Genomic DNA, 61767 nt, shown 5'->3' with positions numbered 1-61767 from the left:
AATGGACAAGACACTTCAGCTCACATCAAAGCCCTTCACCTGACGGCTCAGTGTAACAGCTCACTAGGAGATAATCCTGTTTTGGCAGGGCAGAGGACAAAACCTGAGCCAGTCTTTCCTCGGAGGGTATGAATGGAGGGCCAACTTTGCTGGCCCATTGGGCCAAATATTACACTTGAACAATGTGACAGTTACAACAGCGGCCAAAGTTTAAAAACTTGTCCTTTCAGAAACGTAAACAATATATATAAAAAGTTTAGATAACAGGCCACAACCTTAAAGGTTTTTGAGCTTAAATACCTGGGAAACACATACTTTGCCAACAGATGAAACAGTAAGATACATACAAAATCAAGAGATACAAGTTTAACAAATGGTTAAAGTAACTGGGTTTCACCACAGAATCTTCATTTGAAGGTTACTTTCATGAGAAAAATATATTCCCTGCAACATATAGACTCCTTCACAGAGAGAGAGAAATCTGGTCATGTCAGTTACCCACTTACTGAGGAAACACCGCAGGGTTACAGAGAGCATAATGAACTCGCAAGTGCCAAAGCATCGTCACAGAAAACATAGCAAACAAGTTGTAGGGAAAAAAAAAAAAACACCAACAAACACTTGAACATGTTTACCTACACATGCTATTGGAGTATACAAGACAAAAAAGATGGAGAGCTTCATATAGGGAATTTCCAGTCATTCTGAAAATCAAAGATTTTTTCTTTGAAGGAAAAAAAAAAAATCAAAGTTCCCAGAAGCTGTTTCTCACAGCACGCTACCGCTATAGTAGCCGATGGCTCAGATTCACATCCACGGAAACTGGTATTTTACCTAAAATGGCTTTCCTGTCTCTCTCCAGTTTGTCATCTCTCAAATTCTCCTGAGCAGCTTTTGAATAGACATATCCTCCTTGCGTTCATCTACTAAGACTCCCTTGTTAATCCCAGAATCTCCTGTGCATGAAACTCAACAAGCAGAACAGCCCTTAACTGTAGCTAGAAGATGGTTTCAGCTTCTGGATCCCTCTCTAAAGAACAAAAGCGTATGACAGTGACACATAAATAAGCATCTACAAATACACTTACATTGCACGCGGAAAATGTAGTGAACATGAACAGATTTCAAAGGCTGACTTGACTCTACCGTAAGGCTCCATCATCAGCCCACCTTTAAAACTTGCTCCAGGCAGTGTGTCATCGTGCTAGCATGGCAAACAACTGGGATAACCAAAAGTAGTGCTAATTAGCAATAAACCCATACCTGGGCATTACCTCCTCGAAATACGCCCCAGATTCACATACATGTAACAGCTCTTCAGATTTCAGATCTACCTCCGAGGTTCAACTGAAGGCAGCAGCACTTTCAAAGAACAGGACAAAGCTTGGCTTGTAAACCCTGGTTTTTTTAAAGCATAATGAGAATTCAAGTCCTATTCCCCTTCACCTTTATAAGCATAAGAATAATGCTACTTGGTATGCCCTACGTATAGAAAAGTGTATGTTTATATAGCATTATATATATATATATATATATATATATATAAATAGGAACTATCGACCGAAGTTTGATTTCAAACCAGAATTGCAACGACCCCTACAATTTGGAAACATGAAGTAGCTCTTCTGATCTCTCTTTTGTAAGCAAAGAGTAGAAAGGATCATATCTTAATACAATCTAATATCCTCCACCAGGAAAATGAAAAATCTGTCATTAACTTTGCGGGATATGCCTGAACCACCAGGTTTGACAATACTACCCCATGTTGGCTGCCAAAGAAGAGGCAGGCAGCAGGAATGATCAGAGAGTCATCAGCCAGGAGTAAGTGCCATTTGTTTTTTTTTTTCCTAGATGCTTAAGTGTGAAAGTTCAAGAATTCTGTGTTTGTCATTGGTGCTGTGCTTGGAAACAGTACCAAATGACATTGTTTATCTAACAGGACATGCCAGCTACAGTATGTTTCTGCCCAACTCTATTGCTACTTACAAAAAATAATAATTGACATGCTCTAAGACTCAGAAAATTATAAACTAATTTAGCCATTTCTTCCTGGTCCTCTGTGGAAATCTGGAAACATCTTACAAAGTATTTCAGTTAGCTTGAGCAATCCTGGAGTCAGACCCAAGGAAGCTAAACATTGTAGTCACCAGCTCAGGGAGATCATAATCATGTTTCCAACCCCAATCCCTCCGGGCATTCCTGTCGTCGAAGTTCATTGGCCAGCTGTCAGCTGCAGTGAAAAGAAAGAAGAAACACAGAGCATGAGGTTTAAGAAAAATTTCTTTAAAGTTTAAGATGTATCATCACTGGCCATTTGAACTACTAAAGCTGAATTTCAAACCATAAGACTTGAACTGTACAGGAGCAATTTGCAAGTGCCTAAAAAGGAAAGAAACTGTTTTGCCCTTAACGTATAGCAATCTAATGTTGTTTCTTACCCACTGCCAAAGAAGCTGATACTAACCTATGGCCTGCCTGACTTCATCCACGTTGTAGGTCACCTGGAGTTCAGGAACATGCTTCTGCACCTCTTGTGCCAGCTCTTCAGGAGTGAAGCTCATGGCACTGATGTTGTACGTCCTCATGCTCAGTGCCTCCGCAGGGGCCTCCATGACCTCTAGAGTCGCTTTCAGACAGTCATCAATATACATCATAGGGAGACGAGTGTCTGGCTTTAGGTTGCATTGAAATTTGCCGGTCTTTATGGCATCGTGGAAAATCTGGACAGCATAATCTGTAGAAAAGAACAATGGATGCGTGTACTCATCTGCCTCAATCTGTTGTTCACTTCATGACAGTCAACAAGCCTCAGGCCACCCCCAAAATCTCCTGTCTAAAGTCTAGCAGCAGAACTGTGTATGATTTACGTTGTAAAAGTCATCCTGAACTATGCCAATGCTGTTCTAGCATTTGCACATTGCAGCAAGACAGCAGTTTAAAATATTTTTAAAGGAAATGGTCTCAATGAGTGTAATTAATCCAAAATCTCTCAGATACTGTTTAAATGTAAAGGCTACGAAATTATGCCCTAGGCTGGAGTGGACAAAGATATTGTTGTAACACTGTTGAAATAGCATCTCTACACTGATGCTCTGTACTGTCACAGATTAAATTTCTACAAACACATTAAAAATGACTGCATTGGCTTGTGTTTTTGCTGTTCTTGCCTGCAATACTGAGAAATATGCACAAGTCACTTACCAGTTGTTCCCCCACCAGGCTGAGAGTCAGCGGATATAATTCCAGGATACCTCAGGCAGCGGAAGTCTAGGCCATACCGGTAATGGTAGTACTATGGAGGGAGGAGAGAAACGTAGCTTAACACATCAAGACTAGGCCATACAAAGAAAAATCTGCCACGGGATGCACATTCATTCTGTAACTGTCCCATGACAGGGATGAAAGAAAAGGAACTACTGAACAGTCTCCGTTCCCTGCCAGGTAGCTGAGCTCTCTGCTTGCCCTTTTCTAGCTTTCATCCACATGAGTCAATATCGATTCTTGATATGGATTGGCTTCTAATGTAGGGTCTAGATCTACTGTTCAGAAACTGAAAATTCCTAAGTTTGTGAGACGTTTCAGGTTAATACAGTCTTCAGATCTGCCACTGTCCTTCATAAATTTGAAGTGTGAGGAAACTGTATGTAAAAATATCAGCTTTAACAATGTTATGTTTCTAAAAAACTACAAAGCCAGAAGAGAAGTTGTGCATGTACAGACTCCCACGGCTTTGACTTTTGAGTCTTTTTTTTTTTTTTTTTGGCAAAAGTCATCATTGTCTAGCATGCTTTCGCAAGGTTTTGTACACTGTCATTTATGCAATGCCATTCATACTGGCAGATGAGGCAGAGAGGTCAAAGTCAAAAGAACCAGGGGAAGAAGTGATATCGAAAGTCAGATGTTTGCCAGCTTCCAATTTTTGTACTTTTTCCAACAAAACTCAAAAGATATTTGTCCTTAAGAGCTGCCTTATACTACTATTGAGTACTAAAGCCTGAAGGAAGGAAAGAATGGGGAAAAAAAAACCCACTGCAGTGAGGAACCTTCCAAAAGCAATGAAGACCTCCCAGAACTTTCATGAAATAAATAAAATAAAAAATTCTCACTTCTCCCATGAGCTCAGCGTGAACCTTGGAGACTCCATAGATTGTCCTTGGTCTCTGAATGCAGAGATCAGGAGTTGGATCTCGAGGAGAGGTGGGTCCAAAGGCTCCAATAGTGCTCGGAACAAAGAGTCTCAAATTATGCTCAGCTGCAATATCCAGAACATTGTGTAAACCTGGAACAAACAACGGGATTTATCAGAACATACGCTGCACTTTCTCAAGCCTCTGGAGGAGTCATGAACTTGAGACCCTTGTCACATACCGGTAATATTTACAGCTCTGGCCAAAGGGACGTTTGCTTCCCCAACAGCACTGAGCAAAGCGCTATAATGGAAGAGCCAAGTTATCCGATTATTCACCACTATCTCACGTAAATTCTTGTAGTCCAAGATATCCGCATAGATAAAAGGACCTAGAAGAAATGGAACCAGTAGGAAATTGAATGCCAAGAAGAATGGAGGTCAAGGAAAGTTCTAGATGAAACTTAAATTGCTGCGTCTTGACCATACCTCTATTCAGGATTTGACTGCACAGCAGAATGCACACCTTCTAACAGCAGTGGCCAATAAATTAGTAAATAAGCATGAAGGGAAACCGCTACCTTTACCTCAACAAAAGACTGATGTGAGAACTCCTGTTTTATCCAGTCAATGGCATGAAAACATCTAGGGAACATCTAGTGTACGCTATTCAAATATCTAAATACATCATTAAATAGTCATGATGAAGAAAAACTTATGCACGTTTCTAATGAAAATAAAAGAATCCAAAAAACCTACTCTACATCCATCTTATCGTAAAACTTGTCTGAGCATGGAAATACAAAGCACAAATTTGATTTCCAACTTGTTCCCTCCAAAAGAATAAATGCACCTCTTTCTACAGCAGGAGCACAACAGTCTCAACTTGACTCAAGTAGCCATTCTGGCCAACAAAGTAGCAAAGAAACAGTGAAAAAATGGAAAGAAAACTATTTAGAAAAAGGGAATAATAGACCAAAGAAATCAATGTCCTGGCAAGATTTCAAAGCAGGAAGGCATTATCCAGAAGTTTCGAACAGCAACTTGTTCAGTTTAATCCACATATCATTTAGACTTTGGTAATTAGTCTAGCAACATCAGAGGTAAAGTCAAGATTTTTTTCCCTATGCTCCCCCAGTCACTTACCACTATAAAAAACATTATCCGCAGGCTTTCTAATGTCAGACAAGATCACATTGTTCTTTCCAAAGCGTTTCCTGTATAAAAATACCCACACAGTACAGTGAGTCCACAGTCTTCAAGATAATTTATATCTCCTGACAAACAAAATAGCAGCACAGCAATTTATATCAGAAGAACAATAATTTCCACAATGAAATCAGCTACTGCACTTAAAAAAACCACAGGTCCCTTAAGTGTCAATACAGCATCTTAGAAAATTAGTAAACTACTTCTAGTAGCAGTGAAAGACTACATAAGGATAGAGAAATCTTTTAGAAAATGAAAATACATTGAGAAGAAAGACCTTCCTACCCTCTTTCTTTCTGAAAATTTTACCCAGAGATAATCTGCTCCCTGTGGACAACAAAAAGCCACTGGGCTTGCTGTAACTGCAGCTACTTTTATATAACAAAGTAAATACAACTGAGTAATCTCTGCCTCGTGCTTTTCCAATCAGCACAAGGCTGTCATAGAGAGCAAGTCTGATGGCATTGGAGTACATTCCAGCCTCCCATTATTTGGAAGATTTTAAAATATATCATAGAAATGATAGAAAACATTCAAACTCCAAGACAGTGTTGAATGCAGTGATTTTGCTCACTTTTGGTCATAGTCCAAATCCTCTGCAACAAGCACTGTCAAAATAATGTGCAAATGATACTCTGGAGCTTGAGTAGGCGTGGATATGGACAACCATATGGACCAGGGAGAGCTCTCAGAGCATTTTACATTTCTTGAAAAGATGCCATGGAAAAAAATAAGGTAACTGTGTATGTGAGGCAGGGGGAACAAAAAGAGCCAGAAAAAAAAAAATTTTGATTTACTCCTTTTGCTGCATCAGTTCATCTTTCACCAAATCATAAAAACTTCAAGATCTTGTATCCTAATTTTATCCTATCTTTATTTTTGTTTGTACTTTACTAAATAGGGCACCTTATTCCTGAAGTTACTTAACTGAAATTCTCAGAAATATAAAAGTCAGCAGTTGCAAAGCCCAACAGCGGGGTAATTAGCAAAGGACTACTTGCTAGTATTTTTTCAAGTGGATGTTTGTACTTTTTTCTCTCCTGTAGTACCTGCATAAAATCACAGCTCTTGTCTCTCTATTGAGCACTCAAATCCAGCCTTATTCGGCTAGACCAAAAAAGAGAAAAGGAAAACTGGCCACCCTCTGAGGATTCAGACTGTGAATACTTCCATTTAGCTGGAAGCAAACTGAACTCAGCAGCTAGTCTCTTAGACAAAATTATGTTATTTTGGGAATCGTGACCAATGTACACACAGGAAGTACGTCAGTGAACCTAAACCGAGCACAAGAGTAAAAATTAAAAAGACGGTGAAAATTTAAAGTTCTTTACAAAATGAAGAGGCAAAAACTAATCTGCAATCGTCACTAGGATTCTTTTAAAAAACACTTTCCAGAAAATTATTGCTTCCAGAAGCGATGGCTAAAGCTTGAATTCCTCACTATTAGCAAGTTGGAGAATCATGACATACCTCAGAAGCTTAGCAAGTCCCACTCCAAGCTGGCCAAGACCACCTAAAAAGCAACACACAAGAGAGAAAAGTCAGAGAAAAAGTGATATCAAAATACCAAGTTCCATTATTGTATCAGAAATGAGTACTATTTTTCTCAGCGAGTCAGAAAGCTTTTATACTTTTTCTCAAGGAAAAGCCAATTAATTGGTTTTAGTAGATTTCTGGAATAAAAATAGTAGGAATTTCACATGGGTCTCTGATCCTATCACCATAAGGGAGAGACCATAACAATTCCAGTATATTTGAGTATTTTTGCTTCCAGTGTTTTCTGCTCACCAAGGAGGGAGGAGGGGAGTGGGGATTTGACTGAGAAGCTGGAGCAGGAATACAGTTGTGACAGGAATGCTGACCTGTAATTAGCACTCGAGGATGATCGGACTCAGAAAAAGAAACCGAGTGAAAGCTAGCATCGGAGGCCACCTGGCGGGGTGAGACTCCAATGCATCGAACAGGCACGATGGAAATCCCACATCCACAACCAGAGCTCTGTAGCAGCTGGCTGACAGCTCTGCTCAGGTTTTTGACAATTGGCATCTTCCTCCTTCAAATATGCTGTGAGGGCAAGAGAAAAGATTAGTCACAAATGACTCCTCAAGCATATTAAACATTTAAACACTTCCTTAGAAAACCCTGAAGGGCTTCAGAGAAGTTTGACACGCTCCAAGTCCTAGCTGACATGCCAGCTGAGAGCCACATCTACTAGAAGCAGCCTGTGAAGTAACATGAATAATGCATTCACCAGAGCGAGCTCAAGAAAATATCCACAGCCCCAGCACAGAGCCCAGTATAACGAACAGTGAAAATAGAGTTCAAGTTCAAACCTTTTTAAAACAGTCACTAGAAACCATGATTTCAAGCACAAAAGACAGAATTCAACAAGTTCAGCTGCTATGATTACACAGCTTCACTGTAGGTACTTTTGAGTGAAAGTTTTGTAGACTGCAATGAATAAGCAAACCTTCTTAGTATTGCATCAGCAAGATTCAGCTAAGCCAACAGAGGCAGCAGTAAATCTCGCTTTAAAGAGCACTGCTTTGCTCAGACTTAACACGCATGATGGACAGTACCCAGGAAGCGAACAAAGGAGAAGCAGTATTTACCGAGGGCTCATGAAAACGTCCCAATTACTTCACACACACAAAAAAAGGCGTGATTCACTCATAGTAACACTCTGCAAAAATATCCCTAAATTACCCTGAGCTTCATGCAAGTTTGGTTTTCTTTCTCTCCAAATCTTTCATACTGGGGAAGGAAACGGAGAAGAATGTACTCCAAATAAATCGCACGTGCATCTACAAACAGCCTTTTCTGAGGTTCCAGTTTACTTCTTTCAAATACAATTCTTAAGATGCAGTCATTTAAATTCTTCCCTATCCCCCTTCAAACAACTTTTAACTCTCTTTCCCAAACTGACAAAATGAGTAAATTCCCAGATGAAAACATCTTTAGAAGTAGCTTGCTTGAGATTACCCTGCCAATTCCTCTCTCGTACGTGTCCTTGTTGCATATATTATAAAAAAGACAGTCAGGGAGAAGGAAGACCACAACAAGAAATTACGGCAGCTAATCGCTGCAGACGAATTCCAGCACTACCAATTCTAGTATGCATAGAAAAGCAAACAAGTAATTAATGTGGGTGTTCCTTTTACTTACGGCAACACGCAAGGCTGAGAATTTTCTGATACTTTAGGGAGTCCTGCTATTTAAATAAAGACTTGCTAAACTACCTATCACATGCTTAATAAGATACCCCCCCCAAAAGTGCATTATTAAAAATCACATTTGCATATTAAAACCAATTAAAGAGACTTATTCTGAGATGCATTTTCCCCCTCCCCCCCGAACTTGTTTGCTCACTTGTTTATTGCCTTGAGAAGCACGGTCAATTAGTATCCTGATGAATTAGCCTAGCCTCTGCAGCACCTCACGGCCACAAACCCATTAGAGGGATCAGACTCCATGATTATAGGCTTGATCTATTAAAGCTGTCTCTCTCCTCTCACGGTGCTACAGAAGCAATCGCTCTATCTTCTCTAGGCTTTGCACAAGTCTCTTGCAATTCCCTGTTATGCACCAATCCTATATACCTACATCTAACTCCATCTAAACTAGAGCAAACAAGCTACTCCTTGTGCACTGAAAGTGAAGAAGCCCCATTTCCTGAGTACTCAATCTCAGAGGTGACTAATTGCTATCTAAGAGGTTATGACATCTTTCTCCTATCTTGATTCTCTAGCGTCAATTAGTACAATTCAGCTTATATTGCTGATGGGCCACAGAGATGTTGAAGGGACTAGAGCATCTCTCCTCAAGGAGGATGAGGAAAGGCTGAGAGAGCTGGGACAGTTCAGCCTGGAGAATATGAAGGGGGAAAAAAAACAGTGTAACTAGCTATTAAATTCTGAAAGTTGCCAGCAAGCACACAGATATATAAAGACATTAATAGCACCCGTTAAAAACACTTCCCCAAACCAACCATGAGATAAAGGTAGCCCCAACACAAAGCGATTACCTTGCAAGAGCAACTTGGACAGAATAGTCCATTCTGCTAGATCAGTTTCCCTTTTTAAATAACTTCAAGAAGTTATTAACAGCTCTGAAGATAAAAGTTTTAATTTAACTGATGTAAAAAACTTAATTTTTTGATAGGTTTCTCTTTCTTACTATCCCAAAGAGGAATACTTCTGTACTGTTAGGAACTGGAGAAAAAAATATACACAACTATATATTCCAACTCCATCTACCCTATATTACCTTCTGACTAGTTTTTTCAGTCATGGGTTTTACTAATTGACCCAAACTGATACTGGAAACTAACACTTTCTTTTCTAGATTAAGAAAAATGAGGAAGCTTTATGCTGAAACATGGAATTTATTTCCCCCACCCCACTAATTTAAATTAACCAAGACTAATTTCAAGGATTAAGCAATACACACTGGAATTTTCCCTCTTCTGTACTCACCTGTCCCTCAGCTGGTGATAGAGCAGAAGCAGAGTGGAGATGGCAATTTATAGGACACTGCCTCTTTTGAAAGCCAATCAAAACCTGACAGAAAGTAGGAGTTGTCCCACACCTTAAAAAAAAAAAACAACCACACAAAAAAACCCCCATGCATGTGAGAGCAGCAGCAGCCAGGGAAATGAAGTCTGTAACATTGAGATAGGCAGAGGACTCTGAGGCTATGCAACCAGCTCTTTAACTAACAGAACCATACAACCTAGGGTCATCTCTGAAGGACAGGTTTTAAAACTAATTGGTTGCAGTGCAAAGGATTAGTATAAAGCAAACACATGTTCAAATGTAAAGCAGTAATCTCCCTTGGATAGCAAGAAATTTCAGAGTTTTGTAAGAAGATTAAAGCACGGGGAGAGGGAAAAAGGGGGGGAAAGAAACAGGTTCATAAAATGACATTTAGCAAGCTAACTGCCAGCTGCTGTTCCTTTGCAAGATTTCCAGAGTGTTATATAAGCAGCAAGCACCTGTTGCTCATATAAAAGACACGTTTATAGAAGCTAGTAGTTTCTTATGTATTAGTTATTAATAGAACATTACAGAGATAAGAAAGATAAGAAACTCATGGGTTTGCTCTGGAAAATCCCACAACAGCAAGCGTCAAAGAAAATGGAAAAGAGGGAGGAGAGAGAGGTCAGAACCAAACCCCAAATCTCCCACAGCATTTCTGGGGGCTGCACAGCTGCTGAGATGCCACGGCATGCTCCTCCACGGGGCTAACCAAAGCAGACCAAAACTTGTTTCTTTCTAAGAAAGTTAAGATACTCGCTAGGGCCCAGGATCTTGCAGATTCCCAACCACTAGTACTTTCAAAACAGCCAACATCCTCGGGTATATGGTCCACACCAACGCACTAAACTCCAAGTTATTGTCCTCAACTCACGCTTGTCTCCAAAACACCCGGTTTCTGCTTCAGACCTGAGGAAGGGCTTGTGCACTGGAAAGCTCCTCTACTTTTTCCAACTGTATCAAGAAGAGCTCAAGTGGAAAGATACTGCCCGCCTTGGGCATCCAGAAGACGAAGCACACACCACCTTGCCTGTCCCACAGGAAAGCCTTACTCCCTGGTGCCCAAGTGCTGCCAACCGGGAAGTCCATCGGATCACCGCATTTGGGAGCACTCAATCTGCAACAACTAGGGGATACTCTCAGCTCAACCAACACTTAACGCAACCTGGATAGACGGAAAGACCAAAGCTATCACACGTCCCCTGCTGGCATTTCCTCTGGTTCAGAGAGCCCCGAACTGGGGTAAGGGGACCCTGCGTCCTTCCCTGCGTCCCCTGGCACAGTGGATATGCCAGGGCAGGGCAGAGGGGTGGCCGGGCTTGTGCTGTTCTCTCTGGCAGGCAGCTGTTGGCTAACCTCAGTAAAAATAACCTTGACACACACACACAACCTCCACGTCTCATTTTTCAGAGGTGACGCACGAGCGTGGGACGAGGCCGTACCCCTCGCAAAGCTCGCCAAGAAACAACGTCAACCTGAAGCACCAAGGAACCGACTAGAAAACTGACCTCAGCAACCAATTTAAAAAAAAAAAAAAAAAGGTCAGATCATACCGGCTACTGAACAGCGTGACGCTCTTGGAGCGGATAAGGAAATACCTACTTTACACCCGGCCTCCACGGATGAAGCAAAGAGGCTGGTGCGAGTTACGCGCATGAAGAAAACCTGTCAGCCCGTGCCAGGTCTCTGGCGAGAAGCAAAAGGGCCAAGAAAGGGCCTGAAGACCCAGCGCCGCTCCCGCTCCCACCCCCGGCCCCAAACGGGCGGCGGCACCTCAGGCCGCTGCCCCCGAGGAGACGGAGGGGTGGCGCGGGGGAAGCCGGCTCCCGCCCCGGGCAGCGCCGGCCGCGGGGCGAGGCAGGGCCCGGTCCCCGTCCGTCCCTCCCTCCCCGACATGAGGCGATGCAGGGCGGGAAGCTGCGCCCGCCGCCCCTCAGGCGAGCGGCCGTTACGGCCGTTGAGGAGCAGCGCCAGCCGCCCTCCCCCACCTCATTCATTCGGTCCCGGGCCCCCACAGCCCCGGTCCCTGGCCCCGGCCCCGCGCTCACCCGCGGACCCCGCCGAGCTCCCGCCGCCGCCTCTCCCCGCCGCCGGCTCCGGGTGCCGCTCGCCCGGCGCCGCACCCCCAGAGACCCAGGGGCGGTGGGGGAGGCGGGGCTGAGGCCAGACGTCACCGCCTGCCGGGGAGGAGATTGGGGAGTGGAGGGAAGTGATGTGACGTCAGAGCGACGCCACGCAGGCGTGATGTCATGCCCTGTGAGGCGCGTCGCTGCCAGTGTGGAGGGCGGCCATCCCGCAGGCCTGGCCCCAGTGAGGCGCTGCGGGCGGGGGCTTCCCGGCCTCGGCAGCACCGAGGGGACGGCAGGGAAGCACAAACACGCGAGGTCCCCCAAGACATGAGGTCAGCGGTCACCAGCTACGGTATGACACCATGGCGCTGGTCGACGTCAGGTTTACAAAGAGAAATTCAGGACGTGCACCAGCCTGGAAGGTCTGAGGTGAGGGGAGCTGTGGGGGGAGGCTTCCACCCTGCCCCGGGGTCGCCCCTTCGCCAAAAATAATGTTTCTAACTGCAAAGCATCCTCCGTATTGGGCTGCAAGGTAAGAATGTCGCAAAGCCTGTCTGGCTGTGAAAAGTCAAGATATGGTTAAGGAACTAATTCAAGATACGGTGAAGAAACTTCTCTTGGGGATTGGGTGGCCTGTTGCTCAACTCCTTGAGCAGGATGAATGCTGCTGTTGATGATCCCTCTGGGTGAGAAGAAGGACCAGCAACCGGCGTATTTTGCCAAAGAAAACCTTTTGATTACACAACTGTTGAAGAGGGCATGGCAAAAGGGTGAGTTCTGCAGGATTTGTATACTTGAGAATAAGACTGTTCGATGACCAGCATACAGATGGAAAATTCTTCCACCTCCAAGAAGGAATTCACGAGGTTCAAGAACAGGTTCACTTATCAGAGTTACAGTGCAAGAAAGGCTTTTGACTATTCCAAAAAAAAAAAAAAATCAGAGGCTCCATCTTGAAGAAGATAGAAGGGGAAGGTCCTCCAAGACCATGGTAACTATCTTCTATGGTAATTAATGGCAGAACACTCATGGCAAGACTTCAGGAATAAATAAAGTATTAGACATTTGCCTTTCTACATGGAGGAAGATTAAAAGCAAAAGCTGGAAGGTGTTTTAGCTCCCCTCTTCCCCACTGTGAACACTTTAAGACCTGTTTATGGGCAGAAATTAGGCAAGATGGAAAGACTATAATCTGCAAAACACTGTGAAATTGTGCTGGTTTTGGCTGGGATAGAGTTGATTTTCTTTATAGTAGCTAATATGGGGCTATGTTTTGGATTTGTGCTGAAAACAGTGTTGTTGCAACAATGTCTTAGTTGTTGCTGCACTGGTCAAGGACTTTTCAGCTTCCCATGCTCTGCCAGGTGCACAAGAAGCTGGGAGGGGGAACGACTGGGACAGCTGACCCCAACTGACCAAAGGGCTATTCCATACCATACGACATCATGTTCAGCACATAAAGCTCGGGGAAGAAGAAGGAAGGGGGGACGTTCGGAGTGATGGCGTTTGTCTTCCCAAGTCACCGTTACGCGTGCTGGAGCCCTGCTTTCCTGGAGATGGCTGAACACCTGCCTGCCCATGGGAAGGAGCGAATGAATTTCTTGTTCTGCTTTGCTTGCATGCACGGCTTTTGCTTTACCTGTTAAACTGTCTATCTCAACCCACGAGTGTTCTCACTTTTACTCTTCCGATTCTCTCCCCCATCCCACCAGAGGCTTAGTTGCCGGCTGGAGTTAAACCACGGCTGGAGTTAAACCAGTCCTTTTTGGCGCCCAGTGTGGAGCTCGAAGGGTTCGAGATTAACGACAAGTTTGATTGGAATGTGCTAGATCGAATTTATAGCTGTTATTGCTGTTTAGCTGGTAATTGGCAGGCTCCTGTGCTTGCCATGGGGCTTGCTTGCCTTACTGTATCTTAGAGTCCAGTGCTCGTTAGTGGCTGCTTTTTGCCTTCGCTGCTTGCTGTGCTGCTGTACTGCTGATCACCTTGCTCTGCTGTGCCTGGGAACATTTTGATAACAGCAACGGCGATGCGCCTGGGCTGGCAGATGGCCAGGGCATCGCTGCTGGTTCTGTGCTGCTGGACTGGACAGGCTGGAACTCCGGTGTGAACTCGAGCTGAAGGGACTGTGACCTGGGGATGAGTCCACGTGGGAGCGAGGATACCTCGAAGTGTCTGTGGCTGTGAATAAGTCCACGCCAAAGTAGGTACATCTCGAAGCGTCTGTGGCCGTGGTTATGTCTGTGCTGCAGCAGGTATACCTCTGAAGGGATTGTGGCCCAAGGATAAGTCCATGCTGGAGAAGGTACACCTCGAAGCATCTGTGGCTGTGGATAAGTCCATGCTGCAGCAGGTACACCCTGAAGCATCTGTGTGTGTGCATGAGGTCATGTTGGGGCTCCTCAAAGCGTGTGGCCATGGGTAGGCCCATGACAGAGCAGGTTTACTCCTGAAGGGACTGTCGCTATGGGTAAGGCCACACTGGAGCAGGTATATCTCTGAAGGCATTGTGGCCCATGGGGAAGGCCATGCTTGAACAGGTGCACCTCAAAGTGACTGTGGCTGTGGATGAGTCTATGCCGCAGCAGGTATACCCCTGGAGAGACTGTGGCTCATAGATAAGGCTCCGCTTGGAGCAGGTATGCCCCTAAGGGACTGCAGTCTGGATAAGTCCAAGCTGGAGCAGGGGCAAGGGGAGGAGTTCATTGCAATATTAAACCCTATAACCTGGCCCAAAGGGAGCAGGAGATTGTAATGGAAATACCTTTAAATTGTTGTAACCCTGGTTTGAGTTGCATGCTATAGGAATTACTACAGCTGGAACCACCTGAACCAATGGAGGATAAGCCTTACAAGAAGCAGCGCAAGTGCAGCAGTGACCCAGCCTGAGCTGGCTTTGGTGCCCAGTAACTCCACACAACACACCACCTCTCCTGTCCTGAGTGACCACCATAAGAGATGCAGCCCAAAGTCACAGACTAAATGAACTCCGTGGACATTTTGTGGACATTTATGGACATTTTATGGACATTTTACAGGGGTGGTCCATAGACTAAGGGAATGATATCTCCATATTATATCAAAGGATGGGAAGGGTCATGGTGGGTAAGGAGAACGTATGGGATAGTGTGAGACCTGAGCATGATGTAAATGGTATGGAATAAGGGGTGGAGAATGTGCTGGTTTTGGCTGGGATAGAGTTAATTTTCTTCATAGTAGCTAGGATGGGGCTGTCTTTTGGATTTGTGCTGAAAACATTGTTGGTAATACAGAGATGTTTTAGTTGTTGCTAAGTAGTGCTTATACTAAATCAAGGACTTTTCAGCTTCCCATGCTCTGCCAGGTGCACAAGGAGTTGGGAGGGGACACAGCTGGGACAGCTGACCCCAACTGACCAAAGGGATATTCCATACCGTATGACGTCATGCTCAGCATATAAAGCTGGGGGAAGAAGGAAGCGGGGACATTCAGAGTGATGGCGTTTGTCTTCCCAAGTCACCGTTACACATGATGGAGCCCTGCTTTCCTGGAGATGGCTGAACACCTGCCTGCCCATGGGAAGGAGCGAATGAATTCGTTGCTTTGCTTTGCTTGTGTGCGCGGCTTTTGCTTTACCTGTTAAACTGTCTTTATCTCAACCCATGAGTGTTCTCACTTTTACTCTTCTGACTTCTCTCCCCCATCTCACCGGGGGGGAGTGAGTGAGTTGCCGGCTGGAGTTAAACCACGACAGAAATACAACAGACTTCAGAAAAGATAGGTAACGTTTCAAAAAGATATGTTTAAATGTGAAATCCAGGTCAAAGGAGGAGGTTGGTTTGCCTTCAGGAGCACCTTCAAACACAGAAAGTAAGTACTGCTGAGAGCAAGGGTAAACATGACTCCAGCACTAATCTTTTTTAAAACAGAAACTGATAAGCTGAATGCCACACAAAAATGACTCCATTGTATGAATAACAATATCAGGTGGGTCCAGCTAACAGAAAGGACCCATACTTAAGAAATATAATTACTGCACTTAGCTTCCTTAGGCCTTAATGTTCTGCTTATAATAAATGGCCTTGAAAAACAGCATTTTTATAGAGGGTGGTTAGTTTGCAAAGCTCTGTGAGGTCCTCATCTGCTCCTTGCTGTGGTTAGGCCGGTATTGCTCATCACTCAGTGAACTGAACTAAGAACATAAAAGCAACCACAGCAAATCAAGCAAAGATCATCCTAGTCCAGTTTTTTTGTCTCTAACAGCAGCTCTTTCCCCACAATACTCTCACAGACCTCTGTGATCTACAGCTGAAGGGCTTGCTGAACCAGACGTGGTATCTTTGCATTCAGTATATTTACAGTCACTCGTCATTAATGTTTTTCTCCTCCACAAACTCACCCATGTGCTTTTCAAACTCGGGTAAGCTTGTAGTATCCGCACTGGATAATATGTCTGCTTCACATATAATTTTATGCCCTCTAATTATATGTAGCTAAGCTGTTACATAACAATCCCCAACCTGCCTGCCAAGAAGTGAAATTCATAAGCAGGAGCAGAGAGAAAAAAAAGTCATATAAACATCTCTGTGGCAAGCTAATCTTATCTCAAAGCCTTTGTTCTTCAAGATTGCTTGGGGACTTAATGTTTATGGTTGTGAAAGATAGAAGTGTTTGGAATAAGGGAAAAAAAAGAAGTAGTAACGTTGTTTGCTAGAAGCATAGCTCAGCAGAAGAAAGGAGGAAGCTCTTTGTACAGCTTCTGCTGGAAATGAGAAGACTTGTGAGGATCGGCTCAGGGAAAGGAGGATTCAGTCAGCTTCTGTCTGAAAGCAGGCATTGCTGACTGCATCCCCTGTTTAGGACTTGCCGTGGTCCATCAAATCAATGATCCATCAAACACAGTGTCCTGTTTGCCAGCAGCTTGTCCTCTTTGTCCTTCAGAGGACATCCTACTGATCCACATAGACACAATATTCCCCTGAGAAGGGGAACAACACACAAGCTTCCCTGCTGGCACCACCTTATGCTGTCAGAAGTCACCTACTCCCTCCGCCAGAAAAAGCAGGAGAACCTTGGTTTAGAAGTGGGATTCCCATATCAAGCCCTGCTTCCTAGGCTGCAAAAACCTAGCGCACCAGAATGCTGCTAAGAGTTTTAGAAAATATGACACGGGATCAGATTTTTCCAAATACTTTGCACAAACTGCTCCAGGCTCTCTAATACCTCCTGGTTGCTCATTAAAAACTTCCTGCTACATACAGCTTTACCAGTTGTCTAGGAAGCCCGGAGTGCCTGGACTGCATCGAACCATGTCATGTTACTGGGCTTCTGCAGTTTTGGCCAAGTAAGGCCCCTCTCTAGAAGGATGTTCTGCCGGTACCCCCCAAGAAACGTGGAATGTTGTCCTCGCTGCTTCCATATGGTGTTACGATATTATCACATCGATTTGGGGAGTGCCTGCTTATCAGCCCTAACAGATGGGATTGCCCTTCAGTGGGCTGTCTGCAAACAAGTACAGACAGTTCAGGACATTTGCTCTAAGTAAACCAGGCAGAGGCGGGCTGGGGAGGAGAAGCACAACAGATGGGGGCAACAAATAGCACGTGATGGGCTGAGAAACAGAAGAGAAGGAGACTCAGCACTGAGGCGGGCAAAATGCGCAGAGAAGCTATGGAGAGAATGAGTGAAGGAGAGTGTTGGATAAAACAGGCAGAACCAGCGTACAGAGGTCCCAGATGACTGTATAAGCTGGCTGCTGCGTGCAGTCACTTCTCACTGGAGACTTAGCAGCCTCTCCAAGGAGAGTTCTCCGAAGGCTTCACTCCACGGCTTTCCTGTTAGGCTACCAGTCAGAGAGGCACCAGCAGGGATCCTGGTGTCTTGGGTAACACACCTCCTTTGTGCAATCCCAGGCCAGCGGGCAATCACAGGGGGGCCTTCTGCGCCCCCATTTTGCCCCCAGGCGAGCCTTTTATTCCAGCTACCTGTGGACCTCCCAGTCATGTGGAAAGAAGAAACACCTGTGCAAAAGTGCAAAGGAGATCAGCATTGCATGATGCAAACCGTAACCTGAGACAAGGGAGACAGTCCAGAGACCTTGCACACAGATGGCTATCAATGTGGGACCGACTTGGAAGGCATCTGACACCCCAGAGCCCACTTTACAGTGATGCATTTCCGGGTAAGAAAAGGATTTGTAGAAGTTGCTTTTTCTGTTGTTGATGTGAAATACCTACACCGGTGCTTCAAATGAAGATCATTTCCCCAGAAAGGAAAATGAAGAGGCAGAATTTGTAAGCAAGAAGCACAGCTCCAAAACCTCAGCACAAATAGCTCTGGAGGACATGGGAAGGGAAGACATAAGACTTCATTTTCTTCAGAAGGCTTGTCAGCTCACAGGACACATTCCTGTGTTTGAGATCCAAAAACGTTGAACCTCAGTTAATAACCCATGAAGAGTTCAGCCTTGCATTCTTGTCGTGTATAGAAATCTACCAGTTGTGTTCCAAAAGAGCATAAAAAGAAATGTCTCCAATGGAAAGTCCCATCCTATCCCAGCTCAATATACCTGATATCAAGCAAATTCCCTTTCTAAGACTATTTTTGTTTTTCACTTGTAGAATCTAACAGTATCTGAGTGTTAGCCTTACCCTAGAGCCTAACAGTGAGATTCTTGCTGTGGACATGCAGCTCCACTAACTTTATTCTCTATCCTCCTACTTAGAAGAGCAAGTATGTTGATAGGATGACTTTTCTTCCTGGAATAGCTACGCCCTTCTCCTGCACAAAATCAGCCAGCAGACTCTCTCTTGTGATATGCTAAAAGCTGCACAGGAGTTTGCTGAACAGCTGTCACTGTAAACGTGAGTGTGTGTACTGATAAGGGTGTATCTCCAGTTTTGAAGCACGGTGTCATAACTGTCAGGCTGTGCAGACAGCACAAACACAACGATTCCTACAGTCCCTGTTCCAGCAAAGATCTTCTTGACAGAACAAAGTCCCCCCTACATTGGTTTCTGCACCTAAGACCAATGAAGTGACTCATTCTGCTGGGCTGAGGCCTCAGTTAGCGCAGCCAATTAGGACTTTGCATATACATGAGACACTGGCCTTGATGGGGAAGGGGGAGCCATCTCCTTGTATTGTTCCTTGTAAGGAATAACACAAGGGTTGTGCTCCTTGTAAGGAAGCACAACCTTGCTCAGAAACACCATAGAACCTAACGGGTCCTACCCTGCCATTGGGCTGGTGACCTCAGTAAAGGTGGGAACACTAGAAACCACAGTCTAACGAAGGGAGAATAACTCTTAGCAGCTGTTCATGCAGAAAAGCCACTGGAAGGATGCAAAGTCAGGAAGGGCAGTGGAAGACGTTTGAAATGCGAAGGTGACAACAATTGAAAGATCAGTTAGGTACTACAGCCCTCTCCCATGTCTGGGCAGTCAAGGACCTGGTGATATAGCCTAGGAGAGCCAGTCGTATCCGTAATGAGCTGCAGTCCTGACCGGGAGCGTGGATGGTGCAGAACAGCCCTTGAGCACATGGACTGAACCAGGCAAGGCTCATGGGAAGCAGAAAACAAGCTATAGCTTTTCGGCAAGAAACTGGATCCAGGTCACACAATTAAGATGCTAGCAGATTACTCCACGACCAGATCACTCACTTGGGTAAACCTACAGAGCCATACTGATCTACGCTGACTGAGAACGGCAGATGGTCCACCATATTTATTGATGAATATGAATTTGGACCCCATTTCTGCCCTCAGACAAGCATAGGTAATTCCCATAAGAGGCAGTGTATGCAGCAGTTTAGGACTATAACATGTACCTTTGGAAGGAAAAAAAAAAAAAACAGCTCGGGTGTCAGGGGAAGGAAATTACAGAGTCTCCACACAAGGAAAAAGTGGTACAGCCTGTTTCATTTTATTTCTCCTAAAAATTTGCATAGAAAATGCATTGCTGGGGATATCACTGCATGGGATCATATTGATCTGAAAGTAGTGCTGGGAGGTTGTCTCAGAGGACCCATGCGAACCGGAGAACATAACAAGACGTGGTATGATCACCAGAGGACAGAGGCATGTAGTACTGTAAGATCACTGCATGCCAGGTTGTATACTCTACGTTCTTTCTACAAGCTTTTGCCACTGCCCACTGTTAAGAGACAGGTTAATAAGGAAGTGGACTTTTGCCTTGACTATGTCCCTCAGACCACAGCAGGCAGCACTAATGAATAAACTGTCAATTCTAGATACAAGCTCCTGTTGCGTCCAAATGTGCCACGGTAGCCACAAAGAGCCACCAAGGAAGGAGACTGAACTTCACTTTGGTGACAGGTCAGCCACACAGAATATGAAAAGAAGAAAAACCTTCTCCCTGTGGTGCTGAACTGGTTTAACCCTGATGTTCATCATCCCCAACAGATCTGACACAGGCTGTGCTTGTGCACAAGAAGGTGTCACATTGTGTTGGCAGGCAAGGGAGAACCTCGTACTGATCCAAGTCAGTTGTAATCTGCCCTCTGTGAGTGACTGGCATTGCTTTTGCACCCAGACATGTGCATCACACTGGATTGTCATTGAATAGATGGGGAAGATTTTATTTAGAAGTCATTCTTTTTAATTAAAAGAAAAAGCTTGATGCTGTTTGGTTGAATTAATTTTGCCTTTTTTTTTTTTTTAAATGAGAGGTGAACCATGGATGCCTTGCTTTTAAGATCATTCACCTGGCATCATCCCAGTTCATGTGAGCTCCTGCAAAGTGGAAACACAGGTGTTAGCCCTTCAGGTAGGCTGAGAAGGAGGCATGCTTCTGCTGATAGCATCTTTCAGCCTGGCTGTTCAACAGTGGGTAAGATCACAGCCCAAAAGGTAACATTTTCTTCGGGCAGGCTGGTCAGAGAAAGCAGGAACTTCTGCAGCAGGTTTTACTCCGGCACTGTGTGCATACATCTTAGACTGCAGTGGCTGCAGTCACATTTCTCTGTGTAAGGGGAGCGTACGGCAGCCTGCACAGTAACGTACCAGGATAAAGCCTTCAAGGCTCCCCAGATGCTTTTGTGTTGCTGCCTTCGTATACTCAAGATCTTTTTGTGAACACAGGATAGCAATGCTGCAAGGGCAGCTCCCCTTAGAGACAGTAATTTGTCCACCGCCATGTGAGACACATGAATACTGCTAATGCACTGATGGCAGATATTTTATCTGTTTTTTATATCCATGATGCTAGTTTCCACCCTCATGGTGAAGGGTTTTACAAGACAGATGAGACACTGTTAATGACAGTCCATAGTGACAAGAATTATTAAAAAAATGGGAAAGGAGAAGGGAACAGAGATGGTTCTGTGAAGAACAGAAGTGGTTGGAGGAGACAAGGCGCCAATCTTATAGTGGAAAGCACCACCACAACAACAAAAACCCCAAAATATATTTGGTTTGAAGCCACATACTCAAGTAGCAGCAAGATTATTCATTAGGACAAACTTTCAGCTGTAAGGAAAGTCCTGGAACAGATCACTTGGAGAGGGAGCAGAGTTTCTGTTGCTAAGAGATTTAGGAGGTTAAAGATGTACATTTAGTGGATCCTGCCTCAGGGCAAAGGGAGAGTCTTAACAACCTTCTCTATTCAGATTTAGGGCCTGAATCTCTCCCCATCCATGCTACTTCTGTATCTGAAGCCTTTGCAGTATAACTCTGCATATAGAGCAATCCTCCAGTTCTGGTGTCACCCATAGAGTTGTTTGTGATTTATTTAATATCCAAGAAACATATAAAAAGAATGAGGGAACAGTTGTTTATCCTGAGGATGTACCAAAAAGGCCACTGATTCAAGTTTTGAAGGTTACACTGTCCTCAAGAAGCCCTGACCTGCACTGCAGGCAGCTAGTAGGAATTCCTAGATCTTGGAAAGAGATGCCTTTATTTTGGGAAACAGCTTCATTTGTTCCCTGAAGACTTTCCTATACACGCCCATTTACCCACTGTCTTGCAGCTTCACATCTAAGCAAAAAAGATGGATGAAGGGTACATCCCAAATACAAGAACAATGATTTGATGCAAATATTTGCATGTATAGGTAACGAGCCAGGCAGGGAAACATCAGGCCCCGAGTCATACCCTTCATGAACACTTGCCTGTACAGTGGCCATAATGTTGCTAAGAAATCCACAGCAAGTTGCTACTTACCCTTAAGCAGGGTTTTCACACCCAATCAGAGTGGATACACAGAGCTCACAAGGGGCAGGCAGGTGCTCTAATTCAAAGTGACTCTCACTTCCCTTTTGCTGACATTCCCAGTTTTCCAGCAGAGCCGCTCCAGCACACCGAGAACATCACATGGAAGGCTCAGAACAGAAACAGTACGTCCCAAACAATCTCCCTGCCCTTCACAGCTTCTATGAAGGCCAAATACATTCATCCTATAACAAACATGAGTAACCACAGCCAAAAACAAAGGCAGAAGGAAAATATTATATACCCTCAGCAGTTGTTTTTGTGGAACTAGATCCACTCTAACAGTGCCTGGGGTGCACACAGTATCCATCTTTCTTCCTTACTGGCCTTGACAGTGCAGGTCTCCACACAAGGATTTATTTAAGTATGCTATGGAAAGAAGATGCATAATTAGTGCAGCTAATGATGAGTTTCCAGTCTAAGCAGGAGCAGCGTTTCAGACAGCTCTCAGGCCAGCAGAAGAGAGTTTGTTCACAGTAAGTTTTCTCTGTCCAGTAAATCATGGCCTGCTTTCCTAAAGGTCTGTATCCTTCTAAACAAGACACAACCTGGTATGAAAACAAGCTCATACAGGTCTTTGAGGTGCGCAGATGTTGCAATACAGTAAGGGTTAAGGAATGTACCCTGTGAGACATGAAAACCAGACTATCTTAAGTCAGACAAAGCCTCACACCAAGTTTATCACACACCAACAAAGAACAATGGTCATTAATGCAATTAATTTAATTGCCCTCCTCTATCAAGGTTCATCTGGATCTGGCCTTCCAGATATTCCACTGAATAGCTGGGCTGTTCAGTGTGTACCTGAGCTAGTGAATACCTGAAAACAGCAAGGTTTCAAGCTCCATGAGAAGGGGGAGGGTTTAATGGAAAGGAAGGTAGGCTTAATCCTTTACTTAGGTACAGTAAGGAAGAAAAGCCTTGAGTTTTCCTTTAGAGAAGATACTACATTGTCACAGAAATACCTTTTCCTTTCACCCATCCAACAATACTAATTCTCTGATAACTTTCCAATCCAAACAGTGTCCATCTGAGGCTGGCAGCATCTGCTGCACCATTCTGAGGCAACCACTGCAGTCGTTGGGATGCTCAGCTAAACAGAAGCAAGCCACTCTAGCAACCTTTGTGTACGGATGGATCCCTTGATGCTGAGGCAGAGAATGTTTGGAAATCACAAAAGGCAAACCAGAAGGTTTTGGAAAAACATCTTTGTGTCACGGTTTTTATAACTTAGGTTCACTGCCAATGCAGTGATGCATCTTCCTAAGAAGCTCAGAAACCAAGAAAATGGGAAGTGACCATCTGATCCAAAAGGAGTGGTCCACCATGGTCTACCTGGTCATTTACTCTCCTTGGACTGCTGATGGATTACAGAGTTTCTTGATAAATGCTTTTACACAGCTATCAGATGAATAGGGCAATGAATACACTCTTTTATAATTACAATCTACATTTATTGAGCAGGAAAGGGTCTGCATCACTCCAGTCCCTTCCTCGCTGTCACAGACAGCCAGACAGGAGTGACAAGGGCATCCACTATCTTACAGCATCCTAGTGCAAGGATGACATCACAGGCCCCCTGTAGCCATGGTCTCTCTGGACTATTTCACTAGTCGGTGCAAAACAGCCTCTGTAATTAGCAGAAACACACAGTATTGCCACACAGAGAAGATCCCACCTCTAGAGCTCTTGTGGTAAGAAGCAGTTGGGCTCAGCAGTGTGGCATTGAACACTGTGGTGGAAGAGTAAACCATAATCCCAGCTCTGACCAAGGTGGGCACTCTGAGACAAGAAGGGTGGAAGATCACCTCTATCTGCCCAAGAGATGGAAACTTGTCAAACAGCCTTGAAACACTGAATACTCAGAAAATGGTACACTGTGAAATACTCAGATGTTAATGAGTCCAACATCATTGTTTCTTCCTCCTCTCTTCCCACTGCCACAGCTGGCTAAGAAGAGGCCTCAGGTAGGGTTGGCTGAGGCCAGTTACAAGCTGGGAGGACATGTCATTCATCAGGGTCATTTTCTGCAAGGGAACAAAGCAGAAGAGGAAAATCTTGTAATCAAGCTAAAGCCACTTTCCCAACTCTATTTACTGAGCGCATTTGTTAAATAGACTTTGGAGAATAAATAGTGGGTTCATGAAAAGGACTCAGGTTTCATCTGATAATGTAATGTAAAGCTTCCCTGTCAGGGGCTCACACCCTGTAAAATCTATGACTTGCCAGATCTGGGAGTAGATGCACAACTGCTCAGTGGAGCTCATTATGGTCTAGGGAACCACTAGGTTTCATAGGTCTTGAAGAGTGTAACCCCCACGAACTGACCCGAGAAAAGCCTGCTAAGAACATATCAGTGCATTTTATGAAATCTGCAAGGTCTCAGGGACTTAAATCCCTCATCTCCAAAGTGCCCTGTTCAATTAACCTCAAAACTTTCACTCTAAAATAAAGCTGACTTTTGGCAGAAGACCTTGGAGGGAAACTTCAGACAGAAAAGTTAAAATGCATTTAAAATGAAATCTAAAATGGCCATCTCTGCAACACAGAGCCGTTACCACAGCTGCAAAATCATTTATCAAGTGCTAGGAGCATGCTTGATGCATCCAAGAACAGGCAGACATCTTTCCCACAGACTCACCAGCCTCTCACAGCTGTTAAGACTGAGCAGAGCAGCCAGCAGTAGCGTGCAGAGTGTCAGTGAAAAATTGGCTTAAAAATTTCTTGCCTTTGCTTGAGGGCAATAAGGCATTGCGTTATGAGCTAGGGAGGGGCAAAAGCATTTAAGAATTCAATTTTTCATACAGAATTATTAGCTAATCTTTATAATCCAGCACAATGAGTCTAAAAACTTTGCTCCTCAAGTTTAACAGTCCTCTTATTGAAATAAAGGCAGTTTATTCCTTCCTCTCAATTGACATCTCTCAGGCAATGGGTGCTGTAGATCAACTTTTCAGGATCTTTCTGCATTTACAGTGAATTCCCCTGTAGGGCAGGTTAACAAGTTGGAATTATATTTTAGTTTCTTAATTAGTATAATATTGCTCTCATTCCTGCAGACTGAACTGTAATTGACATTTTTCCATCCCCCCCACTGGCAATCTGAGGACTGTTGGAATGGGGAAGGGAACTGCATGCTGCCTTCAGCTCTTTATTTATCCACAGCTTTTTGTTGGAGCAAGATACAAACATACATCAGCATATGCTTTAGCTAAAAACAAGAGCTTGGCAACTCAGGCAGGTTGGGAATTTTCCATCCACAGAAAGAGCAATCTCAGCAAATTAAAAAAAAAAAAAAGAATTGTCCTTGGGGGCAAAAAGGGGATTTTGCCTAAATCATTCAATTTTCTTTTCATTCCTCTTAAAATCAAAAGTCAGCGTTTTCTTGAACTAAATCCAAAGTGTTTCAAGTCATGTCAGCGTTAAATTGCATGACTTCAGGCCACTGTTTGCCAGCTGGGATCGCAGCTTTGGGTGCCATACGTTCGTAGCCTTTCCAAAACAAACAGGAGAGCCAAGTGCTTGATCACCAAGTCCCAAAGGGAACACGGATTCAAGAGGCAATTTGCAGAGGATAGCTCCATAGTGAGTATTAAATGTGACGACGCAGAGGTTATACCTGTATTAAGAAGTCACTGAACCGCTTATGACTGGAGTCTGGGAAATATCCCATTCCCTATATTCTCTCCATAAACATTCACTGTTGATGGCTGCTGGAGACCAAGCGTGGGGATGCTCGTTCCTTCTCTCTGACCAGCACAGTCATTCTTACATGCTTGCATTAAGCCAGCTCAGCTCCGTTTCTCATGGCAGTGCCCTGCTCTGGGGAGACATTGTCTGGGCAGGACTCCAGAGCATGACAATATGCCATATAAAGTATCCCAGGCCCCTATGAGCATACAGCTCAGTGAGCTGGAACCTTTAGCTCAGCAACCCAAAAAGGAATCCTGAAATATTAAAATGCTTTTGTTAAAGGTACCTAAAAGAAATAATCTGGCAAGCTTAACTAAATAAAGAAAAAAGTGTCATACAAAAATGTGTGCGTGTACTTTTTTTTTTGAGGTCTTAATTTTCAGTCAGGACAAAGACCAACATTAAACTATCAGAAACAATTTCCTGGGAGGGAAACCTTTCACAGAGCTCTGCTAGCAAAACCCTGCACTGCACACACAGATCTCCCCACCCTAGAGATCAGAGGCAGAGTCAACCGCATGTGGCAGCTATTAATCACATCACTTAATGCCTGGCTGGGCAGTACATGGACACAGCTACGGGGCATGAGCAGAAGACCCTACACAAAACACTGCACTCTGATATGCACTTATAGCAAAAAGAAAAAGCATTTCGGTTTCACTGTCCAGCCACTTCAAATGGAAGAATGGTTTGTTGTCAAGTCTGCCAAGAAAATTATCCCTGACATTTGTTGTAGATACAAGATTCAAGTCAGTTCAGGACTGGGACAGAGCCTGTTTTTTTTTATTCCATCCCCCCCAAAAAGGAAGTGATGAATGAAATTGTTTCAGAGCATTTCAAAGTCAGGAGAGCAAACAAAGCAGGACTAGCTACTATTTCCAAGGCTTTCAGACACTAACAAATGGCCACTTTTTAAAACCTCAGCTCACAAAGTGTGGACATCTTGGAAAATCATGATATAACTGAAGCTGCAGGGGGGAAAATCCTTTGCTCGCTGTAGAAGCTGAGTGCTTGCAATTCCTGGCTCCCAAGTGCCTAATTGAGTTTGAAAGAACTGTTAAGTACCATTCACCAAACCAGCTGTCTCTCTTTAGAAGAGGAAAAGCTACAGTAGGAAAATAAACACAAAGAACTCTCTTGTTGGACTGCAGAGCCTCGAAAAATGCATTTAAAGCCCCTGGGGAAGCAAAGCTATGGGAATATCAGCAGTATCGTTCCATCTACTATAGACTGTGCAGCATCTTCAGCAAACTGAGTCGAACTAAAGGGTCATCCAAGTCCTGTATGCTGTCTTGAAGGCCACCAGCAGCCAGCCAGGGCACAGTACATGGAAGAAAAACTAACAGCTATGCATCCCTGACATCCTCATACTGTATTGCACAGGGACAGCTGATGTCTTTGTGTTAAATAACCCTTGATAGATTTTTCTTTCCCGTATTTAGCTGCTTTTCGAATGCATATCATGTTTGGCACCTATGATGTCCCATGGCCATGAGCTCCCCAGCTGAACCACGCACCCTGCCAAACACCACCTCTTTTTGTTTCAAGTGCCACCTGATAATTTTATCTGGTGCACCTTAATTCTTGTATGAGGCAGAGCAAGTAGTAGTTCCTTACCTTCTCCATGCCAATATTTCATAGACCTCCATCATATCATCACCTCAGCAATCACTTTTCCAGGCTGAAGAGTCTGCCATCAAATGAAAAAAGCAAGAGCAGAGCCTCTAGCATGACTCCATGGCTGCTCTCAGGAAGGGCATCATGGATCCAGCCCTGCAGTGAGGGCAAGCAGATCTCACCTGGCATGCTGCAGAGGTAAGAAGAAAAGATCCTGTTGTCTCCAGGGCCCCGATATATGCATGCAGTTGAGCAAAAGGGCTTTTTCTGCTTGGGAAGGATGATGCATAGAGCACCTGAAGTTGCTCACTGGTGGGTTTACTCTATCTACTAGCCTGACTCAATGTAAAGTTATCTTCTAGAGCAGTATCACACCAGGATGGCAGATTCCCCAGACTGACAAAAGAAGCAGGAGTGATTTAATAACCCAGTTACCTCCTCCAGCACCGAGGCAACCATCTGGAGCATTAAACTGGCACGAACACAAGCTAGACAGAGCTTGCAGCAAGCTGGCCCTGAAACCACCCCGTCTTCCAGGTTCAGCTGCGATCCAAGGCCTCCCTGATATGGCTCAGATGGATAACCCTGCCTCTGAGAGCAGAGAAGATTGCCAAATTGTGAGAAAGAGCACAGAGCTTATCTTTTGCAAGATAAGCAAGGTAAAACCAAGGACAGAGGTAGGATTGTTGAGATGTGATAGGTAGCAGCTCAAAGGTGCAAGACACAAAACCTCAACATGAGAGGGCAGAAAATTCTATAGGGGAGGAAACCCAGCTCCACGAGATGGATGATGTCATCACTGATGATCTATTCCAGCAAGTGGCCAAGGCCAACCCTCCCACCCAACGAGGGCCTCTTTGGGCACCAAAGACACTTTGGGTGTCTTTCTCAGTGGTCAGCACAGCCTTCCAGCTCACTAGTCTTTGCTTGTGTGTGTCCTGCTCACAGAGGCTCTGTGCATGACAAAAGGTGCCCCAAAAAGTGCTCCAGGGAGAGAGGAAGGGTTACAAACTACTGAGAAGCTTGTTTTATATTTTTTATTTTATCTGGATTGTAAGGCTTTGTGGGTTTGGTTGTTGGATTTTGTTTTTGGTTTTTTTAAATCCATGTCTGAGAGACTGCAAACAAGAAAAGCCAGTCTGAAGTTCAGAAACACACTAACAGAGGAATATTGGAAATTCAAATTAAAAGAGCCAAGGGGAAGAGAGTAGGACATGTTCCAACAAGCTGCTCTGCCTTGCAAGGCTGTGATGACAGGGAAGAGAAAGTCAGATCTGGGCTGGGTACTGAGGCAACATTCTCATCAGAATGAAATCCAGGGAGCTGAAGAAAGGGAGAGAGGACAGCAAAAGGTTGACTTTAACTCAGGAAAGGGGACAGCTTGATCCTCACAGCACAGCACCCTTTCTTCCTCTCTCATTCAGGAGGTGCCATACTGTAACAGCAGCAGAGTTGTAGATTTAAGGATGGTCCTGGTTCAGAGAGCAGTATACACAGCCAGCTGCTAAGTGATCTTATTTTTTAGTAGTTAATCCTATTTCTTCCCCCTCAAATGGTTCCAAAATAGCAAGAGTTTTAACATGGCATTACTCAGGTACAACACAAGCCCAGGCAATGGCAGCGTACAGCCCATTCCCTTCTTCTAGGAGGGGCAGATTATTAACACACAGTAAGCTGGCAAACTCCAGAGCTTCTTTTGCACAGCATATGGTGAGGCACTCCTCCAAGCTGGGACTTGTGTGTAGCGCTGCCAAAAGGGCCAGGGTGGGGACCAGGTTGCTGGGAATGAATTCTGCTGTTGGGAGTCTCCAGCAGCAGACAAGAACTGTCCATCCTCTCGTAAGCAGCACGGTGCCATGGATCTGATGGCTCCAAGAGCGCTCATCGCTCTCCCCACTCTACTTTACACCTCTGCCTTCTTCCTCTCGTTTTTCATGTAGCATCCAAAAGTCTTCCTCTTGTTCAAAGCGTTCTGCAACAGCTTCTCCCAGCGCCTCAGGCTTAATCTCCCTCCTACTCACAGCGTTTTCATGATCTCACCCCTGCTCCCCCTCTGCCCACTTGCTGAATTTGCACACCTTCCTCGCAACTCCCTGTGCTCTTCATGGCCTTTCAGGACACTTGCAGACACAAGAGACCTCTTGCCATAGAGACATGCTATCCCTTTGGTTTGCTGCTCTGCATGGTACCATACTCTGTGGGCACAAGCCTTCTATTTCTGTAGACCAGTTATTTTTAGTCCTGCTGACAATTGTGCGCATGTTAAGTGCATGGCTTTCTGTAATGTTAGCAGTGGGCAAGGATCGAGGTATACCCTCTCTTCGCCCCTTTTAGCTCCACCTAGGCTTCACTACATGCTCAATACCTTAGACCCTGGTTAGTGGCTAGAGGCTATTTTTAATCAAAGCTGTACAATAACCAAGCAGTCTCTGTCCCAAACAGTAAACACACACGAGGCACATGAGAACAGGGAATTTCACCTGGACTCACCCAGAAAATGCACTTCTCCAGCCAAGACTGATGCAGATGAAGTAACTCACTTGAGGTGACACCAGCAATCTGTGGCAGTGGCAGGACCAGGACTTCGGTCTCCCAAACCCCAGTCCAGTGCCTAAAAAAACCCAAGTAAAAATTAAAAAATCAATCATCCTTCCAGTCTACATGAGCATCCAGTTGCAGTGACAGAGCCTTGGAGAACAGCTCGTTAAGCCACATGGGTTTTCACCTTACAAATCTTCCCTATGACTTAATTACTAAAAGCATCATTGCAATGTTTAACACCACAGATGCTGACTCAGGCTGCAGGGCTTCTCCCTTTTGGCTGGCTTACTTTTCCTTACCAGTTTTTCTAATCCAAGGTACCACATGGAATCATGAACAGCTGAACCAGCACACCTGAGGATGAAAAAAAGGAGGAGGAGAACAGCAGCATTTTAATTCGGCATTGCCAAAGCCTTCCCCATTGTGAAATTACAGCCTCGCCAACTGCTGGCAGCGCAGCCAGGATACTTTATGTATTTGATGTTGCACAAGTGTCCCTTAAGGATCTGTGGAAAAAAAACCACAAATTTTTCCCAGCAAGGCACAGCTTTTTTTTTTTTATCCTTCCCAAACCTATGGAAATGTAGAAACCAGAGCCCTGTACTTACCCCACTGTAGTCCAAATTGCTGTTTTCTCCCCGAAACAACTGATTAAATAAGAAACAGAGAAAATCCTCTTCACTCTAGCAGCAATGTCATCAAGTCTTCAGGGAAAAGAGGTTCAGGTCGAGTGTAGGTCTCAGTCTAGTGCACCAAGCACTGTGTTTACTCAGAGCTGTTCCTACACCACATCTAATCCACTGGTTAACACAGGCTTCAGGACTCCACCACCACGTAGGATATGGCCACGGTAGCTCAGATGCTCCAAGCACCACAAAAAATGGCAGCTGATGAGATGAAGCACAGCACAGAAAAGGCAAGTGGTTCTCTGCTCCAAAAACCCCCTAATTCTGGAACAACCTTTATAGCTGCCAGAAAGTTTTTGACAAGGAAGTTTTTATTTCATAGCACCAAGGAACTACAAGCCAAAAAAAAAAAGGCTAAACTAGAAAATATCCTGTAGAAATGTTGCACTTACCTTGCTGGGGCATCACAACAATTTCATGTCAGAAAAGAGACTAAAATTTGCATTTTAGAAGTGATACAATTTAATCTACCACAATATACAAAGGGCTGCAAAAACGTATACCATTCCAACAACAGTGTATATGTTATTAAATAATGATCTGATTTAAAAGAATTATAAATGAAGCCTTTAAGTAGGTCTTTTCTACATGTATATTATTCCTCAATAAAGAAAAATTTGTAAAAAGGCTATTGGTAATTACTTTGTTAACCACTGTAGAAAATGCCAATTCTCTGGTCACAGACCAGGAAGCAAGTTTCCTGTACTTCTTGTACTTTTGAATTATCCACTTGCCAAAAGGCTGAGAACCTTTTATCCTCCCCACAGTGATCACAGTGATCCCTTCAACCCTGAAACCATGACCCAGTATGGTACCGCTACCCATTGGGACGTGCCTAGCGCAGCCAGCACAGTGCAAACCCCGGATCTGCATCTTTCCCTGGACACTCGACTATCCACCTCCCCGCAGAGGGTTCTCCTCCTCCCACACGTATTCCTCGTGTGAAGACTGACATCCTAGACACACATGCCAAGCTCAGATTATCAGAATAATTTCAAAAAAAGGCATCCCAAGTGTATGAATCGCCGCCTGACAAAGTAGGCGCTAGAAACTCCCGGAGCTGAAGGTGGCTGGGGATACCCTCTGGCAAGCTCTAAGACTAGGGGCTGTAATTATACCTCCTTATAAATCAGCATAAATGATCCAGTCCCCTAGCTTTTGCTTTACACTTTGGCAAGTAATGAATCAGCTTTTAGCTACTCAGATAAAGTACTCAAAATTCCACAGTGTTGGGGTGCAGCAATCAGCCCCACGAACAAATATGCAACGTGTTCTGTGTTTTTCACCCTATATTTCAAAGGGAATGTTGCTGCTGGCACTGTCATACAGCTATGAATCAAATGGATCCTCTATATACAATAACAGTTCCTGTAAACTGTTACAACCTAACTGTACAAGCTGTAATAAACCTGATTTTAATAACTACACCCAGCGTCTTTAAGACTGACGTAGCATGCATTTTACCACGGTTAGTCAAACAGTCCAGTTAATGGACATTTTGTTCTTACAGCATCCCTCATTTGCAGAGCTCCAGCCCTCCCGCACGCTGCACAGCAATGCTAAAGCCTTCAGCATTTACGGCAGAGTGCCTTACCTGCACAGCCGTGACCCGCGATGCTTAAGACTGGCTAAAAGGTAAATGGCAGTACAAAGAAGAAAGAGCTTCAACTCATTTTGTGTAAACAAGCACAGAAGTACATTTTCCCTAAAAAGCAGCAGGAGCAAACACTGAATTTATGCAACCAACCTGGTGAATTCCCACAGGAATTCAACAGCAACTCCATGTCTTTTTTTTCCCCTGATTATTTTATCCCAAGCAAAAGTTTTGCTCACTAGATTAGCAACCAAAAATTGTCCAAACCCCCCAATATTTATGAGAAACAGGTTTTCTTCTGTTCTATGTAGCAGCCGGGTTGTCGCTAGTACTTTAAGATACTGAGGGAGCAGATTTTGAGCTTTAAGAGTAAACCCTTCATCAGCATGACCTGCACCATCAGATAAAGTAATCTAAATCCATCAGCAACACTCTTGCAACAGCACATCAAAGGATTATCATCTCCAGCTCTGCAAGACCAATGCCACAGGCTTGTCTTGACATTTACACAGCAGGAGAAACTGTGAGTAACCCAACACCGTCCAGCATCCTTGAGTTACATTTAATGCATAATAGTAGTTCCTCCTCATTGTTTTCTTTCACAGCTTGGGGGAAAAACCAGCAGCATGGAAGAGAGCCCTACAATGGCACTAAACAAAAACACTTGGTTTTTCAAAAAAAGACATGCCAACGGACTCATACTGCTGAGTTTTAGCTTCCTCGGGATCTGTTGGTGCCACAGCATGTACAAGATACTGGGATTTGGATGCTGCACCGTCACCACCAGCCAGAGGAACCCAAAATTTAATGAGGCGAGCCCACGGACATCCCATCCGCAGGGGTGAATTGCTTTCCCTGCCAGGCTGCCGTTTCTCACGAAGCTTGTAGGAACATAATCGCCTTCCTATTTCCTACCGTGCAAAGCCTCGTCAAAGTTGGCAAACAGGTTAGAAAGGAGCGAGATGGGACAGATCTGATGGCAGATGACTTAAAGGGAGGCTTGGAAAGCCAGGCTAGAGTTCAAGTGAGTCACAGACCGGGCACCAAGCAGAGCCTGCCTCTGTCTTCTCCACTCCCTCCCATCAGGTGTTTCTATGCATTGAATCAAAACATCATGTTTTACACACAGATAATATGGGCTAAAGAAATCCATCACAGCTGCCCTGAACAGCCTGTTTGCACAGTACAAGCTCTTTAAAGGCATCGTGTTTTCATGAGCGGCATCTCAATTGTAGTTTGAATCCAGCGCATGGCTTTATATCCTTTTGAATATTCCAGAGCCTTTATGTATTTGGTTTTAAACTGTTGGACTAATGATGCCCTCTTACCCATGCTCAAATAAAAACATAAGGAAAGTTAAATAAAAATAAATGTCAACACTTGATCAGATAGTTATTTCTCCCCTCCCCTCCAAAAAGCAAGCTTGCACCAAATCAGGCTGCCTGATTGTAGCTAAAAATATTTTAAAATAGACCCACTCTGTTTCAGCTGGGACTTTTGCAAATATTTTGCACAAATAGGGACTGAATATCAATCTTTTCACATCAAAGCCTTCAGCACCCTTCACTGTGTTATCATACAGGACTGCACAAGCTGCAGGGCAGCACACACACCCAGAGTCTCCATCTGCTGAAATGCCAAAAGCCACAGAAATTCTTCACCTTCCAGAGGAGTTGCAGAAACCACAAGCGATGCCACAGGGAAACAGACAGCCCAGTGATTCACAGCCTACTGACCCACCAGCCAGGAGAGATCCAGGAGTTTCCATGGTTCACAGCCTCTGTTTTCCAACAACTGTTTGTCCTTTTTTTTTTTCCTCCTTCCCCTGGCAAGTACAAAGTACCCCACCTGTCTTAAAAAACAATAGGTAACCGTGACCCCGGGTCTACTGATGGACTTCTTGCAAGGTTTTGCTTCACTCCGAACCACTCTCCCTTTGAAGACATCTGCCTTCCTTCCTTTAGAGAGTTCAATACAAGCATAAAATCTCAGCTAATTGAATTATCCATCGTATGCAGAGCTGGTGTCAAAGGACCAAAACCGTGGGAGCAGAGCTCTGCAAGCCTTGCACAGACTCAGGGTCTCAACCTTCTTCTTTCTATGGAGCCCTGCAGCACAAACCCCTCCTCGGCCACCACTGCCCCTGTTCAGCCGTAAAAGAAAACACTCACGAGCTGAAAAGAACCAAAGTTTCAGGCAAGAGCTTGCATCCAAGTGACACACACATCCCTCCAATGGAAAGTGAAGGCAGTACTAATAAAGAAGATTCAGCACTGTAATTAAAGTACTTTTCAGAGTCTTCAAGGTTTTAATTTGAACAGACATTTCTATGTTCTCAACATATCTACAGCAAAGTTTACAGCCACTTTGTATCTGTTTTTCTCCCCCCAAATGGCTAAGCAATTTGAACCGTGATAGTTTCTCTCAGATTTGTTACTTTTTTTTTTCAATATATTCAACACCACAGCGGCTGGGATTCTGTACACATACGGCATACATCTAACAATAGCACACAACTCCCAGCCCTGTTACTTATTTCATTTAAAAAAAAAAAATCAGGACTGATGCAGCAGCCAAGTCCAATTAGCAATTCCAGATGTTTGGATAGAAGTGCACTCATCACTTATATTTGTACTAGTTAGCAGGTAGATAGCACACATCACACAGTGCTAGTCAATGTCACACAGTTACAAAAAAAGGGAGTGCTAGTATAGACATTTTCCCCTCATACAGGAACCTGTACACGATAGCACTTTCCAAGGCTTTAGCAAAGCATACATTAGACGCCAATATGCTGTACAGTGCAATTTAAGTTATATCATATGCAACATGGACAATAGTGCACTTAAACCGGTCGCCACATTCAAGAGTTAGATCAATACAATCAAAATATTGAAGGTACATATTCCCTTATGAAAACTGTGCAAGTTAGTTCCTTTTCCCTTTTTTTTTTTTTTGGTAAATGGCAGAGCATCCGCATTGATTGACCCCAGAGTTTGGGGAAGGGGGCCCTCAGTGCCCAGCTTATTACATAAATAGCTATGTGCAAAAGAGCAGAAGCAGGGGTGTCAGCAAGAGCGTAAGGCAGTGTCAGACCGAAGAGCCAGAGCCGGGCACTGCCACAGTGCTTACAGCTCAGGAAGACACAGGTAACCTGCAAACAGGGCATCAGTGACTTCATGGGGCAGAGTCCAGCAGATATCCCGCTCTAAGAGGAAGCAAGCCGATCATCCGTATTAAATATGTGAATAAATATGGTGGACACGCAGGTAAGCAAAGAACTGGAGTGCTTGGCTGTGTATTACAGCAGTAGCCACCAGACTGGAGCCCGGGAAGCACTGGGAATGAAAAGGTTAAAAGAGAATGTGCAATTAGCCTGACACAAGAGGTCTGTGAACTGTCTTCTCCCAGGAGGACCTGCAAGGATCCACACACCTTCTCAACCCCATCACTGTGCAATACCTTGCAGGACTGCTCCAGGTAATGTCTCATGAAGGTGATTATTTGCGGGTTAACTTAAGCCTCCAGCTCCTGCTGTTTGCAGTGACTACAAGGTGATGCGTGGCAAAGGAATCGGGGAAAAAACTCCTGTGGCTGCTCAGAACAACACTAGCGTTTTCACATGAAGGCTGTGATCCACACTACCACTAAGCCAAGGCAAGCACACAGCAGTTGGATGTGGATTCAGTCCTGAAACACAAGTTGAGGATAAAATGCCAGCTCAGAGAGAATTTTCTGCCTTTTGTTAGCTGTCACAGCTGGTTACCCAATTTCCTCAGATGCCTGCAGTTTGCATGAGAGACTAGAGCAGCCAGGCAATTAGATCAAAAAAACCTCTTTGCTTCTCTATTATTTAGCTCAATACATAATTACTATGTTAGGAAATTGCATAACCTTTAAGTGTGTTTTATGTATAGTCTATTATGGGGAAAATAGTGCCTTCTGAATCCTTCCCATCTGGCTAGTGATAATGTATTTCAGATGTACAGGAACAGTAGAAATTCTGAATTGGATAGGGATACAACATCCAGGCAGGTGCAGATCCCACAGACATAATTTTAAAGGGTGAGCAATAATTTTAAAAGCTTACATTTGCAATATACCCAGAAGGCAGCTCCAGAAGCCAGGGTTTGGAGGTGGGAGGAAGGCATGGCCAACTTGTGCCTCCCCTGTTACGCAGTGCAGCTCACCAGCCACCCTGAGAAGCATTCCCTACATCAGACTTGATTTAGTGAACAAGACTGTTCTCTCCAAACCTAAAAAGAAATTGGTATTACAAGTAGGGGGAATTATTCTTCTGCCTTAAGTGAACAACTGTTTGAAAGGGATCTTTTCATTTTTTAAGCCAGATGACTTTAGGACTAGGTTTAGATTAGTCAAGAAGAAAATAATTAAGGAAATAAGGACTGAAGCAAACAGCGTTAAGGTAGCACTTAATGACTATCACATAATTTTATACAGCTTCCCTGGTTACAGAACTTATAATATATTTAGTGGTTACATGATTTTTGCAGAAGATTACTCTCCAGATGCTTCCGTGACAACTACAGATCCTGCATTTTCACATATATCTATCTTTATGTGAAGTGGCTTTTCAATAAAGGCAGCTTCATTCCAAAAGAGCATAAAATGTCACAGAAGCTCAACAGTTTCCAAAGAGATCAACACTGACCTAACACAGCTCCATTCATTTCAGTAGAAACAGGCTAACAGCAAGCGCCTTTTAAGATAATCCCAGCCACATGCGCTGTTGTTAATTCAAGTCTTCTCAGTCATGTACAGCTACCAATGGAATCAAGCTGAACAAGTGTCTAGGTGAGTTAATATTTCAGACTCACTCTTATCTGTCTTTTTAAAGGAGGAAAAAAAATCTCTAGCAAAAACTCTGATTTTATAAAAAGAGCAGATTGCAGCCACAGAAACACAAAGATCAGCTACAAAATACAAAGTTACTTGGAAAAAAGCTTATCCCTAAAGTCTTTAAGCAGTTTTACCAGCTACAAATGATCTAAACTATGAGCATTTTTGTAGTGTGATGGCCTCTTAATCTGCAGCAGCTACCTGATATGTTAGATCACCTTAACTCCCAACTTCTGCTTTTGATGTTTCACAAAACGTACAGCAAAAGCATGAGAGGAAAAAGCGCATCAGGTGGAGCAAAAGTGTTCTGTTGAGCTGCAGATTAAGTGCTGCTCTTGCACCCTAGCGATGCTGTGAACCTGTTCAAATGTACAAAAACAGACAGCGCAGTCCGAAGTTTCAAGAGGGCAGCTTGGCTCTAGTTGAAAGGACAGCTCTGAGCCACGGTTTTGCAAGTGAACAGCTCCACCAACTACTTAACCTTTTTGTTTTCCACGTAGGATAAAAGAAGTTTGTTATTCCTTAGGAGATATTTGTCCCTGAGGGACAATTCCACCTGAAGGTCATGGCTTAAAGATTAGCAGCAGAATCCCTACTTCAGTTCTGTATTGCACTGAAATTTCTTGCTCTGGTTTGGTATTCAACTTACTGCTCCCAAGCCAATGCTTAACACAAAAAACCAAGTGTTAGATGTGAAGGCTATTGAGAGTATCATATAGACTGGTAGAACCTGTAGTTAAATTATACCATTTTCTAGTTTTTCTAGGAAACTAAAGAACTAAGCTGCCTTACTTACTCTTGGAGAGAAAAGGTGCTTTCAGACAAAATGCCTTTACTTATCTATACATAACTTCGTATTTTAATCCTGCCGAGCATTTAGAGAGTTCAACAAAACCAGAAAAAGTCCAAAATAAACTTGAAACATCCTGTCTCTTGGCCCATCCTGGTCATCCATACAGTTGGGTGGAGGTAAGAGTTCCAGCTTCTGCTGACACGGTACACAATTTTGAGACAGAAAAGCTGCCAAGAGAGGACACTATGCCCGGTTGTGTATGTCTTCTGTAAACAAAACAAAAATCCCTCCCAAAAAAGCAGGGACGTATATAGTGTGAAGTGAAGGTTTCAGCAGTGGGAGGACTGAGGGTCAACTGTACCCAGAGGGCTCTGCAATACATGCACTTCCCATGTTTAGTCTTTAAAGGGGACTGGAAAGGAAAGACCTGAGGCAAAGCCCTGCCAGCTCACAGGTTCTCCTGCATTCTATCATCTGTTTCCATCTCTGCTAGCTGCCTCCTCAATGCATTAACCTTTGCCTGAAGTTCCTTGTTGTATTTTATGATGTTGATCATTTCTTCATGGGCTTCGTCTAGGAACTTGGAAGGCCTGTTCCACCGAAGAAAGATACCTAAAAGCCCAGAGACGGCACAAGTCAGAAGGGTTTCTTGTTACAAGGAGGAAACATTATTCATATTCCATCAGCTCTTAAGTAATGTGCATACAGTTTATGCATTTTTTTTGCTTGACCTCCCCCCTAAATAGCATTTAGAAATACTGACCCTCCTCTCCATTCTATGGAACCTCTCCAAGTTCACCATTCTATTAAACAAGGTTAATAAAGAAAAAACGAGGGGTTTTCATTCCTTTTTTCTCATATACTGATCAGACCAATCCATATTCAGTCTCCACCCTGCCATGACAGCCTGCTTGCTTCACTAATTAACTCTTCAGCGTACATGGGATGGAGAAAGTTTCTGCAGCAGGGAACCTACTGCACACAGATTATCCTGGCCAACATGGTCAGTAATGGAGAAAGGGAAGTCTTGGTTGATAGAGAACAAAAGCCTGAGGCCTGCAGAACATCTATAGATTAGGCTCTATCACTGCAGAAATACTGTGCTAAGAAGTTAAATGGCACAAGTAAAGCTCCCTGGCAAAGAGTAGCATGTCACCAAGCCTTAGAAGGAGAAAGCATTATGCCTCTGGGGATGGCACATGCCAAAAATATTTTGGAACATATTTCAAAGGGAGTGAGATCATCATCAGCTGAGACAGACTAAGCACGGAGCAGAGACAACAGGAGTGAACACTTAAGAAGCTTTACAAGTAGCCACAAAATATATATTGCCTGTAACAGAAAAAGCAAGCCTGGCTTACCTTCCCAGAGCTGCAGGCTCTGTGGGGCAACGGAGGGCCAGATGACAAGGCTGTTGGCCTCAAAAAGAGGATTCTGGAATTTGCTCAGCTCTTCAGACCGGTTCACCCACGACCACAGGGACATAGTCTTTTGCGGCAGCTTCAGTTTAGACCTTACAAACCCATAGGAACAAGTTAGCTTCCACTTTTACACTGTAAAGACTCATTTTGTTTTGCCAGAACCCCACAGACTAGAATGCCACAAGATTTCCCATGGGCTACTAGCCCAGACAATTCAGGCTAATCCCTTCAATACCTCTCACCAACATGGCACAGGGTGCAAACCTAAAGCAATTTACTCAACCTGGCTGATTACAATTAGTTTCAAAAAAAAGATGGAAAGTTGTAAGTTGGGTGGAAGCTAGGTGCCTTCTGTCCAGATGAAGAATCAGTCACCTCCCCAAAATGGTTCGACGGACAGGTTTTGAAAGGGATTGAACTCCTGTGTTAAGAAAGAGCTGGGAGGTGTGGTAGGTCTGCATCAAGGAAGGATTGTAGTGCAATTCTCAGTACATTAAAGCAGTGTTATTGCTGGAATTGTGCAATGGGGACGTCTGACTAGGTCCCTCTGGTGGCAGGAAGCATCAGAGAAAGCAGTGCTGTTTTCCTGAGTCAAACCCACCTCCAGGAGTTACACCGGGGTCTATTCCTTAGATTCTGGCAAACCTCATTCTGCTTGCACTAGCAAATTGAACTGCCACCCACGCGGGAGATTCACCATCCCTGTGAATACTTCAGACAGCTCAACATCACAAGACAGCTTAACATCAGACTTCAAACGTTTTCTGTGCTCACAGGCTGACATATTCAGATGTGACAGGCAGGTTATTACATGTAACATTCAATACTCTTTCAAATTTCATCTTAATGGTTTCAAGTCTAACTTCGTTTTGCAGATGACCAGTTCAACAGCCCTGCAGAAGACAGAAGAGTCTCTTCTAAGCAAAGATTACTTTAAGGGCAGAGAGGTTTATAGGAAGCTTTAACTTGCCTGCCTTATCTGTAATATCAGTTCTGTTTTTCCCTTCTACTCATTCAGTGGTCTTCAGTTAAGCAGGAGACCATCAGACATGGTCTTACTGGAGTCAGGAGTCCTGAGAACAGAACTGCCAAGTTCAAAACAGGAATCCAAACCTCTCTTGCAGCTGCCATCTGCCATGGGAGGCTCCAGTCCTCCAAGGCTGCACCCTGTTTACTACTCCCAGCAGCTCTACTCAGGGCATGCCTAGAGCTGCCCCACTGGTACAGCACAGCATCTAACCCAGGCCAGGATTCAGAAGCTAGGTGCTGGTTTGCTCAAGTACCTTAAACGCCACAAGCTTGTAAGCAAGCTCAGCACAGGCCTATCATTACCTGACAAGGTAGACTCCGGCAGAATGCAGTCCTAGCTGCTTCCTTTCAAAGTTGCACGAGCATCCACCTGAGAACTCATAGCGTTCGCTCAAAACCTCATCCAGTGCAGATTGCCAATTCGCATTTCTCCAAGTCACAGGTTATGACTGGAGGGATTTTTGGTTCTTCTGTTGAAGTTGTACTACTGCATGGCCAAAAAGACCTCAAACCTAATCATGACGCTCGTAGCCAAACAAGCAAAACTTTTGCCAAGGTGTAACTGGGAGGCAGATCCTTCTGAAAGGACCTCTTCCATTTTCAGCAGTTAGTGGATGATGCAAAAACCAAAGCTTTCCTTTCCTGGCGGCATTTGGACCACCAGGCTAGAGAGTCATGTTCCTCCCTGACAGTTAAGGCAAGAACCAGACTTTCTAGCTTTGGCCTCTGACTGCCTTGACCTTCTCCTCCAGGCCCACACGGACAAGTTTGCTTCCCACAGCTATGACTCACGTCATTGTTGAACTCTAGCTGTTGAACTCTACTTTCTTTTATATAGTCTCTTACACAGAAACTCTTTCCATAAACTGGTGATGGGTGGAGATTTTTCAAGGCCACACAAGGAAACAGAAAGGACAGTCCAAGGTATTAGCTTGGACTTGGAGAAGACTAATTCAACTCCCTGACCAAGCCACAAATTGCTTTAGTCACAACGTCCCACTTGTAAGAGGGACAAGCTCCCTAACATCGCAGCAGACTACATAACTGCAACGAGAGAAGCTCACCTGTGCTATGGGAGACCACACAAGCACGCTCACCCTTTTTCAAACCAAGGGACTTCTTTTTCCAGATACAGCCCAATATTCCCAATATTTAAAGGGTTCAAAGCAAACATCCTCACCCACCTTTCATTTTCGTTGTTCCCCAGGAAAGTCCCAAACTGTGAAGCGTAAGCATGTTCAAAGAGCATAATGAGGAACTGTTCGTTGAATTCAAAAGAGCAAGGGAACTGACGAAGGATTTGCCACACACAGTCCAAAAAAAGGAGAAACACTGGGGCCTCCCATTTCTGCTTGCTGTTTGAATAGGCTGATTGGGCACAGCGCTGCTGAAAAGGGTGACCAGCCTATACATAAGAATCAGAGAGAGCATCACACACAAAGTAATGGGATGTGAGTACATGTAGCAAAAAGACTTCAGAGCTAGTTCATGCAGCTATGCTATTACTACTCTCTTCTACAACCGTAATTTCGTCAAGCATCCAGTAACAAATTGCTAGCAACCATGACCAACTTTGCTGCCTTTTTCAGGCTATGTAAATAGCCCTGTATTTGATTAAAGAATTTGACCAAGAACAAACTGGTGTAGGTGCACTGAAGGACCAGGCTGAGGATATTAGCTGCAGGCGATGTAAATAGCACTGTATTTGATTAGAGGATTTTACCAAGAACAAACTGGTGTAGGTGCACCAAAGGACCAGGCTGAGGATATTAGCTGCAAGAGCCTAAAGAGTAGAACTAAGGTTTTGTGGTTTAGTCTGAACAGTGTTCTCTAAAAGAGACACTCACCCTGAGCACACAAACCAGGCAGTTCCCCAAAACCAAAAAGACTATGAGAGGCAGAGGCCCCATGGAGTGCCAGAGGTACAAACGACTGGGTTAATGATGTTGCTCTTAGGACAAAGGCCATTCACACTAAGCAGGGCTGCAACAAGGCCCAACCTGTTTGCTGCCTCTCAGGCTATTTCTCAATACAGCTGTCACTGCACTAGATTGCTGTTTTGTCCATAGGCATTTCTTACCTGCAGCCACTCCCTCACAACAAGAGATTCAAAGCCACGTATGGTCCTGCACCTTGGATCCAAGATAATCTGTGCCAGAGAAGTCACCTGGAGCGTCGAATCAGTTCCTTCAGTCCCATGGACTAACACTGATGCACCTTCCCTATGAAAGAAAAAGGTGGAAAGGATTAAGAGTGTGAACGAGCAGAACACATCCCAAGGACACATGCATCCCAATGGATGCCAACACATCTTATGGACACCAGTGTTGCTACCCTGACAATGCTGAGGTTTTGCTGGCTCTTTACCCCTTCTTCCCTCCCATAAGCTTACTCCCCACCCTGCATGGAAGCATACCACCTTCTCCACCTGGATCCTCACCAACACTAACTAGAGCTCTGCATCAGTTAAGGCTTAGTTTCTTGCTAAGCATTCTGGAAATCCAGAACCTTTGCCATGTTGACCACAGACGTGCAGCAAAATCTCTTTTGTGGTTCTCACTATTTTGAATTGGTACCCCTTTGAGTTATAGCATGGAAATGCATCTCAAAATTTGCTTGTGTCATTTATGGTTTTGCTAAGTACTCTGAAATCCTCCCATAAGCACTGCAATGAAGCCATATCATCCCCCCAGATGCTCTGCAAAACAATACTGTGAGATTCTTGCTCAAATTTAGGCTTAACTGTATTTGGGCCTCAGTTGGGGGTTTACTGCAAGAAAAGCTAATAAGCCAGTTCAGGAGAAAGAAAGAAATGGCAGAGCTTGGCCAAGAAAGGCAGAAGAGTTAGTGTGCTGAGCAAGGAAGCTTGTCAAAGAGCCAAGCATCAAGTCTTCTCACTCACCAGCCAGCACAAGCAAATCAGCAGAAAAGCGTGAGGAGAAGAGGGAGCCTGGAGTCTGGGGCAGGAAGGTTTTGCACATTGCCAGGGGCCCATGTGCTGTCACTGCCCACACTCCAGTGGGGACTGTCCAGGACAGCTGATTCCCTCCCCTCTTCCTCCATCCCAGGCTGTGTTTGGATACAATATCAGAATCTCATCCATGTGCTCCTGAGGGAAGGACAGGATGGTATTAAATGGCATTTATTCCCCTTGCTCTTCCCAAACCTTGACCCAGTGTCTCACTTCTGCCAACATCCCTACACCCAGAAAGGAAATTAACTGCAGGTTGTATTTCTTTCTGTGCAGAGATCCAATCTAAGCAGCAAAGCGTGGGTAAGAAAGATCAATCTTCCAAGCAAGTAACCCTGCACACATTACTTGCTTTTTGAAGCAAAAAGCATAAAAATCAATACCTTGAACATTACAACATCTTTGTCTATAGTCCTATGTCTAAAACAAACCCAGCCCCTCTACAGTACCGATAATCTTCAGATACTCTCTCCCTCCCCCCAGGCAGTGGCAGATAAAGAGGCTGCGTAACAGCCAAGCATAATTGCAAAGGCTAACTGCAAGCCTATGCGCTCCTCAAAGTGGGACACACCAGGATAACGCTGTTTTCCCCTTTCATCTTTCAGGCCCCAGACCTTTAAGATGCTTCAAGATCTGTCCCAGCCATCCCCCAACCCCCCCGCTGCAGCCAATATAACTGAACCATCCTTGTCAGCTCAGCTATGATCCCCAGGCACCAATGCTGAGCTGGCCTGCCATAGCTCCAAGTAAACAGAAAAAGCAAAGCTGAGGTTAAAAATGATGAAATTGTCCACTGTCCCAACAAGCCAGAAGAGTTTCGTCACCGATCTTTCTCATTATACACATGCAGGAAAGAATTACAGGTAAAACTATTGATCAAGACCAATCCTTTTCTGGCACAGTCAATAACTAAACAGGCACCGTCAGTGCTTTTAAAAAGCACAGCAGCTCATTTTAATGCATTAATGCTGTTTTGCAAATGAAACTGCGTTTCAGCCTACTCGTGTATAACATATTCCCCAGCTGGTATGAAAAGCTAGGTTTCCTCTGAGTTTTGAGAAGGGCTTTCCCCTCTCAGAGCCACAAAAAAAACAACCCGCAATCACATTTAGACCCCTGCATTTGGTCTTACAAACCCCGGCACCTGACAGCTAGCTTTTGCTCTCTAGCCTGAGGTTTGAAGACATTTTGAGGACAAGTTAGCCAAGTCAGCAGTATTTATTAAGGAAACGCCAGGTTAAAAGAAGTCACAAGCACTTATAAGGGATGAACAGGATTGCTTAGATAGGACTATGGGGATAAAAATTTCAAGAGGAAAAAGTACTGGAACAATTCCTGGGCAAAACAAGGAAATACTATTGTTTTACTCTAGAAGCAAGGTGGGGTATTGGAAACTTTCAGCTGAAAAAAAAAGGTTTTTAAAAAGACTGTGTTCTCACTTTACTAGGCTACCAAACAGCATTTCAGATGGGTGCATTCTAACCTAAACCTCCAGTAAAACTAATTAAATTAGATTGGTTGCATCAGACATAGGAATACACCTTAACTAGATGATCTAATACCTATTCTTAGTCAATATTTCCTCCCTCAGGCTTGTACTTCTAAAAATGCAAGCATGATTTACTGGAAGAACATTCCTTAACCATGATGAAACAGTATCTTGCACAGGTACAAGCAAGCCAGTTCACGGTGGCCAGTTACTAATACTTAAAGTGGAAATAGAGGTATTTAACAAGTAATCTGTAACCAGTAAATAAGACACTCAAGGCTTTCAGAAAAAGCTTTACCTATCAATACACTGAGCAGCTAGACAAGCTGCAGTTAGTATCTCCTTGATGTGAGTCAGCCAGTTGGAAGCTTCCAGCTTACTGAGCCAGCGGTCCATATTGTGTGACTGGTCATTACAAGCTTCCACAAGTTTGATGAGGCTTTCCTGCAGAATATTAAACCTTTGGGAAAAGCAAGATATTATTGAAAACATAAGCAGTAACATAGCAACCAGGACAACACAGTTACAGAAATACAGTGATCTCAAAATAAAGCACTACAATTTATATGCAGTTATTTCAAAAAGTATGACCCTACAGTCATGTCTCCTCATTCAGCAAACCTGTTTTCACTGGGAATCCCAAGCCATGGCTAACTGCCAGCAAAATACCACTCTTTAGACATAAGTAGTCTCTTCCCTTTCAGAACAAATTGCTCTGTGAGGCCTTACAAGGGTACAGCCTTATCCTTATCTTACCCAAACTCTGTGTGCGTTCAGCCGTATCTTACATTTTCCATGGAAAATGTATTTCAGTAGTCTCACTCCCATTACCAAATACAAATGTGATTGCAACCTGGCATGGACATCAGCAAGTGTCACTTCAAGCGCTGCACCTTTGTTCTCTGTACTACACCAGACGTTTTGGGGGAGTTTTAACCTGTAGAGCTGCAACAGTAACCTGAAAGCCATCCATCACAAGAACACAACCCCACTGTCACACAGAAAATTTTAAACTAGGTTCAACTTTTTGATGTAGAACCACACTAAGATTAGTTTGCCTAATTTCTTAAGAATGTAAGAAAAAGGGGGGGGGAAGGGAACACATTTTGTATCACTTCTAGAGTTGTTGCATGTCCTCAGCCCTGGAAAGCTGGTGTTCAGCATGCAGCTGGTAAAACCAGATGCTTCTCTGGTCTTGTTTCATCCTATCCCTTCCAGGGGCACCAAACACCACTTAATGCTGATTCCAGCATGTGCTCAGGTGTAACAGAGGATGCAGCTAGCAGACCAGATCTCAGAAAAGCGGACAAAGCCAAGTAATAATAGCACGAGATATTTAGTCTTTATATATTGTGGTTTATTCATTCCTCTCTATTGATACTTACGTCCACCTGTAAAATAATCAACATCAAATTTAAGTCCACAAAGTTTTTAGAAGCAAAACCAAATAGTTCAAAGCAATGGCCAGGAAACTCCTTATATTAGTTCCTCAAGAGCTGGCCTATACAGTGATGGTGGGAGCAACTGCTTTCCAGTAGTAACATGCCCATGTAGAGGGGTTCCCCAAAACTAAGGCTTAAAAGCAGTTGAACAACATCAGATCAAAAGTCTATTTAACTTAGTAACTCGTCTCCAAATGACCAAACAATATTAGATGTCCAGAGAAAAGTACGAGATAAGAGGAGCGTGACTGCCACAGAACAAATCCTCACCTGCAGAAATTTTCTGGCAAGGGACTTGCCCATTCCTGTGCACTACTGCAAAGAGGAACACGGGAAAGCTGGAGTGGAGCTATAGATGGTCAGAGAAAGAGATGGCACAGGGAGATTGCCTGAGGTCTGAAACCTGCAGCAGGTTGTTCAGAACAAGGAACCAAACACAGCTTTCCACAGCCAAATACCTTTATCATCCACATACCCTGATTTTGCCAAAAAAGGAATGTGATCCTGTTGACAGGAAATGGGATACACAGCCATTTCTTACAGCAGCAAATACTTTATGGAGCTAGCATGGCTCTGCCAATGCAACCCTACAAAGCCGAGCACAGAGGAGAGCCTGTGTGATTTCACTCACCTCTCAATACATTTGTGAATCCTCCTCCACTGGGGATAATGCACTTCTTGTTCGAAGCCCCCTCCTTTGGCCCTGGCCTGCTGAGCAACATTCAAGGACCTCGTATCAATGATGTAGCCACGCTTGCCAGGCCGTAGCGTGGCATTAATAAGCTTCTCGTCTTCTTTACACCGTCTCCCATTCGTACCTGTAAGAGGCTGGCTACTTCGCATCATGACCTGCAGAGAAAAATAACCATGAGTTAGGCATTGGAAGTGGAGGGACTTTAGATTGAAAGCCACCGATCACTTGAGCTCCAAGCCAAGAATGGAGATTTAAACTCACTATGCAAAGGACACCCCTCCACTAGAGGATTTCTTAGGGGTCTGTAAATGTAGACTGCAAACCGATGCATTAGATAACTGGGTCAACGCCAGGCATGGAGAATGGCTCTCTAGAGAAGCGTGCTGATGAAATTCACACAGGATGCTCCTCTTTTCCTTTACAGCTGGGGGCATTGTAACAATGCTTATGGGAGTGAGCTAGCTCAATCTTAAAAAGCTTCCTCTCTCAGTTCAGCGGTAAAATTCACAGAATCATATAGGTTGGAAAAGACCTTTAAGATCATCGAGTCCAACCGTAAACCTAACACTACCAAGACCACCACTACACCATGTCCTAAACACCTCATCCAAACGTCTTTTAAATACCTCCAGGGATGGCGACTCAACCACTTCCCTGGGCAGCCTGTTCCAATGCTTGATAACCCTTTCAGTGAAGTAAAATTTCCCAATATCCAGTCTAAACCTCCCCTGGTGCAACTTAAGGCCATTTCCTCTCGTCCTACCACTCGTTACCTGGGAGAAGAGACCGACCCCACCTCTCTACAGCCTCCTTTCAGACAGTTGTAGAGAGCGATGAGGTCTCCCCTCAGCCTCCTTTTCTCCAGGCTGAACAACCCCAGGTCCCTCAGCTGCTCCTCATCAGACTTGTGCTCCAGACCCTTCCCCAGCTTAGACAAGGGTCTTTGCCAGTTGTCTTCATGTGGGGCCCTCCTGGATGTCCAGCTCTTCTCTGTGGAATTACACCAGCAAGTGCAGCTCTCACCCCACCACACTTCCTACTTCTATCTGCTTCCAGTTCGATCCACCATGCCTGGACACAGACAAGCGAACGCCCTGATCTGCACTGCCTGATGCACAGAAATGTCCCTCTAGTTCTTCCTACAGCTGCTGTTCTCCCTTGCCCTGAATCCTGCAGTTCTTTTAAGTGCAATCCCTTGTAGGGACTGAATTTATTCAAAAACCAAACTAGAAATCCTTGAATTGAGCAATCATTTGGCAGGCCACTTTCTAAATTACAGATGTCTTCTTAGAGGCTTTATCCCCTTAATTACTCCTGTAGTACCATCTTTGTGAGCCACTGAACTGGCTTCCTGCTGATGGCTCCTTTATAAACCAACATTTTCAGGATTGTCATCTTTAAGGTCTCTTCCCAACTCTGTGTTTAAAACACTGGAGTCATTCATGTGTTAAAGATGCCTCTTAGGTACAGTTTTACGCAGTGGCTAGACTAATAAACCTTAGGTCCACAGATTTATGAGCTGAGACTTCTCTCTAGTAAACGCCTTTCAATTCAGAAAGCATCCCAGCAGCTCAAATGATAACTAAAAGGTGAGGGCAGCCAGTCAGCAACCCCAACTACGCTCGAGAACTCAAAGTCAGAAGAGCAACGTGACAGACAGCATTACTGTCACAAGGTCAAGCACAAGCCAAATGCTATTATATTCCTCACGCTTGAAACATGCACAATTCGGAGAGATAATTGAGCAAATCTTCCTTCAACGGCTTTCATTCAAGCTGAGAAAAAGCAGAAAGCATGACTGTTATGAAGTTGGTGGATGGCTGATTTTAAAGCAAAGCAAAAAACCCCAAAGGTACTACTAAGTCAGACTAGACGCCCTCTAATTCAGGGCTTACAAATCTTGGCAACAGTAGGTGAGAACACATTAGAGCATTTGACTCAGAAGCCTGGATCAAGTTTACAAGCCGCAGGTTGGACATCCCAACAGCCTCAGAACTGGTTACATCAGCAAGAGATACAAAGAATTACCCAACACCTTTGTGAAGTGCATTTCTTAATTATAGCGTATCAGTCACTCAATTAGATTTTGGCTTGTTGAGAGGTGGTAAAGTCTGCGCAACAGCAAGAATTTGCTACCCTGAAATATGTTATACTGACAGGCTCGAAGAACAGATTGTTCTGATCGCTCGTTCGACAGTTACACAGCAGAAGCGGTGCTGGCTCTGGGCACACTTGCTGTCATCATGACTCTATTACGAAGGAGACAGCCCACCACCCAGAGACAGGACAATGTGGTTTCTGCCATCCTTTCAGCATGAAGCCTCTTGGCAGACAAAGCAAGTAAGGGTGCCAGCGGTGGCTTTACAAGTCTCATCTTGCTCTTACTGCTGTGAGCAAGCTCATGCCACATACGCTCCCAAACAAGCAGATTAATAGCTATTTCTAGGATGCAGATTACTCATTCCATCACCCAGAACCAGTTTCACTGCATACACTTAATAAGTTGGAAAACAAAAGGAGCGAACATCTCAGGAACTGTCTTAAGTCTAGAGCACAAGTTGTTTTTTCATTAAATGACAGATTCACATGCTTCCTTCAGGTACAACCATTACTCAAATGCAGCTTACCATCCCATTCTTCTTATGATAATAGCTGAGGACTGGGAAGCGACTGCCATGGCGAAACATGGCAACTTTCCGAAGCGCTTCATCATCAATGGATTTGGGGACAATGACAACTGGAGGGTAGGAGGGACAGACAGAGAATTCCTTATTGATGCAGCTTAGACGCCATTCATCTGTCTGAAAAAGATCAGAATACACAGGCTTTGGGTGAGAAAACAGATTACTACTGTTACAACATAACATATTAGGGAAGAGGAACTTCCATATCCAGGATAAAGCACGCACAGAGTAATACTGGTGCTCTATTCCATTTGCACCACAGATGAAAGCTCAGTTGTCACTACTGGCATAACCACTTTTGTTCATCCGGGAATCTGGCCCCCTTGTAATAGCATACCTACACTAATCAGTCAGATCAAATCCAGCACTGTATCTGGTCTCCAACAAAAACATGGCAAAAGAGATGCTATTCAAGAACAAACAAGCCTGGCCACTCTCTGCAGTGCACTCCTCATCCCCTACCTCTCAGATGTTGTATTATAGATATTAGAAGGTATATCCCTGCCTAGTCCTCTTAGTATCCATTTATAGGTCTGTTGACAGACTATTTTTTTTCCCCACACCTCTTGATGCTGCTGCAATCATAATATCTTGTTGCAGCAGCTCCCAGTAGCTCATTATCCAGTGTGCAGATAAAGCTCGTAAGCAATGGAAGAAATGGTCAGGTGGCTCTGGTTCTTGAGGTGCAGGACTTGTTGAACAATGGTTCCCCATCTGGTTTATCCACATCCTCAATAAACAGCACAAAATAAGCCCACGTGGTCAGAAATGGGTGATTGTGGCTTTTAATTATTTCACAGACACAGCAGACAGCATGTCTGCAGTACGCACTACAACATAACTTACTGCATTTGCAGATAGCTTCAATCTCATAGGAAGTAAGAGCATGGTATGCCTCTCTCTCAGGGAGACCCCAGAACAGAAACATATTCCTACATTAGCAGATTTAGAGGAAAAAAGGTTGATTTAGATGCAGGTAACACAGGCTCAAACCCTTGTCTGTGCTGAGAGCAGAGTTAGTAACACTGTCCACAAGACAAAGAAGGCCAAGAGAGCCAAGAGTGTCCAACTCCAGATGATGGAGCTGCTTTGAGGTTAAAATTGCAATTTAACATTTCCAGCTTGGTTCTTTTCTATGGGCTCTGCTTTACGTAAACCACTACAGCCGTTCCTCCTAAAGCACGTCCTGGAACCAGCACAGCATCTAAGCCCAAAGGTCTGATCGTGAACTTCTGCTATATAGTTTTTCAGTTTCCAACAGCCAAACACTTGTGAAAGAAGTGCTGAATATTGGCACCCTGCACCCTTGCAGGCACTTGGCATGAGAGCTCAGGCTATCTGATACCCAGGGTCAGACACAGGACTTGGCTCCATCTCAGGCAAAACCAAAGGTCAACGAGCAGCCTCACTGACGAAGAGTCCTCACTTACTGAAGTCCAGGCTGGAAGAGCTGACACTGCCCTAACTGCAGCCTCGGATGAACCCAGCCTTCATGGAGGGCTCGCTGCTTCTGGGCTGGTACCACACCACTGCCAGCTGCATTAAGGACACCATCCAGGTACATCAAATGGCCATGAGGCATACATTTTCCCCAGGGGCACATAGCAGAACCTTGCCTAAAGTTTGGCAGGGAACTGAACTCATGGTCCTCAATAGCGGGACAGTGGCTTGGCTGCATCTTCAGTCAGTGCACCCTTATTCTGTATTCCTTATGGCCAACAAAGCCTGCTGGCAGAAGCCTTGGTGGGGAAAATGACCCAGGAGGCTCTACAACATGTTTTAACAGCAGCATTAAATTCTTAAAAGCAGCAGCAGAATAGCAGTCAAATTTGCCTGTAAAAGCTCCAGACACAAAAAAATGTAATGTAAAAACCTTTTGACATGGAACAGGCAGCTGCTACTAAGGTATTTTTATTTTTTTTAGTTCCTATGCACTGGCATGACACAGGTGTGAGAAAGCAAACAAGACCTTAAGTAACTCCTCAGCTGAGGTGTTTTCAGTACAGACTGTGAAGCATTTGCGTGCCACTGCAGCAGGCAGATACCTCATACAGATGCCATAAAAAACTCTCCTCATTTGTGCTCAAAGAAAGCTGCAGCTAGACAAAAAGGTAGGGGGATAAAGCAGGTATCACAGGAAGTAAGAGAAGAGCATGACAGTTAAATTATGCAGTAACAGAATACACAAAAAACCCACGTCAATTCAGGGAGGCTGGTTTAGCATGCATTAATTACACAGCTCTGATCACAAGCAGGTCTCTCTTCCTCTTTCCTTTCTTCCAGAGGCTTACTACCTCTTCTTGCCTTACACCTCCTGACTGGTACCTGGTTATATAAATGGCTCACTGATCCAATGGAAAACTAGGATTGATTTAGAAAGGTTTTCTGGCAATGAAGTCTTTCCATCAGATGAACAAGCTGATCTGATTCACAACACTATTTCATCAGCAGCAGATCCAAGGCACGGGATGTGTGGCGTAGGAGACAGCAAAATTGTACCTTTCCCAGCATCTTTTTCTTAGGCTGTCACCAAAAGGGACATGTTATGTGTATCACCATCGTCTAGAACAGCAATTACTCCCTGTGTTCAGTAGCCTATCTGGACAGTCTTGCACCAGCCCTGTTGTAAGCTTATTTCATTATTCATTAGCCTCAAAACAGCTTCTCTGAACATCTACATTTTATAAAAAGCAGAGGTTCTCCCAGATGCAAAGTTGAATGGCCTCCAGCAATCACATCATAGGTGGAAATGAAAGAAGTTCTGGACCACATAAGGGAGGCTGGCTGGTCACAGCTCATGGTTTTAATGCACCAACAATGATATTTCTTTATAACTTTTTGGGGTGTCTATGTTAAATTACAGCAGATTTCATATGATGGTGTGCAGTTTGCTTACAATGAAAAAAAATATGCATGGATATAGAATAGAACTGATAATTACCTTACTGCCACATAGTATGTAGAGAAGGCAAAATCAGAACTCCGTGGTATGCTTTTTTGAGAGACTGGCTGCCACTGGTATCACCAGTATGAAAAAGGAATGGAAGAGTATCGGCCTGATTTATCTCCCACTTTGGTAATTTAACTCTAACCATAACCTCTTCTCCTCACCATTTATAACAGGAGACAGATGATACTGTTATGTCATCCAGTTATAATTTACTGTTACATGGGAAGGAAGAGGAACGCGGCAGCAATTAGCACCATTTGTCTTCTGTAGCACAGCTACTTCTGCAGAAATCCAGTTAACCTCTGCAATGCCAGCTTCAAGACTGCTAAAATATGCTCTAACATGAATAAGATGATAGTAAAACCCACCAGTGCAAGTCTCTTCTTGACTTTTGCTTGGGGTATGTCTGCAATTTGGAAGGAAAGTGTGCCATTACTAACTGGAAGAGCGAAGGAACAGCAATTCAACTATGCGCAGCAGCAGATGCAGACAGAGGAAGCAGTAAGGACTCCACTGAAAGAGAAGAGGTGGACCTCATCTTCAGACATCACCAGAAAAGTATGCTGCGTGAAACTCTGAGAAAGTATAAAGTTAACATTTACTTCTCCCAGCAAGAGATCTGTACTTTAGGGAATCAGAAAAAAAAGTTAATTCCAGTTAAGGCTAGAAGCAGCAAAGGATGGGAGAGTGAGCAGAAAGGAGAGAGGACTCCAGAGAAAAAAAAAGAGTAGTCAGAAGTATTTGCTTAAACACAGTACAGGATTAACTCTTACATTTCCACTTTTCTTGCCCTAGTACTTGCTTAGAGATACTGATTTTCAAATGTTACTGAAAGGCTAAAACAATAGTTATTCTTCCTCCTAAAACTTATAATTGCTAGGAGAGGTAATTTTCCACAACACAGTGTGAAACAATTGAAGCTCTACTAATAAGCCTTAAAAGAAAAGTCAAGAAACCAGCATGGACCTTGAAGGATCCTGCAAAGCAGCAATGACAGAGGCCATTCCCAAGGAACAGGCAGAAGGCAACAAGCCCTGTGAGCAACAGATTGTGCGTGGACAAGAAACATAACAACAGATGCAAGCAAAGACTGATGCTTGTCTGATAAGAGCAAAATATGGGCTATCCACACCATTGCAAACTGAGCCCAAAACCAGAAAAATCAGCTTTTTTTAAGAAGCTCCAGTACAGAAGATAAAGCACAGCTGAACTGTCCATAACCCTGAGCTCTTTCCTACAAGGAAATGGAAGGGAAGAAAAAAGAATAAATAAAGAAAGTGAATTTTGTGCCAATGAAACACCTTCACATTAATTATACTGTTAGTGGACAAAGTCATCAGGGCCTCTACACTTAACTTTAAGAAGAAACTGAATTTTCAGAGTTACAGTTTGCAGTATCCTGCAGTTATAGAGTTTGGCAGAAGAGAAACCTCTTAGCTCTTCTCTGACTCCTCAGAAAAAATATGAAACCCCTTGCGTATACTCTAATTCCATTCAGCCACTCACTGGTTATGCAGTAGTACAGTGAAGACTACGATTTTTTTTTTTTTTTACACGCATTTCACCTGACATAACTATAACCAATCCAGATCTCATGTACTACCCAGTGCTTCAAGCAAAAAGACACACACGCACAAGCAAAAGCTGGATAAGCAAACATTAACTATCCTGTGCAGCTTTTACTCCATTCATATATTTGTCTATAGTATCTTTAAAGTCTCATCTCGCAGTACAATAATTTGGAGCCTGTAGGCACTGTGGAGTTTTTGCTGTGACATTTAGTGAAACGTTGAGCCGATTTCTTCATATGACTTAATTCTCAGCTGAACTACTCCTGTTGATACGTTGGATTTATCAGAACAGCAGTTCATGGAAAGACACTTGACAAAAGCCCTGCTGACCTGTGCTGTAGGTTATTCCCAAGAAAATAAACAGGTAGCATGTATGCCAAGAGCCATCAGCACGTGACAGCCCACCGAAACTCAATTCCTCCAATTTCTTTAAATCAAATGAAGTCATTTGCCTTAACAGTTCTTCCCTTAACACCTTCGCGGACTAAATGCAAGAATGTTGTGATAGTATAGCAGCCTCCCTAATCCTGGAGCTGAGCTGCAGGGGTAGAGTGCTTGAGTGTTTGCTAGCAAATTCTAGGGGCAATGCTAGATGACACTTTGTCAGATCAATGTAATGGAGTGAATTCACACAAGGGGGTATGTGTGTTGGGAGGAAAAAAAAAAAAACCACATTTGGCACAACATATGCCAAGATGTGCAATTAATACATTACTAGAGCTGCAGCGTGGGTGAAATGCAGTTTTTGACAAGTTGTTACCATATTGGGGAAGGTAAGGCATAACAGATCCAGATGGATGATTTAATGGAGAGGGAGTTAACCTTCTGAATTTCACTCATTTGACTTACTGGGGAAAAAAAATAAATCAGCCATTTACTTGTTCTAGCCTGTCACATAAAGTTTAATTATGTACAAGAAATATTTGGTCAACAATATATTTATCTGTTAGTTCAGGAAATGTAAGTCATTTGAACATGGCTTTTGCCACCATTTCATTAGAAAGGAGTTACATCTGAAGTTTTGGGTTAAAAGCCAAGAATTAATCAACAGCTGTTAGGCATGCATATTTTAAATAAATTAATTATTGCCCTTGAAACGTAGCACTATAAAGTAATTAGGTTTTTAAATGTAAGCCTTCCAAGGAGCATATGTTCAGAAAGCCAAGAGATCCACAAATAAGCTATCAGTGCACTTTTAAACCTCTGAAAGAAAAAAAAGCAGCGTATCAATGGATTCACGTTAGCACCTGCATCTGTGATGGTTGTATTTACCAGCACACAAGTGACTGAATTCCTGAAATCTAAAAAGGATTTCAGCTGCACATAGAAAGCAAATCGTGAACAGAAGCAGAACCATCTCCTGCAATCTTTCATTGAGCTCTGAGGGATTTCCTTCTGCTGCCTTCAATCCTGCTCTCGCACGTCCTCCCTTCTCGCCAGATAGCACTTTAGCTTCTGGCCTTTCGATTCCCATTGAAATGCCTGCAAGCTTCCTCTGCTGAGCTGGGAAAGCATCTGCTGCTTTATGTCCAAACAGGAGAACACTCTGATCACATTTGACTTCCCCAGCTGAAATTAAAACCAAAACTGTGGTGCTAATTATTATAAACAGGTCAGTTTGTAGATCTTTTGACAGCAGATGAAGATGGGACATGTGAGATTACTCCAATTATGAGACAAAAATAGAAAGATCCCTGAACTCCTTTAATTTTCCAGTGATTTCATCACATGAATCTGGTCAAGCTAATCATATTATTCAGTTATTAGTCATAAACAGAAAGTGATAAATGCTGCAGACAAGCTGGGTTGCAGATAAAAGAAAAAAAAGAAAAAAAATCAATGTTCTTTGATGCTGTACTAATGGATGTAGTCTCAGAAACCTAAGATGATGCAGCAAATGCACATATTTAATGTGAAACAAAGACCTGGAACACAGAGATGCTAACCCAAGGCACTATTAAAACAGGTAGGCTCCTGCAACCAAGCCAGTTCCTACTATATCAAATTCAGCATTCTAAAATGAAGTTTGAATAACAAATACAACAGGCAATGCCACAAGAACAATTCCTACCCTACAGGTACCAAAATAATATCAACATATGCTCATGACATCTGGAAGAATACAACTGGAAATTCCCTGCTGTCTGAAAACTCCCAATATTTCCCCAACACGGACCAGAGCGAAGAGTGTTTCAAACTGGGCATCTTTATCTACTGTCATCTTCCTAGGGAGCTAAGAAATCCTCAGCAATTTTAAATTTGTTCTTACAGTACGGGGGGCCATCCCCAAAGGACAAAAAACATTTCCTAACTTCATGTCCTCCCAGGTAACTTTTAAATAGGCCTCAAAACTCCACTTGTAGACAGTGAAACACAAGTGATAAATAAGAATATTTAGCACAGAAATGCCTGATGTTTAGAGGGTGAATATTTGAACAATACTCACTTTCCACCCAGGCACCAGACAGCTATTTTTACCATCCAGGATTTCCAGTCCAGACACTACTGGGTGAAATACTTCACAAACTACTTGCACAAGTATATCCGAGTGCCTGTGCAAATCCTCAAGATCCAACTTACCACTGAACTGAGGAGCTCAAATTCTTGGTCAGGCAGAAAAGAGCGCCAGCCATCTTCAATGATTTCAAACATGGGCCGGTAGAAGAAGGGATACATGAGAGTAACAGAATCCAAAGTGGAAAGCGCCTGTGTGGGTGAGAGAAATGAACAGCTACTTAATTCATTCAAACTGCTATTTTATTCCAAAAAACATACAGCAAATAGTGTTTTGCTCTCATATTGGTGATGCAAACTTAAGCCACCCAAAAGCATACAGCCATTAAGCTTGAAACACTAAGTTACCTGCAGAGTAGTTTAACATACATAAAACACAGTAGCACAAGCAAAAGCAGATGATAACAGACAATCTAACTGCAGCTGGGGATTTGTACACAGAGCATCATTTCTGCAGGCTACAGTATGTAGCAGCACACCAAAGGATGAGAAAGATGTATGCTGAACAGGTATAACTAACAGGACACATCCTACGTGGCATTTACCTGATTACTAACAACAGAGCTTAACCTCAAGAAGTCACTTAATGTTGTTTGAGACACATGAAACTCAACCAGACTTATTTGGTTTTGCCTCCTCATGCTCCAGCATAATGAAGCTGAGCTTCATCTTCCCAAATGCTATGGCAAGATATTTGATCAAGTAGGGTTTTTGTTTGTTTTCTTAAAAAAAAAAAAAACACAACAAACCACAAACCACCTACAAACAACAAACTGTTTTAACAACTGAAAGGAAGTATCCCACAACTCTCATTTGCCTTCCAGAACGTCGATGAAAGCCTTCCTAATTGGAAAAAAAGCTGTTAAGGTTGAGGTTAGATCAAGATCTGAGAACGCAGATGTTATTTATCATTATGAATTCTTACCTCAATAGAGCTAGCAATGTTCAAACACTCCTCCATTCCAGGTATATCCAGCTGAATAATTCGCAGATCTTTGCATTTTATAATGATGGTACCCAATGAGCCCACAAACCTACAGCAAGACATGAAGAAAGAGTCTCTCAAGAACAGGATCTTCTAAGGTATGATGAGGTATTATAGCTCTTCCCACAACACATGCCTACAAAACAAAACTCCGTTAGTAGTAATTTGTCTGCAATATCATAGTTCAAAAAAAATAAACAAACAAAACCACCTCTTTATTTGGTATTTGCAAGTTGTGGTCTGCTTTTTTTTTTTTTAATTCCATCCTTGTGATACAGCAGTAAGTTGAAGTATAAGTATTACGAGATAAAGAGGTTTTCCTCCCAGCTTTTCTTTAAAAGATGGAAGAGAAAAGGTGTGTTCAGGTATTTTCTGATAGTACTGGAAGTTTCCAGTTTCATTAAAGGAATGCATTGAAACTTTCAGGATTGCTAAAAACACTTGAGTTTAATTTAATTTTTAAAATAACATTTCATTCTGGCTACATTACACTCCCTTGTCTTTAACAAGAAAGTTTGGTTTCCAATATCTGCAGTGCCATGGAGCTATTTGCTCTGCAGGCCTCAGAGAAGTTAAGGTCTTGCTGGTTACAACGCACGTCAACCCAGAAAAAGCTCTACGTTACAAAACAAACACAGCTCACAGACACCCTCTCCAGTCTTCCTTACGTACCTGAAAGAAGGATGATGCCTGAACAGAAACCGAGTGTTTTCTTTACGTTAACCAGCCACTAGCATTCACAGAAATGCTGTAGATTTTAGTTCATAAAGCAGTGAACTAAGGAAAAGCAGCTGAGTCTCCTTGTACACCACAGCAGTGCTTGCAGCAGCCAAGGGCAATGCAAGAAGCGGAAGCAGGCAAGACATGAAGGACCAAGCTTCAGACCCTCAGTTAGACCACGCATGCACAAGGGCAAAGCTGCACACGCTCCAAGAAGAGACCTGTTGCTCAGCTTTGGGTTGCTTCACCTGTGCTACAAAAGGTGCCTGTAATTTATTTTACAATTATTATTCCAGCTGAAAGGTTATTACCTATTTCTTCTGTGCAGACAAAGGTTAACATGCAGAACCGATTGTAATTTGGGTAGTGCTGAAGGAAGAACTACAGGCGTTTTGACAGAAAAGTTCTGCAACTCCAGCAGAGCCAGTCTGTGCGTCGTTTGCCCTCGTTGCAGTGCTATTTCACAGATCCCCAACGTAGTAACACAGTGCAGCTACAACGCATCACCAGGGCTGTGTTTCCTTTCCACGTTTCTTTAAGCAAAAAGACCATAGATCACTAGAGACTGTGCCACTTCTCAACAAACCCTACAGGTCACATTTAAATTGTTTAAAAAGATACAAAAACTTAAGAAGCCGTTTGATGACCATCTGATAATTAGGGAAAACACTGTTTTGTACAAAAGACACTCATATCATGAAAGTGGGAGAAGAGATTTTATGAACCTAGCACAATGTCACAGTTGTTGTGCACTAATAACCTGAAGTAGTGCCAAACTGGACCTTTCTACAACCTTTATTGGTTTCAGAGCCCTGTTATTCCATTCTCTCCAGCACTGAGAATATACTCTTATCCTTTTATATGGCAAAACTTCATTGCAGTTACACTCACACAAAGCTACTCGCAGGGAGAGGGAGGTCTACTCCAGAGACCTTCTAGAAACTAGGGCTGGCAATAAGGGCTGCGAGTATCTGCAGACATAGCGAACTCTGTTATAAATCATGTACTGAGCTAACAACGCACTACTCCCTCACCGTGACTTAAAACGTTCCTTGCTCATTTACAATTACATTGTAATTGCAACTAAGCTCATAAAAAAAATTAAAAAGAAAGAAAAGCTTGTCTAGAATAATTTTCAAAACGAAGCTGTGGCTGGTTTAGTACAAGCAGTAAGGAGGATGAGGCCAAACCACCCTGATGACTGAGCAGTACGAGATGGGAACAGATTTCCTGAGGTTTTGACCACTCTGTTCCTCTCCACCCTCAGGCCAAGATGCAGCGTTTCTCAGAAACGCTCAGAGAAATCAGGAACACGGGAACAAACTTAATCAGCGTCCAGTACTTCACGCATTCTCAGATTCTGAGGCAACCTGATATTTTTAATTGCTGCTGCTTGATTTCTCCGGTCTTGCTGGCAGAAAGGAAATCTATTCTTCTGGATTTCCTTAAAAGGCAAGGAAAACGGGGGACTGACTTTGTAATTAACAAAAAAAAAAGTTTGAGCAAACTGAAAAAAGGACCAAGGTGAGGAAGCAGAAGACGTGACCAGGTGAGATGGGAGTGCCACTCAACGAGGGAAGTGTGATGGGGCAACGGTACACGGAAAGCAGACGGAAGCGATGGTAAGAAGATTAATCTCTGAAGTCCGCAAAAAAAGGGGATGGGCAAAATAAAATGGAGTGCTGCAGCTACAACTCAGCTTTCCCACGTCGTTCCCACAAGGATTATGCTGTTAAAAAGCGTTACTGATTTCTGTAAGCAGTTGCAGGAGTAAGGGGATGATGGCGTCGAGCAGTAGGAGACCGATCGGGGGCTAAGAAAGTGCGAAGTCCACTTCTACCATCAGTTTTGCTGGGTGACCCAAGGCAAATCACTTCTTCAGTGCCTCGGCTTCCATCTCCGTTGAATGGTGGTAGAAACGCATCTTTTATAAAGTGTTTCAAGAGCTACTGATGAAGTCCACTGCACAATTAACACAGAGTACTGGTGACAAAGGTGTTTAAACATAAAAAATTCCAACTCTATATACGACCAAAAAAAAAAATCTTAAGATGCAACAGTCAAATATCAACATACAAACAGAATGAGAATCAACCTGCCTGTGCCAATACTCTGCCCTGCGCTCTAGCTGCCTGTCCTTTCTCCTCTCCAGACCAGGATTCAAGACAGCTGAGGCACGAGCCAGCCCTGACAACCACTTTTCAACCCATGAAACACGCACAACTAGGCACGGGTAGGCAGGGAAATTAGGAGGCATACCTTTTTTCAATAGAATCAATGTTGGAGTGCAGCAGCCACAGCTCCTCAGCATTATCTTGACGCCGTGAAGAAAAAATGAGATGATGGCCAGTCAAACAGAGAGTGCCCTCCACGGCCAGGTAGAAAGGGCGGTGCAGGACGACATTGTCTGCTCGAGGGGTCTTGATCAGCTCCGCGAACTCCATGCTTGCTAGCAAAGGGAACGGGCCTGGCGAGGCCTTTGCCACGAAGACTTGCTGGGGAAACAGGGGTAACCTCAGCAACACCAACCGGGACGGGATGGAGAACCTGGGACGAGCTCGGGATGGCCTACAACCGGCGGGCAGCCCTGTACGATGCCACCGGAGGCAGGCGGGGGCAAAACCCAAGGGGTGATGCTCTCTCCTGGCAGGCTGGAGAGCGCCAGCCCGACCCCGGGGCGGGGGCAGGTGGAAGGATGATGCGGGCAGAAGGGAGGGAGGAGCGGGGCGATACCACAACTCCCGCTCTGAGAAGGCCGCTGCCCTTCCAGGGGCCCCGCTCCCAGCGGGGAGGGGGGGGGGTCCCGGGGGCGGCTGACAGAGGGGAGACCCTCGGTGCTTGACAAAGGGAGGGGAGGGGCGGGGCAGGGCAGCGTGGGGGCCCGGCGGAGCGGGGCGGGAGGGCACCGGGTGAGCCGGGGAGGGCAGCCCCGGCCGGCGGAGGGGGGCAGCGGCCGCGCCGAGCGGCCCCAGGACCCCCGGGCCCCGCCACTCCCAGGAGGCGCCCGGCGGAGCGGCGCCGGCCGGAAGCTCACGGGCCCTTCCCCGGATGTCGGGCCCTCACGTGACCCGCCAGGGCCAATCCCCGCCCGCGCCCGCCCTCTGAGGGCGGAACGCCTACCCTCACCGGAAACGGTGCTGCCGCAAGGGGCCCGGCGCCACCCCACGGCCCCACGACGGCCGTTCCGCGGCCTCACGGGGAGTTTAAGAGAGGTGGGCGGGGTCGGAGGAGAGGGGCTGGGCCGAAAGGGGCGGGGCCTTTCCGGAGGGGAGCCAACAGGAAAGGGAAACGGCGCGGGGGCGGGGACCGGGGAGGCGGGGCTTGGGGAAGGGGCGGGGCGATGGGGAGTGTCCGGGCTGGG

At 44.2% G+C, this 61767-nt stretch overlaps 2 protein-coding genes across 4 annotated transcripts in view; both read right to left on the bottom strand.

Annotated features, from left to right (window-relative positions):
- Positions 1-12074, bottom strand: part of LOC140650223 (L-threonine 3-dehydrogenase, mitochondrial) — a 12856-nt gene extending 782 nt beyond the window's left edge. The window contains exons 1-10 of one of the 2 annotated variants that reach the window (XM_072858270.1): positions 11919-12047; positions 9811-9922; positions 7198-7399; positions 6806-6848; positions 5273-5343; positions 4369-4518; positions 4107-4279; positions 3202-3292; positions 2465-2734; positions 1-2230 (exon numbers count right to left, since the gene is read on the bottom strand). The exon at positions 1-2230 is cut by the window's left edge and continues 782 nt beyond it. In XM_072858270.1, coding sequence (XP_072714371.1) covers positions 2091-2230; positions 2465-2734; positions 3202-3292; positions 4107-4279; positions 4369-4518; positions 5273-5343; positions 6806-6848; positions 7198-7381 — 1122 coding nt within the window. In that variant the 5' untranslated portion in view covers positions 7382-7399; positions 9811-9922; positions 11919-12047 and the 3' untranslated portion in view covers positions 1-2090. Of the gene's footprint in view, positions 2231-2464; positions 2735-3201; positions 3293-4106; positions 4280-4368; positions 4519-5272; positions 5344-6805; positions 6849-7197; positions 7400-9810; positions 9923-11918 lie in introns of both variants that reach the window. The other variant, XM_072858269.1, reaches the window with a different exon arrangement.
- Positions 12075-32769: 20695 nt separating this feature from the next.
- Positions 32770-61447, bottom strand: MTMR9 (myotubularin related protein 9). 2 transcript variants are annotated; one of them, XM_072858268.1, is made up of 10 exons: positions 60666-60805; positions 57627-57822; positions 56768-56893; positions 49610-49783; positions 46920-47137; positions 45145-45306; positions 42467-42608; positions 41571-41791; positions 39298-39449; positions 32770-38548 (listed from the first exon to the last, which is right to left on the bottom strand). In XM_072858268.1, the coding sequence occupies exons 2-10, from the start codon at positions 57747-57749 to the stop codon at positions 38385-38387; spliced, it is 1482 nt and encodes a 493-aa protein (XP_072714369.1). In that variant the 5' UTR covers positions 57750-57822; positions 60666-60805; the 3' UTR covers positions 32770-38384. The 2 variants fall into 2 exon arrangements, with proteins under 2 accessions (XP_072714369.1, XP_072714368.1); XM_072858267.1 differs by having other exon boundaries at positions 32772-38548; positions 57627-57735; positions 60666-61447.
- Positions 61448-61767: the final 320 nt, after the last annotated feature.

The sequence above is a fragment of the Ciconia boyciana genome, chromosome 3, assembly GCF_034638445.1.
Source record: "Ciconia boyciana chromosome 3, ASM3463844v1, whole genome shotgun sequence".
NCBI classification, from domain to species: domain Eukaryota; kingdom Metazoa; phylum Chordata; class Aves; order Ciconiiformes; family Ciconiidae; genus Ciconia; species Ciconia boyciana.
This window is presented reverse-complemented; position numbering and strand designations above follow the sequence as displayed.

Coding starts and splice junctions, on each gene's coding strand:
- MTMR9 (XM_072858267.1), bottom strand. CDS start 60,850: ATGGAGTTCGCGGAGCTGATCAAGACCCCTCGAGCAGACAATGTCGTC. Junction 47,138..49,609: donor ATCATAAGAAGAATGGGATG/GTAAGCTGCATT, acceptor TTTTCTCTGCAG/GTCATGATGCGAAGTAGCCA. Junction 41,792..42,466: donor TTGTGAGGGAGTGGCTGCAG/GTAAGAAATGCC, acceptor TCTTATGTATAG/GCTGGTCACCCTTTTCAGCA.